The sequence below is a fragment of the Thalassophryne amazonica genome, chromosome 19, assembly GCF_902500255.1.
Source record: "Thalassophryne amazonica chromosome 19, fThaAma1.1, whole genome shotgun sequence".
Classification (NCBI taxonomy): Eukaryota; Metazoa; Chordata; class Actinopteri; order Batrachoidiformes; family Batrachoididae; genus Thalassophryne; species Thalassophryne amazonica.
This window is the reverse complement of record NC_047121.1, coordinates 64875244-64929906: the sequence shown is the minus strand read 5'-3', so window position 1 is coordinate 64929906 and position 54663 is coordinate 64875244. Positions and strand designations below refer to the sequence as shown.

Genomic DNA, 54663 nt, shown 5'->3' with positions numbered 1-54663 from the left:
TACATTATTAAGTGTGTAGGCAGACAAAGAAATAGCTTAAATAACAAACCCAAAATCACAAATCTATTCTATAGGCCTACACCTGAGAGAACAAGACAACAAAAAAAATACTTATGGAGCTAACAAAAAAAAAAAAAGTTTTTGCAACCAAGATGTATAATCTATTCTCTTCATCAATAATGCAGTTGTAGGTATCTGGCAACCTAATTTGCCAACAACAAAAAAAAGGGCTTTACAATGATATATAGGGTGTATTACGGTAAACGTAAGCCTGTGATGTCATAACGCAGAGGAAAAACACGGAAGTTTCACACTAGTGCGCCGCTGATTCTCATTACCGTAAGTTCTCATGTAAGCCCTCACGCTGAAAAATGTCAACACTGACAGCAGGCCAAGAACCCGTGCTTTCAAACAGTGTGCTATATGTTGCATATATTACGGTAAAGTGCGTTCGGTGACTTTTGAAACGAGGGAAAAGTATGAAAAAGAGCGCAAAAGTGACAGAAAAGTACAGACAGCAAACATAAATGTAGTAATTTTTGAGGAAAAGGCAGGGTGTTAGTGTCATTTGTGAAGGTGTGTGTGCGTGTTTGTGTGGGTGTGCAGTTTATTTTAAGTGTGGCGCACAGCATTGTTCGCACCCCCCCCCCCCCCCTTCTTGTTTTTCTGCACCGGAGCAGTGTTGCCAAAATTATCGTATTTTGGGAGAAATTATCGTACACAAACAAAACGCATACAACGTAGCTATTTTAGCGTTTGTTTTTTTTTTAATTTACAAAGAATTTTATGTCACATTTTTAAACAGTAATTATAGTAATGGGGAAACTATGGCACAAAAAGAACGCAAATGCACAAGCAAATGCACTACCAGACTAGAAAGATTTTTTTTTTTCTGTGAAGGGACACAAACGTGTTAATTACCAGACTAGAAAGAGTCGAATTCAACCTCGAGGTCGCTGTCATCATCTGATGCCACTTGTGCAGATTTTGTTGAACACAGAAAAAAATGTTGACACCTCCATAAAGAACTTTAACTTTTTTTTTTATTCTTCTTGTATATCTCTTTGCTCTTGTGTTTTGTTCGTTTGTTATTGCATTTGTTGAAATAAAGTTTCGAAAAAAAAAGATGTTGTTTGGGGAATCTTCCTGTCACGGTACAGATTGGATGGAACTCATTACTTTGTATGAGGGGGGGCGGGCTTTCAAATGACTGTCCCGGTCGCCCAAAGCCAGCATTTGATGCCGCCTGAGTGCAACACCTGCAAATTGATTCTTGGGTGTCAGAGAGAGATGCGTGTTTGGGCAACCAACTGAAATTATCGTACATATTGGATTTTTTCCCATTATTGATCGTACATTTATTGATCGTACATTTATTGATCGTACATCGTACAGAGGGCAAAACTATCGTACAAATACGATAATTATCGTACATCTGGCAACACTGCACCGGAGCCACCCATCCTCTGCGCTCCGGGACCTCCCACTTTACAAATGAAGCGCTGCCTGCCACGAGATGCGCTTTGTTTACGTCCATGTGAGAAGAACGTGAGCCAATGAAATTGCAACATGGGTAACCCTGTCACTCTGACACGTCGAAAACACAAAACGTGACGACTGAAATTATAGTCTCGAGTTCGCAAAAAAATAGTGAATGATTTTGTTATATAAAAAAAATTCTAAATATTGGTAGGGACTATTTTGCCATCCCAAAATATTGGTTGTGACTTGTCCCTATGGTCCATATGCAAACCTACGCCCCTGCTGACAAACATCTGGATTAACAATAATCCTTGAAGATATCCATGGCTTCTGAAAGTGCCGGAACTGTGTAATATGTATATGTCTCGGACATGACGAGCGATCGAAGCTCTTCAGAATCTCACCATGTCATTAGGTCCTTCAGACTTTTTTTGAATAAATGCTTCGGTGGAGCACGAGCATGGCTAAAACCTTTCAGCTTCTGGGGAGCTTTATGTTAGAAAGATTAAAAACGAACCTACGTAATAGGATCCATGAATCTGAAGTAAGATTCTATAAGATTATCAAACCTTCACTGTGCCTTGTGTTAGAATCACTACGTTGACCGCTCCAAGATGGCGGCCGCATTTCTTGCGCCTTAGTAACCAGTGCGGCGTCTACTCCTCTTTACAATGTCTATGTTCGTCTCCTGTCGGTTTGTGGCTTTTTCCCCACTCGGGACATTTTTTTGTGCCATTTCCAGTTTATGCTCTGCTTGTATAAAAAAGGCTGTAATTCCTAAAAGGTTCCTGACTGTATGTTTACTTTGCTCAAAAAGTAAATGAGTCCACCCACCACTTTAATCATATTTTAGATCTTGTTCTGACTTATGGTATGGAAATAGAAGACTTAACAGTATTCCCTGAAAACTCCCTTCTGTCTGATCATTTTTTAATAACATTTACATTTACCCTGATGGACTACCCAGCAGTGGGGAATAAGTTTGATTACACTAGAAGTCTTTCAGAAAGTGCTGTAACTAGGTTTAAGGATATGATTCCTTCTTTATGTTCTCTAATGCCATATACCAACACAGAGCAGAGTAGCTACCTAAACTCTGTAAGGGAGATAGAGTATCTTGTCAATAGTTTTACATCCTCATTGAAGACAACTTTGGATGCTGTAGCTCCTCTGAAAAAGAGAGCTTTAAATCAGAAGTGTCTGACTCCATGGTATAACTCACAAACTCGTAGCTTAAAGCAGATAACCCGTAAGTTGGAGAGGAAATGGCGTCTCACTAATTTAGAAGATCTTCACTTAGCCTGGAAAAAGAGTTTGTTGCTCTATAAAAAAGCCCTCCGTAAAGCTAGGACATCTTTCTACTCATCACTAATTGAAGAAAATAAGAACAACCCCAGGTTTCTTTTCAGCACTGTAGCCAGGCTGACAAAGAGTCAGAGCTCTATTGAGCTGAGTATTCCATTAACTTTAACTAGTAATGACTTCATGACTTTCTTTGCTAACAAAATTTTGACTATTAGAGAAAAAATTACTCATAACCATCCCAAAGATGTATCGTTATCTTTGGCTGCTTTCAGTGATGCCGGTATTTGGTTAGACTCTTTCTCTCCGATTGTTCTGTCTGAGTTATTTTCATTAGTTACTTCATCCAAACCATCAACATGTTTATTAGACCCCATTCCTGCCAGGCTGCTCAAGGAAGTCCTACCATTATTTAATGCTTCAATCTTAAATATGATCAATCTATCTTTGTTAGTTGGTTATGTACCACAGGCCTTTAAGGTGGCAGTAATTAAACCATTACTTAAAAAGCCATCACTTGACTCAGCTATCTTAGCTAATTATAGGCCAATCTCCAACCTTCCTTTTCTCTCAAAGATTCTTGAGAGGGTAGTTGTAAAACAGCTAACTGATCACCTGCAGAGGAATGGTCTATTTGAAGAGTTTCAGTCAGGTTTTAGAATTCATCATAGTACAGAAACAGCATTAGTGAAGGTTACAAATGATCTTCTTATGGCTTCGGACAGTGGACTCATCTCTGTGCTTGTTCTGTTGGACCTCAGTGCTGCTTTTGATACTGTTGACCATAAAATTTTATTACAGAGATTAGAGCATGCCATAGGTATTAAAGGCACTGCGCTGCGGTGGTTTGAATCATATTTGTCTAATAGATTACAGTTTGTTCATGTAAATGGGGAATCTTCTTCACAGACTAAAGTTAATTATGGAGTTCCACAAGGCTCTGTGCTAGGACCAATTTTATTCACTTTATACATGCTTCCCTTAGGCAGTATTATTAGACGGTATTGCTTAAATTTTCATTGTTACGCAGATGATACCCAGCTTTATCTATCCATGAAGCCAGAGGATACACACCAATTAGCTAAACTGCAGGATTGTCTTACAGACATAAAGACATGGATGACCTCTAATTTCCTGCTTTTAAACTCAGATAAAACTGAAGTTATTGTACTTGGCTCCACAAATCTTAGAAGCATGGTGTCTAACCAGATCGTTACTCTGGATGGCATTTCCCTGATCTCTAGTAATACTGTGAGAAATCTTGGAGTCATTTTTGATCAGGATATGTCATTCAAAGCGCATATTAAACAAATATGTAGGACTGCCTTTTTGCATTTACGCAATATCTCTAAAATCAGAAAGGTCTTGTCTCAGAGTGATGCTGAAAAACTAATTCATGCATTTATTTCCTCTAGGCTGGACTATTGTAATTCATTATTATCAGGTTGTCCTAAAAGTTCCCTAAAAAGCCTTCAGTTGGTTCAGAATGCTGCAGCTAGAGTACTGACGGGGACTAGCAGGAGAGAGCATATCTCACCCGTGTTGGCCTCTCTTCATTGGCTTCCTGTTAATTCTAGAATAGAATTTAAAATTCTTCTTCTTACTTATAAGGTTTTGAATAATCAGGTTCCATCTTATCTTAGGGACCTCGTAGTACCATATTACCCCATTAGAGCGCTTCGCTCTCAGACTGCGGGCTTACTTGTAGTTCCTAGGGTTTGTAAGAGTAGAATGGGAGGCAGAGCCTTCAGCTTTCAGGCTCCTCTCCTGTGGAACCAGCTCCCAATTCAGATCAGGGAGACAGATACCCTCTCTACTTTTAAGATTAGGCTTAAAACTTTCCTTTTCGCTAAGGCTTATAGTTAGGGCTGGATCGGGTGACCCTGGACCATCCCTTGGTTATGCTGCTTTAGACGTAGACTGTGGGGGGGGTTCCCATGATGCACTGTTTCTTTTTCTTTTTGCTCTGTATGCACCACTCTGCTTTTAATCATTGGTGATTGATCTCTGCTCTCTTCCACAGCATGTCTTTTTCCTGATTCTCTCCCCTCAGCCCCAACCAGTCCCAGCAGAAGACTGCCCCTCCCTGAGCCTGGTTCTGCTGGAGGTTTCTTCCTGTTAAAAGGGAGTTTTTCCTTCCCACTGTCGCCAAGTGCTTGCTCACAGGGGGTCGTTTTGACCGTTGGGGTTTTTCCGTAATTATTGTATGGCTTTGCCTTGCAATATAGAGCGCCTTGGGGCAACTGTTTATTGTGATTTGGCGCTATATAAATAAAATTTGATTTGATTGATGTCGATCCATCCCAAAATACAGTGTTGAATCCAGACAAACATATTCCTCTTTTGTGATCTGACTAACATGCCTCACTTCTTTTTCTATTTTAAAAAATGACTCAATCCAACCCTCAAAATATCATGGTGTGTATTTCCAACAAAAGGCAGTATTGTCTTCTTTTTTGGTCAGGGTCATCGCAGCAGATCTAATATGGATCCATGTGGTGATTTAGCACAAGTTCTACACCAAGTGCCCTTCCTGAATGGTCATGGGTGGGTCTTAAGCCAAATACCTTCTGTTTTGGAAGCATTCTCACTACCCACTTCAAGTTTTATTAAAAAAATTTGATTAAGAATGTGGCTACAGGTATGACGCATTTCTGTGCACCAACACACTAAACCACTAAGAGAAAATTCAGTAGCACCATGCAGAAAGTAACAGTGCATTGCAGTCCTACTACTTTGAGAGATTTCATCTATTTAAAAAAAAAAAAAAAAAAAAAAAAGTCAAGTTTTTTCTTTTTGTGTAACGTGTGTCATTGTTTTGAATTATCTTTCTGTAGCCACAGAAAGTAAATGCACAGATACGGATAATCGCCACATGGTGCTACTGGGTTATGGTAGTACCGCTACACACTGTTTATACATTAATAGTACTGGATCGTTCTGTCGTAGTTTTAGATTGCCACTGTGCTGTAACGTCTCTGTATCTGTAGTCATACCCCTTTATTAGACCAAATTTATTGTCAGTTTTTATTTTGCATTAACATGACCTATCTTGCAAATTGTAATAAATAAATCAAAAATTAGGTAACAAAACAAAACAATATCTCGGTAACCCCCCCCCCCCCACACACACACACACACTTTTTTTGAGGATTCACAGCCAAATTGAATTGCCAGGAAGGGCATAAAAACAAAAACTGGCTGCTTGCTACCAACCCAACAAAAATGTGACAGCTAAATGTAGCTTATTTTTTTCTGAATTACAAACCTTTGGTTTGAGTTGTGTCATTCTTACAGAAAATATACGCAGTAATTTATGAGTAACAACTTGGTCTAAGTGTGGATTCAGACTCGTCTTTGGGGAGAGCTGAAAATAAAACCTGGTTTCATAAACACCTGTGTAACAATTACATCAGTCCCCTAATGCCAGGTTAATGGAACCACGAGAGACCGTCCCGAAGCACTTTCTAATTGTGGATCCGAACTGAGACTCGTCTCAAACCATCCTGTCCTGGCTACGGCGATGTGCACTATCAGCCTGAACGGAATTTCTAACACGACACGAGTTGCAAAAGGTGACTGCTGTCAAACGATCGCCCGTGACTGACACAAACCATAAATTTATCACATCATGAATTTATTTTGAAATATAAATTTTCAGGATAAAAGGTGCAGTGAAGGAACAGTACAGCAGAACAGCATTTTTAAAGTAGCTTGTAATCGTCTACACCAGTGGCTCCTGGACTGGACGGTTGACCGCCACTCAGAGGGGAAATGTTCAAAACACAGTTTCTGTCAGATTTGGCACAGTGGACTGTGCTCTTACAACCCAGGTCCTGTAAAGGTCAAAGGTCAAGGACAAATCAGAGGTCATCTTCTGAAATGCATTGATCACCTTATCTCAGGAACTAGGCCATGCATTGAAAAAGTGTTCTTCTCTGGATCAGACCTCTGATGTCCGTGACATCACACGATAAAGTCAAGAAAAACTTAAACGTTAGCTGGCGGCAGTGAGGCATTGAAATCATCTGGATGCCTGAAGTCATGGGTGGGAATAGTGGCAGAAGAAGGCATGGAATAGTAGGAAATTCAGGAGTATTGGTTTTGGTCTCGTGTAGCCCTCTGTCCATTCATCAACAAAATAAAAGATCCGGTCAGGTCTTGGAGCATGTGCGGGTGTCACATTTAGACACATGCACCACACCGTGGAACCTCCTTTGGTCCTGAATGACAACCACCCAGACAAGAGTCATCAGGAGACGACATATCCTCCCAGCCCCCACAAATCAATAATACAAAGTGTTGGGAGATCACCCAAGTAAACCCTTATGCCAAATATGAATGAAATTGGTCAACTGGTTCTTGAGATGTTGCACTAACAAGGATGCAATGACAACATCATCAATATCTTGCAGTGACCTTGAAATTGACCTCAAAATTGACTTCAAGGTCACCATAATTTAATGGTGTCCGATGATCATCCAAGTATACCCTTATGCTAAATATGACTGACATTCGTCAAGTGGTTCTTGAGATGTCACGCGAACAAGAGTGGCAATGACAATATCTTGAATATCTGGCTGTGGCCTTGAAATTAACCCCAAGGTCACCGTAATGGACTGGTGTCGGGGGATCATCCAAGTACACCCTTATGATTATATGAATGAAATTGGTCAACTGGTTCTTGAGATATTGCATTCACAAGGGTGGCAATGACAATATCTTCAAGATCTCACTGTAACCTTGAAATTGTCTTCAAGGTCACAATTAATTGGTGTCTGGGAAATCACCCAAGTACATGCTTACACTAAATATGAATGACATTCATCAAGTGGTTCTTGAGATGTCGCGTTAACAAAGGTGGCAATGACAAGATCTTGAATATCTGGCTGTGATCTAGAAATTGACCCCAAGGTCACCATAATCGACTGGTGTCAGGGGATCACCCAAGTAGAGCTTTATGCTAAATATGGATGAAATTGGTCAACTGGTTCTTGAGATATCGGCCTAACAAGCAAAAGCAGATGGACGGACAGGTGGACGGACATGCTGATCGCTATATCCCCCCGTATTTCATACCGGGGGGGGGGATCAATTCATCAATACCTCTAAAAATTAGCCATCGATTGGCCCCAACCAGATGAAATGTGGGCATCCCCTTGGGCTTCTCCAGCCGCTGGGATCTTCAACACTGAGACACATACACGCTGGATCATGTCCAAAGAAAGGCACCATATGGCCAGAATATCATGGCTGGTCCTCCCTCACAACACAAGTGACACTCCTCATCTGAGTCCGCCTATTTGGCACAAAGTCTTTCTAACTGTACCCAAGGATCCTCTGAAGAGACTTAGTACCAAAGACATCTCGTCGCAACCTACTGTAAGACAGGAAGCAAAACAGCTTAGACCTTTGTTCTACTGCAAAGACATCGGCATCGCCAAACCCCTCCGTCTGGTGACATCAGGACGCTGTAAGCTCATTTCGAAGGTCGATATTCAAAGGTCATATCACCTTGCTGTCTGTCACATAACCTTTGCCTTTGGGTGACCCTGAAAGGGCAAATTTCAAGGCCACACAGAATAACATATTATAGTATTGCAAAGAATTAATTGACAAGAATCAGTGTCAAAACGTGTAAGGCGCCAGTGTTATGCTACGAGTGCCCTTTGTAGGGTTTTTTCATTTCAACAGGGGTGTGTTGGGAAGGAAAGCGGACGCACTAGTTAGTACAGAGCAGAAACAGCTAAATCTCAAATGTTTCAGGAATGTCAAAGGTCACCCAAAAGCGTGGGAAAGACACCGATTTTACAAACAGGATGGAACAAAAGCACTGAGCGATCCAAAGCAAGCCTCACTCGCACACACTGACCTTTGCTCACATAGACCTCTCCACAAAATACATGTAGATGAAACATTATTTAAACAGACTGCGGAAACAGAAACACGAGCGAAAAGAAGCAAATGTAAATATTGGAACAATATTACACAATGCAATAACCGATGGTTAGATTCCTGCCATAAAAAACTGGACAAACTGGATAGTTACCACTTTGCTTTGCTGCATTCCAACTCCTTACATTTTAAATAATATTTTAAATATACTCTCATTATATTTGTTTTCACACAATTTGGTTTTGCACAGATTAAATGTGTTACATCAGAAGGCAGCAGGGTAACCACAAGAATCAACAACAAATAAATAATTATAGAAAGTGCGCGCACACACACACACGTTTGTGTAAAACAAAAACTTCCATTTCCATCTCTTTTCTGCTGATTAATCAATCATGCTCCTCGCTGTGTAGGTGTTCCCTGATCACCACTAATCTAAACCTTTCATATCATAAAACCTGTTTTATGATTGCTGCTTTGCAGTGTGCTCACATGGACGTTGTGGCACATACGCCAGGCTTATCAAAACATCCCTCAGCAAGATTTCAGCGCATCTGTCGCTTTCAAAAGCATTAGACCTTTAACATAATATCGACATGTGGCTTTATGGCAACACAAGCTTATAGTGATTAAAAATAGATATGCTAATATACAAGCTCTTCTCATAACTTTGGAATTAAAAATAGTTCACAGTTCTTCAGCATAATATTCTTATAAATTATACATTCATAGACAATAGTTTGGCTGCTCAGGCACTGTAATAAACTCTGTAGTAAAGGGTCTTATTTCGCCACAGCGAGTAGGAATTGTCAAACTTCACGAGGTAAGTGCCTTCGCCTGGAAATTCGTGGCTCCCCCCTTGGGCGGCCAGGTGACTGTCTTGGCGGTATATGGGCAAGATTTCAGCCACGTTGGAGTTGGTTTGAGTTTTGGAACCTTTCTCCACATCTCCATAGCTGGTGGGGGCTGCAACAGAAATCACATACCATGAAGTCAACTGGAGGCTCATTCAGCATTAACCCCCAATAGCTTATGTTAGGATGATAATAATACCATATTTTCTGGACTATAAGTGGCACTGGAGTATTTGTCTGTTGTCAGGGACAACAAAAAAACCCTCACCACCCATATGTAACAACGGTTTATGAGTCACATTTATTTTTGAAATGGAATGAAGAAAAGTGCACACAAAACAAGAAGAACTAGAGCACCATGCTCAAAGAGCGCAAAGCTCCGCCAATACGAGTTTCCAATTCCACAAATTTTTACCTTTGAAAAAAATTTCAAGGCCAAAGTCCTGTTAGAATTGGCTTTTTATAAGCTAAAATATAATACAAAATTTAGATCCAAAAAGAATCAAATATCCGCTAAATCTGAAATACGGATCAGATGCGGATCAAACTTAGTCTGTTCATTGAGAGTGTGAGTTTGCACGTCATTGTCAGAAATGAGAGTGATTGAGGCACTTTGGTTGAGATATAATGCAAAATGTACATCATATGGACTTTTCACTATTAAATTCAAATGTCCACAAAATCCACAATCCAGTTCAGATCTGGATCAAAGTTTGTCAGGTGATAGTGAGTGTCAGTCTGCACCTGACTTTCAAATATGAGAGTGATTGAGGCACGTTTAATTAACATTTAATGTAAAATATATATTAAATGGGATTTTCAATGTTAAATATAAATGTACACAAAATCTGTAATCTGGATCAGATCTGGCTAAAACCTTGTCAGTGGATAATGATACCATCCTACATAACTATTTGAAAGAAATATGAAAGAAATTTGATCTTTTTTGACAGAGTTATGAATTTTTTTTAAATTTGTTCAATGATAAGATAGGGATTTTTTTTCAATTTTCCAAGATTTTTCCTGACTTTGCCCATTGATCTTGAAAACTGAATCAGTTTTTGCCTATCTGAGTCTTCGGTAAAAATTTCATAATGATATATGAAAAATTGTGGGCTGCAGGCTGTTAAACAAACAGACAAACAGGGGTGATAACAACCTCCTCCAACTTCGTTGACAGAGGTAAAAATAATTTATAACGCAAATGCCATGTTAGCGAGTATAAGTTAACGAGCTAATTAACGTTATTCTACGAGGCACACAACACGATTAAACGGCTTCTTGTTGCCACTGTACAGACAAGTAGTTAAACATTTAAAACGTCATAATATATATAGCGCAAAAAAAGAACAATCAAAAGATAACAGCCTCACTTTAGCTGACCTGCTGCAGCTGCTCTTGTCTCACATAGTTCAAACAACTATTGTTCCAAGTAGTATAAAAAGTCATAATCCCCCCCACCCCTTTTTTTTCAAAGTGTGGTCTTTCACACAAGTTGCAGTTCCTCTAAAACTAGTAAAAAATATGACTTATACTCCATAAAATAAGGTAATTCTACTTTTGTCTAAATAATACTGTAACATGTGTTGACACTCATTAGCAATCGCTTTATCCAATGGTTCTGCGTATACTGGCTCAGACAGTCACATGATTTATATCCAATTCACCCTTTTTTTCTCACCTTCACTGTTGTTAAATGGATGGTGTGGTTTGGTCAGAGCAGTTTGAGTCTCTGAAGCAAAAATGCATTGTTTTTAATGTAAATAGACGCTTTTTGTATTCAGAATTTGCCAAAATTGTTCGATACTCCTCCTCCTCTCATCTTTTGGCAGATTTCCACCAACTTTGTCATATGGATGAAGGTCGACCAGAGAACTGCTCTCAAAGAGTTTCCAAAAGACATTTGTCTTAAGGGTCAAGGTAGAAGTCAGGAATTTGATTTTCAACCCTATTTGGGCCAAACTTGACACTTGTAGGTGGACTCAGGAATTTCCCAGGGAAGGTCAACCAAACCTCAGTCATTCAGGCCAAAGGTCAGGTTTCCACCAAGCAAGAAAATTGTTTTATCAGAAAATTCTCTCCTAAACAAGGTGACCACATCCTTATTGCTGCTATATTTTGCCGTAGCCCTTAGCACTGACATTCCGATGATTGTTATTGCCAGTTATTTGTTTAAATTTTCTTCACTCAACAGCATTAAAATTTACTTATTGGAAACAAACTATGGACAACCAGGTGCAAGAGAGAGCAACTTGTGCTGTGTCCCAGCCTTACAGAGAGCACTGCAAGGAGAGGTGCTGAATGAAATTCAGTCATATATAGTTGAGCTGCTGTCAATACATTTCTGTTGTGACTCTTTTTAGACGTTAGATCAGCTGTGGTTTGACAACAGGACCTGAACATGATAGATGTGGATGTGATGTGCATCCTACATTATGTAGGAGGATTATTCAGAGACATTCTGGTGCATCTCATGATACTTCACCCCACTGATCGCTCCTCTATATTATGCTTTCCCTTCTCTGCTTCCAGAGAACTTATGTCTGTGTCCATCTCTACATCAAGTGAGAACTAAACTTGTTTAAATTCCACAGCGCAAACACTGACTGACCTTCCAGCTCCTCTTCTTCATCTTCATCGTCACTCGATTCACTGATGTGCACCGTGATAGCTCGGCTCGTGACGGGGCTCCAGTCAAAATACAGGCCGAAGCCGATGTCGTAACCGTCTGTGGCGAACTCCCAGCACACTTTGTTCGCCTCTGGCACCGTGGGCACATGAACAGTCATGATGTCGCCTCGGTACACAGTCACCACACTGTCCTTCTCTGGCCGAAGCTTTGCCTTAAAGTCCTTCAGTGCGAAGGTCATCCATGTTGTCGCAGGTTTTAGCGGCAGCATCTGGGCTGCACACAGGGAGGGAAAAAAAAACACAAAGCACCTGTGACATTTCTGTGGTTTAAGGTGGATTTATGCAATTCTGTCTACATGTATCCCAGAATGCATGGGTGCTGTTCTGAGATGCTTCTCTTTTATAGTTTTATAGATGTTAATGAGTCCACTCAGGCGCAGTGTCACATTTAGTAACAGGCAGTGTGCACAGAGACTGACATACATACAGACATACAGAGACTGAAATATTTTTCACCCCCAGTAAAAGTTAAACACTTCTTAATTCTTTGAATTTTCCTGTCTTCATACTTGTGGAACCAACTAAACAAATCCCTCAAATTAAAAATAAAAGTCCTTTTTGGCTTTTCCTGAGGTTTCACAAATTTCTTTCTATTTAAAAGGATTCCCCCCCCCCCCCCCCCCCCCACACACACACACAGTTCTTTGTGTGACAAGAGAGGGAGCCATGCATTGTACAGAATGTCTATTTTTTTTTTTGTAATTTCAGACTTTAAAAAAAAGGGGGGGTGTTTGTGCTTACATTTCTAAAAGGAAAGGGATAAGATGAAGACTAGATAAAAATACAATCTGGATAAATCACCTGCTCTGTTTGTTTCTATGCACTGGAGAGCAGCCACAGTACAAACAATCTGTCAAAAAAAAAAAACTCTAAATAAGCAACTGATCTTTAAAAGATGCCAAAATGAGCAATAAAGCCAAAATATGACTGGCAGTATTAATTAGCAACTTCAATAAACTAACTTGGCCAAAACTGCTAAAAAGCAGCGATCTGGCAACACTGCACCTATGAGCCTCTGTGACCTACTGACCTAAATACCGCTGGCAGGTTCAATAACTAAGAACCATCTGTTCCAAACATTTTCAGACTCCCGTGGCTTGACAAAACCCAGAAGAATTCATGGGTCTTTACATCCCATGATGCTTCACTGCAAGTGTTCCATTGGTTTTCTGAAGATGACTGATTTGCTACCGCTGGGCAGCGTGGTGGCCAAGTGGATATTGTAGTTCTTTCAAGAGCAAGACCACCCGCCCCTGCCTATTCTCCATGTAATGTGGAAAAGGAAGGGCATCCAGCATTTATAAGTCCCAAATGAACATGCTGATCCATCTCTGATCTGCTGTGGCAAAAGGAAGAAGCCAAATGCTACTTACTGATTCAGTAATGATACACACGCTCATTAATGCATTTATCATTTTCCCAAACAGTGGATATTTTGCAAAAAGCATTTTCCACCCAATTTCAATTCAGAGCAAGACACCAGTGCCCATGTGTTTCAGGAGAAACAGTAAAACATTTTAACATGAACAACATTATTACTGACAGCTGGCATGGCAGATCTGTGTGCGTCATCTTTCCTGTCCAGCAGATATTCAACTCATCCTGTGGTTCAACACAGTATAACTGTGTTCAAAACATCAGTAATGTCTTTAAAAAAAAACTGCCCTCCTTAACCACAACTTCCTTTTTGTTGTAGTCATATGTGTGGTATGCAACATAATCCAAGCTTAACATAAACCTTAAAGGTATAGTTCCCTTTATTTATTTTTAAACAATTTAAAGTCAGAAAAAAAGGATTTCCTTTGGCACAACTATATGTAATTTTGTTCCTTAATATTCAAGCAAAGGATTCACAAGTTTCTACTGCCAATGTGAACAAAATTCACCTGTCTGAAAACATTTTAGAATTTTGACCCACATGGGTTAAAATATAGACAACACACATAAACTTCCTGTGGTGATGTAATTGATCATGTGTCAGGTTTTTCTGGCCCTCTAAAAGCAAACTTCATCAACATCATGCAGCTAAAGAACAGCAGAATTTCAATTGTGGGGGGGGAAAAAAAGATGTAAAACTAAAGCAAAAAGGAAAAGTGGTGGACACTTAGTGCAGCAGATAAGTGAATATTTACTGAGGGATCCTTCAAATGGTGATGCAAGCACGAAATTTGGCACACGTACTCCTTAGACATTACTCTTTTAAAAATGCCAGGTACCCACGTGAACTTTCAATAAGCGGCCAAGACGGGGTCAATTGAAGTATTACACAGGGGTCAAAATTTAAAAATGCTCCAATCATATTGAAAGGTATTCCATATTATTTGTCTGATCATAAAGATTCCAAAAAGGTATAGTTTGGACTATCTGTGAATGAATGTTCCGGAGTTATGGGGTAAAAACAGCAAGAACAGTGACAAAGGTCAATTTCAATTTGTACGGGGTCAAAAGTTAAAGTTGCTCCAATTTTGGTAAAAAGTGATGCAAATTATTAGTTGGGTGAATACGGTTTTAAAAAGGAATAGTTTGCATCATGTATCATGCTTAGTTATCATGTTACAGGGTAGCATATGTCACATCTCATAGAATCCAATGGATGCTGATATTGTTTAACCTTTACTTTGCAAACCAAGCACACAACACAGTCAAAACTATTCCATTTATTAATCCTATTAGCTCAACCAGTAATTTGCACCACTTTTTACCAAAATTGGAGCAACTTTAACTTTTGACCCCTGTGCAAACTGAAATTGACCTTTCTCAGTGTTCTTGCTGTTTTTACCCCATAACTCCAGAACATTAATTCACAGATAGTCCAAACTATACCTTTTTGGAATCTTTATGATCAGACAAATAATATGGAATACCTTTCAATATGATTGGAGCATTTTTAAATTTTGATCCCTGTGTAATACTTCAACTGACCCCTTCTTGGCCGCCTATTGAAAGTTCACGTGGGTACCCGACATTTTTAAAAGAGTAATGTGTGCCAAATTTGGTGCTTGCATCACCATTTGAAGCATTTTTTTTTCAGTTATCCGCTGCACTAACTGCATCAAACATGACCAGACATCTTTTTGGGAAAAAGGCAAGATAAAATCTGGAGGCATTTCATGCAAATGTTTTGCTGGATATCTGCTGGATGGGAAAGATGACACGCATGCAGATCTACTGTGTCAGCTGTCAATAATAATGTTGTTTATATTAAAACGTTTATTTTTATTGTTTGCCCTGAAACACATGGACACTGAATCTATCTACTATCAGGTTTATGGAATCTGTGCTTCCACATTCCCAATAAATAAAGCACGAGGGGTGATTACGGCTCAGACATCAGGCATTAATCTGTCGTCTCACCAGAGAGCTGACAGTTCCCAGTGCTGTCGTTCTGCTCAGCTCCTTCCTGCTGGGCTGCTTCATCAGGAGTCTCTTCATCACCCTCAAAATTAAAAAAAAATAAATAAATAAAACTGACATTATGACTGAGAAACCAAATTTGACTTTAATGCACTGATTACTGCCACCAAGTGAATGCTCATCAACCATCCTCGAACAGTAACTACCTCCAGGTGATGCGCCGATTCCTCTTTGTTGTCATCCATCTTTGCTGGACTTGAACTCTGTGACAGGTCCGTATTCTGCAGCCTGAGGTGACAACAGCAAGTGTGTAATTACACTGTTTATACTCGAATAACACGAAGACAAAAAGTACAGATTTTAAATATGCACTGCTGTTTCATTATCCGTATGTTTTTGGTATCAACAGGTTACCTGTCCAGCTGTCGGCCCTCGCAGTGCTCAGATGTTATTCCGGGAAAAGATGAGAAGGACAGAGATGACAGCCGAGACTGGAGCTCTGATGTGGCTTCCAATCTGTCCATGGCTGAAAAACAAACAGCCTGTGTGCACAAAAAAAAAAAAAAAAACGATCAAACCCCACCCACATCAAACACAGACACGTGACACTCAGCGTTGCCAGGTCCACTTATTATAAGCAACGCTGACCTTGTTTATTTTTAATAATGTCATGGATTTGTCATGGATTTATATAGCGCTTTTCCATCTGCATCAAACGCTCAAAGCGCTTTACAAATAATGCCTCGCATTCACCCCGACGTGAGGGTGCTGCCATACAAGGTGCTCACTACACACCGGGAGCAATAGGGGATTAAAGACCTTGCCCAGTCAGGCTGGGATTTGAAATGAGGATCTTCTGGTCTCAAGACCAATGCCTTAACCACTAGAACATCACCTCCCCTAGAAAAGACAACTATCTTTTAAGAAATAGTATGGTCCATTTTAAGATTGTGTTACGAGTTTGTTCCAAGCACGAATATGGTAATTATATTGTAATCAGTTAAAAGTAAGAAGATTCTATAAATGTTGTGAAACCCCCAAGCTGTTGTCTTTATCGCTTCTTTTGGATGGTCAAAGTCTTATTTAGGGGTTTAGTTCCACCCTATAATTCAAACTATGTGTTTAAGTGTCTGTGAACACAGAACTCTGTGGGTACTTTTACAAAAGATCAGTTTGAAAATCTGTCATTATTGGTACTCGAAACAAATTGGGATCAATTCTTCAGTTCTCAAGTGTAGACATCTACACAAAAAGCTGATATGAAGTAATAAATATATAAATAAATGTTGTGCACAGAAGAAAGTGGGTAGCTCTATGGGTAGGAATTGGACTACCAATTTTTTGGATTGGATGTACATTAATAAAAGAAATTAAACTGACCACACAAACCATCTTGGTTTCATGCTGCTTGCAATGAAATAAACGCTAAAGTAAATGCAAGAATCACTGATTACTTTTTAATTTAGATTTTCTATCCTGTCCGGACATCTGCTGATTTGGGGTTGTACTATGACATGGCGTTTATGTGCATACCTTTTTAGACAAGAGGAAAAAAATGCACTTTGTAACTAACCAACAGTTTGTTACATTAATGTCACACGGAGTAATTTTTTTCAGTGCATTTTATAGTTGCGTCAGCGCTGTGTTGTCTTTTTTTTGTTTGTTCTCTTTTCTGTTTTTATTCATTTGTGGTTTTAATTTTTGCAGAAATACACAGCTGAGCTTGAAACAGATACATCTCCTCCTGAAATACTGGGAATGAAGTTCTAAGGAGGATGACGGAAACGGCCAGAAACACGTTTCTTGCATTACAGCACCAGCTGGTGACCTCACAAAATGACGTACAAAACGTCATGTGTGACCACAGACAAACAAAAGAAGAAAAAAAACCTCTATACGTGAGGTACTGGATGAACACCGCGTTCTGGTTTGAACACGAGAGTTTCACAATAATATCCCAAGTGGAGCTTAACTCAGCCCAAACCAACCACAGGTCAATCATGCACACTGAAAATATTTTTGCATAACTGATCTTTGTGCAGTGCAACAGCCACTTTACTGAATCATTACAATTATCTCAAACTCTTACGCAGAATTGTTACAATCCTACTGTATTCACTTTTGATGATGTAGTTTTCTATGCAATCACCTAATGACCAATATTTGGGGTCCAATCATACACCTGATGCAAAGCTGTGCACAGCATGGTGCATGAGTTATTGCTAGTTTCCACCAGTGGGTCTGCTCATGTTAAAATGAGGCGTCATCAACTGGAATGTTGGTGCAGTGCGATCATAAGGAAGCAGGAAGTGATTATATTTGCACCATAGGCTGCCAAAAACCTAGTTTAAAGTCAAGCTCAGTTTTTCTGTTATTTATACGATGCACTATTCAGATATGCATTACACAGACTCCCTCATTCTGCTTACACCCAGGGATGTGTGTTAGCACTCAGATTCCTGATCACTGGATTGAAAACAAAAACAAAAAATGAAATGACATTTTGCATGCACACCTGTTTCTTTGCCAGAAAACCTCTCACTTCTGCCACTTACTGAGTCATTCGTCTAAACTGAAATGCACCAGGTTCAAGTGCACACGACTCTTAAAGGAAGTGATAGATGACAAACTGGTAATTCATGTTACACTCAAAGGGCACTCATGATCACATAAGAGAATAAATATAACTCCTTTTTGCCGTGTACCTAATCTGCGAAAATAGCAATGTTTAGTTGGACAAGCCCCAATGCACCTTTGCTGTGCGCTTTAGGCCATGTACTATAGATTGTCAAGATAGGACCCCTATACTGTGTTATCTAAAACCTGACCAATAAAGCATCCATTTTTTTTTTTTTTTTACTTTCTTGGTTTCTGTGTTTTAAAATAAGCACAGTTAATGCAGAATAAGATGCTCTGCCTGCATTCAGTATTGCAGTACTTCTGAACACTATTGGTGACAAATACATCTCAGCACACTTTTAGAAGATCAGATCTTATTACATTCTGACAATAGGTCAGAAATTAGTTTTGAGTGAATTAGAATTAGGATGAACCAAAATTTATTACACTTATTTTGCACATCATTAATTGTTGTTTTTGTTTGTTTTTTTTAATGTATGAAAAAATTGTTACTGTGAGAGGTTTCCTATACAAGCACTTGTTCCATTTACATGTTCTTGCAGTAGTGTGGTAAGTCTGGTCATATACCTCCTGTTAGATTGTCTTTAACTGTGGTAAGTGTAGATGTTAAAACTGTGTGCTCACTGGATTCTGTGACCTCCTGAAACTGTGAATACCATGAATTATATTCTCAAGTTTGGTGGGTTTTGTTTTTGTTGTTACAAATGTTTCTGTGCAATTCAATTCTGTGCAAAGGTTTTAAGCACCCTAGAATTTGAATAAAATTTTGCTTTTTTTGTTTATAAATTACCCCCATCAATGGGTCAACAGAAAATTGGATTTGAATTTCCAAATGTCCAATTATCAAATTTCAAACCTCATAAGAAAAAAACAAAAACTTTCTTTGTAGGTGCACATGTATGTTTTTAGGTTTCAAAAATAAGCTATTTAGCTTTTTTTTTTTTTTTTTTGCTGAAAAGTGATCACATTATCTACAAATACATCCATACTTATCCCAGTTTCATTATTTTAAAACGTTTTAGGGAAATTAAGCATAAAACCTTTGCACACCACTGTATCCTGCACCTGTGAATCCTTGAAGCAGAAATCCAGAATTACTTTAATTTGTATCAAAGTGTTTTGTTGCTTCAACCATCACCTGTTGTTGTCATTGTATCCTGGTGAAACAGTTTTGATTGCTGCTTTCCTCTCCTTACATTTGGGTTAGAATTTAAAAGTATTTTCTTATTACTATCAAACAAAAGAAAATCAAATGTTTAGTTTGTAAAATAATTTTATAGCACAAAAATAGGAAAATCCATAGGAACTACAAACATTTACATCACTGGAAATAGAATACGCCAGGGTGATACAACTTTACCTATTTGTGATACTTCTGTACAGAAGAGCATAGTTTTATATTCTTTGACCACTTCAAGCTGTTGTCTGATGGAACAAAATAAACATTCTGATATGAACAAGGTAGATTACTGGGCTGTATGAAGTTTAAAATTGGACAACTGAACTTACTGATCATTTCCCATTCTTTTCTTTTAACACATCATCTTTTTAATGTGAACTTACCATTTCATGCAGAACAAATTAACATTTGCAGGTTGAACAGTTACAAACCAGCACGTGTCACTCCAGCATTAAATCACAGCACACATAAAAATAACTATCAAGCGTTTTTTTTTTTTTTTTTAACTGGATTGTCAACTGTAAATATTTGTGTAAGAAAACAGATTTATTTATTTCACAGTACGAAATAGATCATTTTGCAATTTTCTGGAGCTCACATTCTTCAAGACCAGAATTGTGAGGAGTTCATGAGTAGGAACAATGTTAAAATGTTAGGTTTTAGTTACGTTTCTTCTGTCGCGCTCCGACGTCCTCTTGTGTTTCTGGAAAATACTGGAATCCGATTAGCATTCCGAAGACAGAGAAACCTAGGTGGGCACACACACACACACACACACACACACACACACACACACACACACACACACACACACACACACACACACACACACACACACACACACACACACACACACACACAAAAGCCATGATATCCACAAAGAAATGCTCGCCACATATGGAGTAATCACCAACAACTGTTCTGATCAATCAAGGAGTGCATATTTTTAAAAGACCGTATTTTCCAGAGTTTAAGTCACACTTGTTAAAAAATGCCTCTTGAAGAGGAAACACATGTTTAGGTGTGTACGTTTTCATCTTTAATACAACCCCTGGCAAAAACCACGGAACCACCAGCCCCGGAGGATGTCCACTCAGCTGTCCAATTCCGCAGAAAAAAAAAAAGCAGATCACAGACATGACACAAAACCAAAGTCACTTCAAATGGCAACCATCCGGCCCCAAGAAACACTACAAGAAATCAGGAAAAAAAATTGTGGCAGTCAGCAACAATCACTTTCTTACACCAAGCAAAAAAATGGAGTCACTCAATTCTGAGGAATAAATTATGGAATCACCCTGTAAATTATCATCCCCAAAACTAACACCTGCATCAAATCAGATCTGCTCGTTAGTCTGCATCTAAAAAGGAGTGATCACACCTTGGAGAGCTGTTGCACCAAGTGGACTGACATGAATCATGGCTCCAACATGAGAGATGTCAATTGAAAGAAAGGAGAGGATTATCAAACTCTTAAAAGAGGGTAAATCATCACGCAATGTTGCAAAAGATGTTGGTTGTTCACAGTCAGTTGTGTCTAAACTCTGGACCAAATACAAACAACATGGGACGGTTGTTAAAGGCAAACATACTGGTAGACCAAGGAAGACATCAAAGCGTCAAGACAGAAAACTTAAAGCAGTATGTCTCAAAAATCGAAAATGCACAACAAAACAAATGAGGAATGAATGGGAGGAAACTGGAGTCAACGTCTGTGACCGAACTGTAAGAAACCACCTAAAGGAAATGGGATTTAATAAATCAATCAATTTTATTTATATAGCGCCAAATCACAACAAACAGTTGCCCCAAGGCGCTTTATATTGTAAGGCAAGGCCATACAATAATTACGTAAAAACCCCAACGGTCAAAACGACCCCCTGTGAGCAAGCACTTGGCGACAGTGGGAAGGAAAAACTCCCTTTTAACAGAAAGAAACCTCCAGCAGAACCAGGCTCAGGGAGGGGCAGTCTTCTGCTGGGACTGGTTGGGGCTGAGGGAGAGAACCAGGAAAAAGACATGCTGTGGAGGGGAGCAGAGATCAATCACTAATGACTAAATGCAGAGTGGTACATACAGAGCAAAAAGAGAAAGAAACACTCAGTGCATCATGGGAACCCCCCAGCAGTCTAAGTCTATAGCAGCATAACTGAGGGATGGTTCAGAGTCACCTGATCCAGCCCTAACTATAAGCTTTAGCAAAAATGAAAGTTTTAAGCCTAATCTTAAAAGTAGAGAGGGTGTCTGTCTCCCTGATCTGAATTGGGACCTGGTTCCACAGGAGAGGAGCCTGAAAGCTGAAGGCTCTGCCTCCCATTCTACTCTTACAAACCCTAGGAACTACAAGTAAGCCTGCAGTCTGAGAGCAAAGTGCTCTATTGGGGTGATATGGTACTATGAGGTCCCTAAGATAAGATGGGACCTGATTATTCAAAACCTTATAAGTAAGAAGAAGAATTTTAAATTCTATTCTAGAATTAACAGGAAGCCAATGAAGAGAAGCCAATATGGGTGAGATATGCTCTCTCCTTCTAGTCCCCGTTAGTACTCTAGCTGCAGCATTTTGAATAATGGCCAAACTGTATGTAAGTCTGCAAATTGCCACACACTACATTATAGTTTTATTAATGATGTTTGTTGGAAGTAAAAAAAAATTACCATCAGAGAATGATTTTCATTTTTGGTCAACCACAATATAATGTTACAGGGGTGATCCAGGCTGTCATGCAAAATGATTGAAGTGGTTTGCATGAGCTTCCGAAGTTATTTTTGCAGCAGCTGCATGTGACATTCAGTGTACCATAAATAATCATTAAAACCCTAAAAGAATAAAGAAATAAATGTGAAAATATAAAGAGGAATATATGAAAGAACAAACAAATAGCCTATATTGACTGGAGCTTTGTTACAGTAAAATTAGTGTGTCAAGTGACAATTATAATTTACACCTGCAATCCAACTCCAAAACAGCAGAGGTAAATTATTCAACTATTTTTGGGGGGAATTATTACCCTGCACACCAGCAGTGTCGCAAGGTATTGCGATCACTTACAGTACGTGTATCTGACTTCATACAATAAAACATAGAAAAAGGTAGGCAGATTTTCACCAAACTTAGTATGAATTTTCCTTTGGTGGTTCCCACCATATGATTAACTTTTGGGGCAGATCAGTTAAATGTCAAAATCAAGTTTGTCAAAAAATACAGCCCAAAAATGACATTTTCCAAGATATCGCCATAACCAAGGTGATCCAATGCATATATTGATCAGCTAATCATCTGCCAGTAAGTGCTATAAGATATCATGATGACACCACTATAGTCAGAAAATCACACTTACTCAATATCTGCAACCAGTAGGGCCAGATTAACCATTTCTGATGGCCATTTAAGTAAATATATTGTGTTAAAAATTGTAGAAAGACATGCATGAATGAAAAACTCCAACCAAACCTCTCCTCTGCAGAGTATAAACTGAGTCCTCCATCAAACCCCTTAAACACAGAGTACAGTGGTGGTACTCAAAATTAGGAAATTATAAATGTTGAATTATAAATGTTGAATTAACTCTTAGTTCAGCATCTATGCTGCACATTTCCTAAAACAATGCTGAATCATTGGTTTTCAGTATATATTTACACATATAAGACATGTAAATGAACCTTTGTGGTGGTGGTAGGTTGTTCCTGTAAATATGACATAAAAAGAATCTTACTGTTGTATATTCAAAAATATCCTGCCACTGTAAATAATGACTCATATATGGCTGTTTAGTTGCAATTTGTTATTATCATTTTTGCATGATCTGTAAAATATGTGTTGTGCCTTTTGTTTTGTCTTTTTAAAATGACCATGACAGATGGTCACCCCAGTGAGTCCGGTCTGCTTGAAGTTTCTTCTAATAATCAAAAAGGTAGAGGGTTGGTAAGGTTTACACCTTAAGACCTTCTCACACAGAAGGTGTGTGTGTGTGTGTGTGTGTGTGTGACATGCTAGTGGCAACCACTGGTGTACTATACTTGCTGCCATTACTGGCAAGTGCCAGCATGTGACCGTTGCATATGTACAGCATGCAGTGGCATTTAATGTAGTGTGTAAAACTTGGGCATCATCTGGCGTTTCCCGGACAGTGTTTTATCAACTTTCGTTCTGCTTTTTTTTTTTTTTTTTTAAGTCCAATTTATTATGGATTTAGAATTTTTGAACAATCTGGTGCTTTCCAGCCTCTCTAACAGGCGGCATGTGCATGGCGTGTAAGGGGCGACTGTGCAATGAAAGGTTGAGTGTTTTGAAAAAAAATTATAACACTCCCTACACTGTGGCAAGTGCTGACCACTGTGGGGTATTATGTGAAATGTTTGTGAGGACTTGTGGCAGAGCTGGGTGGCGAATGCTACATGCACCTTAACCCTCTGGGGCCGACGCCGTCGTACATGACGGCTAAGACCAAGTTTTACTAAATTATAAATAACTTTTGAATGATATGAGATAGAAACTTACTTTTTTTTTTTTTTTTTTTGCAGAAAAGTTAACTCTGCGGACTTTCGAGCCAGCCATCGGCCATCTTTGTTCTCCTTATAGAAGCTGTGTGATGACATGCGCAATGTGAGTGTCCAGTCGGAATTGGTTCACCGTCACCTGGTTTTCCAAAAATCCAATTGTAGGGCAGATTTACCTCACATGAAAAGCAAAAGATCGTTTTCAGGAGTGATATGTTACTAGATGGCCCATTTGAATAGCCCCCTGGGTGCTCCAATGAGTACATACTATTAGTACATACTCAGTGCGCCCTGCGCCATTACGCACAGCGATCAGTGAAAGCAGGAGCAGACAGAGAACCTCTGATGACAATCTCACGTGCTCAAACAAAGTGTGTAACTATCAGGATTGCTCGTTTGCATGTGAATGTTACTAGATAACTCTGCTGCTTTCTCTGCATAAAGCACTGTTTACCATATCAATGGACAACAAAATGCATAGACCATTTTGTATATATTGTTCAAAATGTGCATTTGTGTTTACTGTTTGAACCTTTTTGTTGTACAGCCTTTCACACAAGACCTCAAATTACCTTTATAAACTGTTAAAACAGTTGTTTATTAAAGCTTGCTGTGTGTTTTGAATAAATGTGTGTGGAAAATTATTTTTCGCTTTATTTTTTCCTTGCTTATTTCTGATTATAAATCTTTATTACAGTTATAAAACATAAAAAAAACATATATGTTCTGGAAGCACAGGTTGTCCTGAAAAAAAAAGAGACATAAAACTTGATTGTGGGATGCAGGGAGAGCTGTTAACAGCAATAATAAAACATTTATGCCAGGAGAGTGAACTGTCCAAAAAATGCCCTCAGACCCCAGAGGGTTAACTCTGTGCATCTATGCCTTCTGTGTGATAGGGGTTTGCTTGTGTGCATAGTGCCTTGACCTGACTTTGATTACGATTTGCTGCTTAAATAAATTGAATTGCTGACTCAAAAATCCAATGTCAGCCTCCAAGATTACTAATAATCAATATAGCATCCCTGAAAACTAGGCAAAAAAAAAAACAAAAAAAAAAAACAGTAACAGGCGATTTTCGGTGCAATTTTAAAAAACAAGATAAAAATTTGCAGATCTTGTTCTCATAAAAACTTGAATGGGATCCCCTCGTTATCATTATACCTTGTAAATTAAATGCCTTATTAGTGTACATTTGAAATGTAATGTTGACAAAGATGACAACTTGAAAATTGCTCATGTAATTCTGTATTGATGGCAACCTTGACACTTTTATCGTAGCCGGATGCGACTAGTTGTGTAATAAAATAACAGATTCCAAAAAGAGACATTTTAAGCGACAAAACCATTTTTGGAGCTTATTTAGTCGTTTCTTTTGCGATTATCTGGCAACACTCTTGCTAATAGCTTCCACGCAACCAGATTACACTGTATGCACACAAACCTGTTCTTTTACCACAACGTGGCGTGTTTACTACAACAGCAAGACTGACTCATTCATGAATACACTCAAAAAGCTATAAAAACGTGTTTTTTTTTATTATAATAGTTTAGGTTCCTTACTGAGCTACACTGATATTACCCTTCAGTAGCATGCTAGGCTACTAGCTCGCACTGTATTTAAAATAAATAAATGAATACATAAATTCTCACCACAATGTGACGCTGTCGCAACCTGAAGATTTAGTTTGGAACAATTTTACTTATATCCGCTCCCAGGTCATGAGAAAAAGCGATTACATGTCACTTATGTGACGTTTCTGTGGCTGCTACTGCGGCTCTAAAGTGGGCGAAAAAAAAAAAAAAAAAACCCTAAAAATTTCGATACTTCCGTGTTTTGGAGCTTGTGGACGAATGTGCGTGAATTTGCGGGTCGCGGCCCTTTAAAGTGGGATTCGTTTCTTTATATGCCCACAACTGCGTTTATTATTTTCCTGCAGCGAAGAAAATTAGCTCGTAGCTAATGTGTATTTTATGTAGGCGACCCCTGATACTAATAAATTAATTTAATCTTTAAAAGTACAGTAGTTGTTTTTTGTTGTTTGTTTTAGAAGCCTGTTATTAAAGGGGAAAAAAGTTTTCCTATATAAACATGCTTATACTAGTAAACCAGCTGAAGGATAGCTTGTTCATGTTTGGTAACCAGTGCTTTAAATATCCCTTTAAAACATTGAATCCGTTTGAAATTGCTTCAAAATGTGGAATGATTTGGAAATAGTGTACTTGAACTTTAGAATAGTAAGGCCAGAGTCATCCTTGTGATACTGGCAGGTCATGGCACCTCAGTGGCAGCAGAGTGACCACTCCAATACCATCTAGTGAAAACACCATGAAGCCTTAAATTTATTTATGAAATAGCTACACATTTGTGCAATCTACCTGTATTTATACTAGTATGTTTGCATAACACAATTTCATTACTAAGACTTCTGCCGCTGAGGTGCCACAGAATGACACTGCTTGGCACTAAGGTGTTACAGACTGCCACAGAATGGCACTACCTGCCACTGGGGAGCCAAAGGCTGCCAATGAGGTGCAAGAGATTGTCACAGCCTGCTACTGAGGTGCCAAATGATGCCAGTACCTGCCGTGGAGGTGCCAAAGGCTTGCAACGAGTTTACACAAACTACCACTGAGGTGCAACAAGTTGCCACTGCAGTGCTACATACAGGCTGCCAATTAGATGCCACTATCTGCCATTCTGGTGCCACTTCCTGATAATGCCACGAGAGAAATGCTGGTGTTTCTCACTTCTTGAGGCTTCTTACTTGTGCTGCAAAAGATTAAAAACTGTGAAGAATCGAGGACAGAGATGGTACGGCGGTATTAGTGATTTCGAAAAATGATACTCCAGAGCAAGAACGTCACATTAATTTCAATTCAAAACTGATACATACACGCTGGCCTCCATAAGTGCTTATTTTGATCTTTGTTCCCTCATTAAATTGCATGTCTCAATGTACTATAAAGTGATATTTAAATGTGCAGTTTCCTTATTAGGCCACAATTAGCTGCCATATATATACACTCAACAAAAATATAAACGCAACACTTTTGGTTTTGCTCCCATTTTGTATGAGATGAACTCAAAGATCTAAAACTTTTTCCACATACACAATATCACCATTTCCCTCAAATATTGTTCACAAACCAGTCTAAATCTGTGATAGTGAGCACTTCTCCTTTGCTGAGATAATCCATCCCACCTCACAGGTGTGCCATATCAAGATGCTGATTAGACACCATGATTAGTGCACAGGTGTGCCTTAGACTGCCCACAATAAAAGGCCACTCTGAAAGGTGCAGTTTTGTTTTATTGGGGGGGGGATACCAGTCAGTATCTGGTGTGACCACCATTTGCCTCATGCAGTGCAACACATCTCCTTCGCATCATCCGTGAAGAGAACACCTCTCCAACGTGCCAAATGCCAGCAAATGTGAGCATTTGCCCACTCAAGTCAGTTACGACGACGAACTGGAGTCAGGTCGAGACCCGGATGAGGACGACGAGCATGCAGATGAACTTCCCTGAGACGGTTTCTGACAGTTTGTGCAGAAATTCTTTGGTTATGCAAACCGATTGTTTCAGCAGCTGTCCGAGTGGCTGGTCTCAGATGATCTTGGAGGTGAACATGCTGGATGTGGAGGTCCTGGGCTGGTGTGGTTACACGTGGTCTGCGGTTGTGAGGCTGGTTGGATGTACTGCCAAATTCTCTGAAACGCCTTTGGAGACGGCTTATGGTAGAGAAATGAACATTCAATACACGAGCAACAGCTCTGGTTGACATTCCTGCTGTCAGCATGCCAATTGCACGCTCCCTCAAATCTTGCGACATCTGTGGCATTGTGCTGTGTGATAAAACTGCACCTTTCAGAGTGGCCTTTTATTGTGGGCAGTCTAAGGCACACCTGTGCACTACTCATGGTGTCTAATCAGCATCTTGATATGGCACACCTGTGAGGTGGGATGGATTATCTCAGCAAAGGAGAAGTGCTCACTATCACAGATTTAGACTGGTTTGTGAACAATATTTGAGGGAAATGGTGATATTGTGTATGTGGAAAAAGTTTTAGATCTTTGAGTTCATCTCATACAAAATGGGAGCAAAACCAAAAGTGTTGCGTTTATATTTTTGTTGAGTGTATATATATATATATATATATATATATATATATATATATATATATATATATATATATATATATATATATATATATATATATATATATATATATGGGTTGGATGTAGGTATGTAGGGTAAGTATTAAGTATGGGGGGGTAGTTGTGGGATCACGGGTCAGCCACCCACAGTACCGTAACTGTTCTTTTGACAAAAAGCCATTCCAATGGAACCCAAGGATCCTTTGAAAAGACCTAGGAGCAAAGACATCCAATTGTTGCTTTAGGTCACTGGTTAACGTCCAAGTTTCACAACCATACAGTAACACAGGAAGTACCAGAAATTTTGACTGTAGGTCTCCTGCCAAGGTACTGGCATTCACCAAACACCTCTGTTCAGCAGCCTTACATAAGCTCTACCCACAGGTCTCTTGTTCTGAAATGCAGAGGAGTCTTAAACCTCACTGCTGAGATAAATCAAATCAATTTTATTTATATAGCGCCAAATCACAACAAACAGTTGCCCCAAGGCGCTCTATATTGCAAGGCAAGGCCATACAATAATTACAGAAAAACCCCAACGGTCAAAACGACCCCCTGTGAGCAAGCACTTGGCGACAGTGGGAAGGAAAAACTCCCTTTTAACAGGAAGAAACCTCCAGCAGAACCAGGCTCAGGGAGGGGCAGTCTTCTGCTGGGACTGGTTGGGGCTGAGGGAGAGAACCAGGAAAAAGACATGCTGTGGAAGAGAGCAGAGATCAATCACCAATGATTAAAAGCAGAGTGGTGCATACAGAGCAAAAAGAGAAAGAAACACTCAGTGCATCATGGGAACCCCCCAGCAGTCTAAGTCTATAGCAGCATAACTGAGGGATGGTTCAGGGTCACCTGATCCAGCCCTAACTATAAGCTTTAGCAAAAACAAAAGTTTTAAGCCTAATCTTAAAAGTAGAGAGGGTGTCTGTCTCCCTGATCTGAATTGGGAGCTGGTTCCAGAGGAGAGGAGCCTGAAAGCTGAAGGCTCTGCCTCCCATTCTACTCTTACAAACCCTAGGAACTACAAGTAAGCCTGCAGTCTGAGAGCAAAGTGCTCTATTGGGGTGATATGGTACTATGAGGTCCCTAAGATAAGATGGGACCTGATTATTCAAAACCTTATAAGTAAGAAGAAGAATTTTAAATTCTATTCTAGAATTAACAGGAAGCCAATGAAGAGAGGCCAATATGGGTGAGATATGCTTTCTCTTTCTAGTCCCTGTCAGTACTCTAGCTGAAGCATTTTGAATGAACTGAAGGCTTTTCAGGGAACTTTTAGGACAACCTGATAATAATGAATTACAGTGGCCTATAATTAGCTAAGATAGCTGGGTCAAGTGATGGCTTTTTAAGTAATGGTTTAATTACTGCCACCTTAAAAGCCTGTGGTACATAGCCAACTAATAAAGATAGATTGATCATATTTAAGATCGAAGCATTAATTAATGGTAGGGCTTCCCTGAGCAGCCTGGTAGGAATGGGGTCTAATAGACATGTTGATTGTTTGGAGAAAGTAACTAATGAAAATAACTCAGACAGAACAATCGGAGAGAAAGAGTCTAACCAAATACCGGCATCACTGAAAGCAGCCAAAGATAACGATATGTCTTTGGGATGGTTATGAGTAATTTTTTCTCTAATAGTTAAAATTTTGTTAGCAAAGAAAGTCATGAAGTCATTACTAGTTAAAGTTAATGGAATACTCGGCTCAATAGAGCTCTGACTCTTTGTCAGCCTGGCTACAGTGCTGAAAAGAAACCTGGGGTTGTTCTTATTTTCTTCAATTAGTGATGAGTAGTAAGATGTCCTAGCTTTACGGAGGGCTTTTTTTATAGAGCAACAGACTCTTTTTCCAGGCTAAGTGAAGATCTTCTAAATTAGTGAGACCCCATTTCCTCTCCAACTTACGGGTTATCTGCTTTAAGCTGCGAGTTTGTGAGTTATACCACGGAGTCAGGCACTTATGATTTAAGGCTCTCTTTTTTAGAGGAGCTACAGCATCCAAAGTTGTCTTCAATGAGGATGTAAAACTATTGACGAGATACTCTATCTCACTTACAGAGTTTAGGTAGCTACTCTGCACTGTGTTGGTATATGGCATTAGAGAACATAAAGAAGGAATCATATCCTTAAACCTAGTTACAGTGCTTTCAGAAAGACTTCTACTGTAATGAAACGTATTCCCCACTGCTGGGTAGTCCATCAGAGTAAATGTAAATGTTATTAAGAAATGATCAGACAGAAGGGAGTTTTCAGGGAATACTGTTAAGTCTTCAATTTCCATACCATAAGTCAAAACAAGATCTAAGATATGATTAAAGTGGTGGGTGGACTCATTTACATTTTGAGCAAAGCCAATTGAGTCTAATAATAGATTAAATGCAGTGTTGAGGCTGTCATTCTCAGCATCTGTGTGGATGTTAAAATCGCCCACTATAATTATCTTATCTGAGCTAAGCACTAAGTCAGACAAAATGTATGAAAATTCACAGAGAACCTCACAGTAACGACCAGGTGGACGATAGATAACAAGAAATAAAACTGGCTTTTGGAACTTCCAATTTGGATGGACAAGACTAAGAGTCAAGCTTTCAAATTAATTAAAGCTCTGTCTGGGTGTTGTGTGGGCCGCTGAAGAGGAGGTACTGCTGGCCCACCACCACCAGATGGCGCCCTGCTTGGAGTGCGGGCTCCAAGCACCAGAGGGCGCTGCCGCCTTACGGGAGCAGTCAGGGTGACAGCTGTCACCCATCACTGGACACAGCTGTTCCACTCAGCACGGAGGTATATCAGCAGGACGGCGTCTCCACCTCAGTGCCGAGATATCGCCTTGAGATCGAGGTAACCTTCTCTGCAAGCATATACTGTATAATCTGATAAAACTTGTTAAACCTTTCCAGGACAGCTGACTACCGAAAGCCTATTGCTTGGATAAGTACTCACCTTCCTGCTTTATTGTGACAACAGGTGGAGGCGGCTTCTCCCCTCTCCGTTTACTGGGTGCTGTCGCATCCACACCTGTGTGTTTGTGCTCTCTCCCGCCAGCAGTACCGGATCCGACGAGCGGAGGCAGTGGCCACCTGGGAATTCGGGACTTGGCGGTTCCAGTACTTCTGGGGTTCGGTGGCAGAGGAGATCTGGGTGGTTCCGGTTCGACTAGGACGGACGTCTCCTACCTTCGAGCCTGCCCACACGACACCAGCAGATTTCGGCTTAAACCCCAAATTATTGATTGTTGTATTGGTTGTGCTCGTTTCACAACAGTAAACTTTGTTATTCACCTTTCTCCATTGTCCGTTCATTGCGCCCCCTGTTGTGGGTCCGTGTACCTACACTTTCACAACACTGGGTTTTGGATTAATTAATAAGCTGGAATGGAGGATTGCTGCTAATAAGTGAATCAGGTGAAAGTGGGCCCAGCATCCAGCAGGTGGTAAACATGTTGATCGAATATTAAAGTTGCTTTTTCAATTGATGTGGTGCTTCCAAATAAATCATTGTCTAATCACTGCATCCTCATTATGTGTTCTTTTAATTTGGTGAGTTACAAGATGATAACATTTATTGTTTTGGAGTTATTGTCTACACCAGCTGGATGGGATGGAGTACCTCACTCACTCTTTCTCACTCATCAACATTTTTACTGTAGAAGCTGAAGCCCTACACTGTTGCCACCACAGGGGAATAACTCAAAAAAGTTACTTTTTAACAGATTTTTCACAAATTTTAATTCCCTTATTTCACCTGTCACTCTGTCACTTCATCTTATTACAACCCCTGGCAAACATTATGGAATCACCGGCCTCAGAGGATGTTCATTCAGTTGTTTAATTTTGTAGAAAAAAAGCAGATCACAGACATGACACAAAACTAAAGTCATTTCAAATGGCAACTTTCTGGCTTTAAGAACACTATAAGAAATCAAGAAAAAAAGATTGTGGCAGTCAGTAACGGTTACTTTTTTAGACCAAGCAGAGGAAAAAAATATGGAATCACCCTGTAAATTTTCATCCCCCAAATTAACACCTGCATCAAATCAGATCTGCTCATTGACATTGACCCTATGTGTCTTTTTGCAAGGAATGTTTTTGCAGTTTTTGCTCTATGGCAAGATGCATTATTATCTTGAAAAATGATTTCATCATCCCCAAACATCCTTTCAATTGTCCAAAATATCAACATAAACTTGTGCATTTATTGATGATGTAATGACAGCCATCTCCCCAGTGCCTTTACCTGACATGCAGCCCCATATCATCAATGACTGTGGAAATTTACATATTCTCTTCAGGCAGTCATCTTTATAAATCTCATTGGAAAGGCACCAAACAAAAGTTCCAGCATCATCACTTTGCCCAATGCAGATTCGAGATTCATCACTGAATATGACTTTCATCCAGTCATCCACAGTCCACGATTGCTTTTCCTTAGCCCATTGTAACCTTGTTTTTTTCTGTTTAGGTGTTAATGATGCCTTTCGTTTAGCTTTTCTGTATGTAAATCCCATTTCCTTTAGGCGGTTTCTTACAGTTCGGTCACAGACGTTGACTCCAGTTTCCTCCCATTCGTTCCTCATTTGTTTTGTTGTACATTTTTCGATTTTTGAGACATATTGCTTTAAGTTTTCTGTCTTGACGCTTTGATGTCTTCCTTGGTCTACCAGTATGTTTGCCTTTAACAACCTTCCCATGTTGTTTGTATTTGGTCCAGAGTTTAGACACAGCTGACTGTGAACAACCAACATCTTTTGCAACATTGTGTGATGATTTACTCTCTTTTAAGAGTTTGATAATCCTCTCCTTTGTTTCAATTGACATCTCTCATGTTGGAGCCATGATTCATGTCAGTCCACTTGGTGCAACAGCTCTCCAAGGTGTGTTCACTCCTTTTTAGATGCAGACTAACGAGCAGATCTGATATGATGCAGGTGTTAGTTTTGGGGATGAAAATTTACAGGGTGATTCCATAATTGTTTCCTCAGAATTGAGTGATTCCATATTTTTTTCCTCTGCTTGGTCTAAAAAAGTAACCGTTACTGACTGCCACAATCTTTTTTTCTTGATTTCTTATAGTGTTTCTTAAAGCCAGAAAGTTGCCATTTGAAATGACTTTAGTTTTGTGTCATGTCTGTGATCTGCTTTTTTTCTACAAAATTAAACAACTGAATGAACATCCTCCGAGGCCGGTGATTCCATAATTTTTGCCAGGGGTTGTATGATGATCTGCTTCCCGTCATTCTTCATTTGAGTTCAGTCCACACTCTATTTCTCAGGTTATTGATTTATTGGGCTGCTTTTTATCTTTACTGCAGCATTTTATGTAAATCTCACTTTGCTTTGCCATGCTTGTCTTTCATCTCTGTCAGAACTTTGACCATAGCGCTGACCATTCCTGGTATTGTGAACTTTTATTCCCCTGTGTGTGTTTCCTGTTTTCAGTCGCCTTTCTTTCTCCTTGTTCCACTTGCGGATTTCACTTTACGTTTTTTGTGTCGTCATTCTGACAGTTATCACTTCTTTATTAAGAGGTGGATTCTCTCTGTGACTCAGTGTGATGATAAAAGAGGAGCCAAACACAAGTGTACAGCTCTGCACCTCGGCAGCAATGGCAAAAACACACACGGGAACAGGTAAGACTGAAATCTGCTTGTCCACTGCCTCTCACACAGGACTAAAATATTAAAATAATTATATTTACACATATTAATTACAAATAGCGTAAATTACAAATATATTCAATATATTCAAACCATCAAAATCAAACTTCAGTGATATAACATTAAAATCATGTTTCTTACAAAGAATTATTATTTTCTATTTTTAATTCTTTGAAAGAAATCTAGTTTTGGTAATAAGTTAAAATGAGCTAAAACATTCAAAGAGTCTCACAACAGAAATTACAAATGCATACCCAAGTTTTTTTTTTTCAACAGTTTTAGTTGTGATTCTTGTTGATTTAAAAGCAGGATAATTGACAGAAAGTCACTAATTAGCTCAGTTTAATCGATATAAGCAATAACTAAACAGGATCATAATATAACGTTTCTCATGTTGGGATCAAAACCTTTTTATGTGGGTTTTGATTAGAATTCTGCAGAACTGTAGGGTCTGCAAAAGTTCCCAGTTTGTAAATTCTGACCACAGACTTGTTGTGGCTTGTTGAGGACTGTATTTGTGTAGCAGATGCTGAAATCGCTTTATAATGATGCCTCACATTTACGTCCCCAGACAAGGTCGATATCCATTTTTACAGCTGGGTGGACTGAGACCATGCAGATTAAGGACCTGATTTACCAAGATCACACATAACGAGTGGCAAATTGCGTGGACAATACAAACTTCTGCACATTGGGCTGGAGACAGGTTTGAGGGTGATTTACTCAGTGAAAATGCACAATTAACAGCAGGCAGTAATGTGACGTGAACAACAGTATGTAAATGAAGATTTTGCAGGTGTTAGTGGCCATAAATGCAAAATGAAATTAATTCAGCCACTTAAGTTCTGTTCTATCACTGAGGCAACTCTTTGTCCAGATCTAATATACATGGAAGCTGGTATCGAAACAGTCTTTGCTTCAATCTGGGAGATGGGTATCATCCCTACAGACTAGAAAAAAGGAGCTGTTGTCCTAATCTGGAAATAAAAAAGGGTGATTTCACAGACTGCAACAACTATAACAACAACTATAGGGGCATTGCTCTGTTTTATGTGCTGGGGTTCGGTGCTTGCAAAGATTATTTTTAAGAGGATTCAGTTCAAGGTGCATGCTGCTCAGTGGCCCTAACAGTATGGCTTCACACCCAAGAAAGCAAACACTTGTATTCTGTCTCTACTAGTACACATAGAATGCAAGTGTGAATATCGGCACTCATTCTTTGCAGCTTATGTTGGTTTTTCAGTGTGTTTGATCTAGTAGGCGGCTCTCTGGCACATCCTGACAATTTGTGGGATTCCAAAGAAGTTGTTAGACATCATAGCCAGCCTGTACACAGATACTGTGAGTGCTGTCCATAGTGGAGGCACAGACTCTGAGTTATTCCTAGTGAAGAGTGGTGTTGGTCAAGTACATGTTCTGGCTCCTACACTGGTCAATGCTGGGTGGGGTTGTGGAGACCAGCAACCATGGTGTATTTCTTGACAAGGGAAGGTTTACACTTGATGCTCTGATCTTTGTGGAATCAGCGGATTGTATCACTTGACAAACTGAGCAAGTAATTGGAGTGTCTGGGTTTAGAGTTGCCCAAGATGAAGACTAAGATCCAGGCTTTTAATGACTTCCTGGACTTGGCCATCATAAGTGCATCTATATGTTGTCAAAGTGTTAACGTCTTAGTTTTTGATTTGTATTTTTAACAAATTTGCAAAAAATCTCAAAAACAAGTTTTTTCACATTGTCATTATGGGGTATTGTGTGTAGAATTTTGAGAGGAAAAAATGAATTACATCCATTTTTGAATAAGGCTATAACATAAAAAATGTGGGAAAAAAGTGAAGCACTGTCAATACTTTCCAGATGCACTGTAGTACCAGCATATCCGCCAAATTGGACTTGATTGAAAAAATTGAGTAAAAAATTAACTCGGATTATGTGACTGATAGTGACTGATTTAATTGGGATTATCTGAAAAATGTTTTGGTAAAATCATATTTTAATTTTATTAAATTATAGCAGTCTCATAATTTGTTTTCACAGGTGGAAACAAATTTTCTTTTCCCAGCTATAGAGCGATCATCATGTGTCTGGGATTGCTGAACGTTGTTCTGCTGATCGTTGCTATCGTTATTGGGATTAAGTGTGAGTACAGCCACTTGACTTTCATTTCCCCCTTTGGTGCAATATCAAAAAAAGAAAAAAAAACCCAGCCATACTCAGCTGAATTAACACCTTATCCTTAATTTTTTTTTCTTTTTTTCTAAACATTTCAACATGCATTGATGTCAGTGTTTAACATGGTGGGAAAGAAATTTTTCAATTGAGTAATAAGTGACTTTTCCACTTTCACATCCTGCCACAAACTATTTCATGATTGGAATATTTCCCTCACCAAATCCGTGCTCACCAAATCAACTGTTACTGCAGCACAACAGCATCACAAGACACCTCTACGACCTCAGCTAGACCCTATGAATCATCCTCATGAGTTCAATGCAAAATTTCACAAAATTCCACAGCTTGTGCATCACAAGATGAAGTGCACCAAAATCTCCTGTAGATACAGAGCATATCACATATTTTAATCATTATGAAATATTGACAGTAACTGTGAATGAAGAACGCTGCTACAGCTGAAGAGGAAGAATATTTACTCTCAGGTGATCTTGATTGTGCTGCATGGGTAGTTTCTGGGTGATCTCTGGAGGGTTTTGTGTTACATTTTTGATAGCATCCTGCAGGTTCATGGCCACTGATTTTCCACACGTCACCAAGAATTCTCACAAAACCACCAAGACAGTGACAGGATCAGTGGCGGCGCCAGGAAATTTTTCTTGGGGGGGCTGGGGTAAAAGTTAGAGGGGCTCCGCAAAATGTCATTGAAATGAACAATATATAGTAAATTGCTTTATAAATACCAAGGTATATGTTTTAGTCACACATGCTCCTCTAAAATGTGGTATCAATGCACACACACATCACTTAGAATGATTGCAAGAGTAAATTTGCACATAGGTGTACAAACTGAATTCATTGAAATGGTGCTCAAGACAATGCATGGAATCAACCGTACATCCTAAATTTTTGAAGTATGGAATTAAATTTGTCTCATTAATACTTGCAAATGCACAGAGGGTGATTTACAAATATCCTTTGATTTGTACATGTGCTTTGTGATCCACAAACACAAATATCTGATTTGTAACTTGTGTGTGGGTTTTTACAAATAAATGTTGTTTGCAAAACTGAAAATTCTGTTTGTGAAGGGTGATTCAGAATTGGTGGATCACCGAACACACACATTCATCATTTTGCTCAGTTACGCAATACTGAGACATTCTCAGCGCAAAACTGCAGTTGAGATCCACAAATATGTCAGTTGCTATTCACATTATTGGCAGAATTATTGGGGGAGCTGAGGGGAGCTTGGCTCATTATTGGGGGATCTTAAGCCCCCCCCTTGGCGCCACCACTGGACGGGATGCTCCAGCACGACGTCACAACATGACATGATGGACGAGGTGCAGACCTTAGCAAGACATCAAGTCTTTCGGCCTCGAGAAGGGAAGCAATACTGTGACCAGCCAGGGTATAATGCAGTCTGCAACCTTACCACTAGATGGCACTAAATCCTACACACTGTTGGTTAAAAATTGTCAAGGTGGAAATTTCCTTTTGTGTTTCAACTGTGTGCTTTGTATAGGTTTGGAAAACATTGTCACAGCAGTATTTTAGGGGTTTTGGCAGATTTCAATGGAGTCTGATGTCTCAGGCAGTCTGGGTTGGTTTGTGTCACGTAAACCCGTACAAAATCAGGTTTGCATATGAATCTAAAAATGTTTTATTTGTATACAAAACTGCAACAATAAAGTCTGAAGCTGTGCACTTTGTTCCTTTTCTGAATAATGATACCTTTGGCGTAGTTTTCGTTCTTGCTTTATGACGTTGTGGTTTTTACTTCTTCAGGCGCCAAAGTCAAAGAGGATTCAGTGGAGGTTTCCCATTCGGTGGCGGCACAAGTGATCAGCGAGCTGAACCTCCTCCGAAGCAACCACAGCGAGGTAATGGAAGCCGAAGAAGCAGCCAAGAAGACATTAGAGAGTAAGCGAAAGGAACAGAGGCAACTCATGGACCAGATCGAGCAGAAGAAGACCATCAACGACCAGTATCAGAAACAGGTGGAGGTGCTTGTAAATGAGAAGTTGCAATTGAAGTCCAATCTGTCGCTTTTGGGTGAGACTGAGTGGAATCATCTCTGGAAAGTTTATTTATTTTCTCCTGTGAGTTAATATACTGAAATCTTTTGCTTCTCCTAGAGGGTACCTGTGGGAAATGCCCCCTTCAGTGGACTTTAATGAACTCCACCTGCTATTTCTTTTCCATTCGAGACTCTTCCAGGGCCAGGAAGAACTGGTTGGACAGCAGAGCAGACTGCATTATTCGTGGAGCAGACCTGGTTGTGATCGATGACGCAGAAGAGCAGGTGGGCTAAAACAAATCATTCAGACAATTTATTTTACAATCTGTATTTTTAAAACAAGACATTTTTTGTTTGTTTTGGGGTTTTTTGTTTGCACACATAGAGATATGTGAACAAGATCCTCAGATATTCATCGATAAATAAAGCCTGGATTGGTGTCATATGGAACAAAACAACACAGACGTGGATCTGGGTTAACAATGTGAATGACACGGAACCAGAGTAAGTGGCTATTTTTGCCATTACTGATTCCAGATTAGAATATTTATTGCTTTGAAAAAAAAAAAGAATATTGATTATTATTAATGGTGGAATATCTTTATATTTGTTCATCAAGGTACTGGTTCTTTGGAGCTTTTCAACCTGACAGCCGCTATAACAGCAGGGGAACAGATTACTGTGGAAGCACGAGGTTTATGTACGACAATACCATAGCTACCCAAAATAAAGAAGACTGTAATGGAATATTTCCTTGGATATGTGAAATGATGTCAACATAGAACTGCAAATATTATTCAGGGAGCTCACATAAACCCGTGTAGAACTATACTAAAAGTGAGTGTAATACCTTTAAAGAGCCAGTTCACTTCTTTTCCACAACAATTTGCATAATTTGCAAATGTGGTTCATTGGCTTGTTACCAACCACGCCAGTGAGTGATGTACTCACCTTTGATGGGTTGATGATGTACATTTTTCCTACAATTACACAGACATCAGTGGAGCTCTAAAATAATAAAGTTTTTCAGAAGATTAAAACTGCGTAGTATAGTTATTGAGGCATTCTTGCATCATTTTCAACATGAGGTATGTCAACCCAGTTTCAAGTTTTTCATTTTTGTGATACAGGCACCCTTCAATCACTAATTTTAACCCCATAAACCCAATACCCCTTCCCCTCCATGACACCCCAAATTTTGCAGGCCAGTCTCATGATTTTTGTTTTTTTTTTTGTGTGTGTGTGTGTGTGTGTGTTTTTTCTTGATGAAAATGTAATACACGTGATCGTATCATGAACTATTAAATTAAATCCAGTGTCGTCAAAGTAACTTTGAAAAGTTACTTTTTTAGTTACTTTTTTAGTTGCTTTATACAGTTACTTTATGCAGTTTCTTCATTAGCAGCTTTATGCAATGACTTTATTAGAAGCTGCCAAAAACTTGCAACTAATAAGTAATGTAACTAGTAAGGTAACTAGTAATCTAACTTGGTTACTCTTAAGATTGCGCATCAGCAAAATAACTAATAGTTATTTTGCAGTACTCAGCAAAGCAACTAATAGTTACTTTGCTGAGTACTAAATCTTAAAATAACCAAGTTATTACTTTATTAATAACTTTATTAATTACATTCAGCAGCTGCCAACAATTTGTCCGCAGCTGCTAATGAAGTAACTGTATAAAGTAACTGTAAAATATAACTGTATAAAGTAACTAATGAAGTAACTTTTCACAGTTACTTTGGCAACACTGATTAAATCACTTTTTGTGATACCATTGTGAACTTGGTATTGTGTTGGGTATGTTGCTGGTGATGTTATTCCTAGGCTTTGGAGAAACCTAGGACCACCAGTTCATCATAGGTTATTACTCCAGCTAAGACCCATTTACACCTGGGTGAACTAAGACAACACGGATAAAGTGTCTTGTCCAAGGGTACTGATATACAGAAACTTCTAGGGCTCCATACTGACAGGTACCATGGTTGGGAATTAAACTCAGGTCTCCATGTTGATATCCCAACTCTGCATTCCACTGAGCTCCCTTTACAATTAAGAGTGTAAAAATCAGTTTGTCTCTTCAACTGGCTTTATGTTTCTGTGCATTTTGTATTGGATCTGAGTCACATTAGTAGTAAAATGCAAATTCATTTAGTAGTAAAATGCAAATTGTTTCAAATAAATGCAGTTCAATGATTCACGTTTAAGGGTATATTTTGTTCTTGTACAGTGCTGTGCAAATGTTTTACACATCTTAGAATTTTGACAAAAATGTAATCTATTCATTTTCTAGACCCACTTACTCCAATTAAGGGTTGGGAGCTGTTTTATATATATATATATATATATATATATATATATATATATATATATATATTATATATATATATATAATATATATATATATATTATACACGAGGGTAGGCTGAAAAGTTCTAAGGCTCACTATAATGCAGTTAATGCATTACTCCTTCATGGGGACCCTTAGAACTTTTGGGCCTACCCTCGTATATGAATCATATCAGAAGATAATCAGATATGTGCAAATATGCCTTTTCTGCCAACAATCAATATGTGTGTTGTGATTTCTAATTCAAACTATGTGAAATTTATTTTCAAATAAAATCTAAGATGATATGTTGTACTTGTACTGTCTGGTGGTACATGATAACACATGGAGTTCTTTTGTCTGTTCCAACTTTTGCTCGGCATTGCCTTACCCATGCACAGGTCTACCACAGATCCCCTTCCTGCCCAGCTGCAGCTGTACATGGAGAAAAGAGTGCAGAATTTGAATTCCCTTGTTGTAACACATGAGTGTTGATGCCCAGTTCATGAAGTGTATTCTTTAAATTTTCAAATATATTTTAAAATATATGCTTTAATAGAAAGTGTTCACACTTAAAACTTGATACCATTTCACAAATCCATTTGAATGTCACAAGGCATCTGCTGTCAGGACACACAGCTGCACAATTCATCAAGGACATGATCAAGGACCCCTCAAAAAAAATCTCCTGATTTGAAAATATAAGAATATATTCAATATAGTGAAAGAGATTTGAGTACAGAAATGCATCATATATACTGTGCAAAAATTAGAAGAGCATCGATGGCGTCACTAGAATTTGCATGTAACTTGCAGGAAGCAAGCTAATATTTAATACAGACCCATCATATTTTAAAATAATTTATCAGGGAGCAGTCAGTGTTAAATATGCCAGAAGACATACTTTGTGAAGAGTTCTCAACAGATATTAAAGGAGCCACTATCTAAAACTGACATTGGTCACTTTATTAGGTACACCTTGCTAGTACCGGGTTGGAACCCCTTTTGCTTTCAGAACTGCCTTAATTCTTCATGGTATAGATTCAACAAGATGTTGGAAACATTACTCAGAGACGTTGGTCCATATTGACATAATGGCATCACACAGTCAGCCATTTAACTAGTTTGCTGCTTCTCCTCTGACCTCTGACATCAACAGGGAATTTTCGTCCACACAACTGCCACTGGATATCTTCTCTTTTTCTGACCATTCTCTGTAAACCCTAGAGATGGTGGTCCTTGAAATTTCCAGTAGATCAACAGTTTCCGAAGTATTAAGACCAACCCATCTGGCACCATCAATCATGCCATATTCAAAGTCACCTAAATCCACTTTCTTCCCCATTTTGATGCTCAGTTTAAACTTCAGCAAGTGTGTCTTCACCACGTCTAGATGCCTAAATACATTGAGTTGCTGCCATGTTACTGGCTGATTTTCTATTTGTGTTGACAAGCAATTGAACTGGTGTACCTAATAAAGTGGCTGGTGAGTGCAAATGCCTTAGCAAACATATCAACTTATTTTGTTGCAAAATTCAAAGTTGTGCTTTGTATCATTTTTGCAAAATCCATGCAGGGTGTCTGTAACACCACCACCACCACCACAAAATCTACACAGAATATTTGAAACACCCTTTATTCATACACATCACTCTAGTCAGATTAAATCAAATGCCACTATGTGGGGCCACTACAATGAACCTCACTCTTGACATTACTCAATTTTCTCTTTATGACCATGCTAAATACAGCAGCTAGCTATGTGTGGTCTTCATTTCATTGCTGGTGCCACCATCTGAGACGTTGGCAAGGTCAACCTTCTAGGCTGGCATCTAGCAAAGGCTGTGATCATGCTGTCTATGTCAATGCTGATATCTTGATGAAGCACAATCATTGCAAGGTATGTAAGTGACTGTCAGAGTAAATCACAGTGTTAATCTCAGAAAGACACTCTGCACTAGAATGCAGGAAATGCACCATTTCAAGCTTGCATGCCCCATTGTTCCTGCAGGCAGGACACATTCAACACCTTCCTTTGTGTAACAAACCCCCAGTTAACAATCCTGAATATCACCCTGGTACATGTGAATTTAACTGGCACATCAATGGTCATTGTCCAGTGCTGTACTTTATTGTGTATTTCTAGTCAGGTGTAACACTGGTGCTGTCAAAATCATGAACAAAGTACCCAGTGGTAAGACATAAATTTCTACATCTAGTTCTCATCTACGAGTTGGTAGAATGAAGAAGATTGTATGTAGGATGGTATCCATTATCAACTGACAAAGTTTTATCCAGATTTGATCCAGATTACAGATTTTGTGGCCATTTAAATTTAACATTGAAAACCCCATTTAATGTATATTTAGCATTATGTCTTAATCAAACGCGCCGCAATCACTTTCACATTTGAAAGTGAGGTGTAGACTGGCACTCACTATCACCTGACAAAGTTTGGATCCGGATCCGATCTGGATTGTGGATTTTGTGGACATTTGAATTGAATATTGAAAAGCCCATTTGGTGTACATTTACATTATTCTATTCTATATCTCGATCAAAAAGTACCTCAATCACTCTCATTTTTTCTGTTATGGATTTACCTACTCCACCAAATTGAATGGAGATTCTAATTTTATGCCTGTTTGTCTTCCAGTTATCTCTCAGACCCCAAGCATCAAAAAGCAATGAGAAATTGTGCACATAGAGACAACCAACGTTCTTGTGAAAAATGGTCTTTATTGACTTTCCTTATGCATTTACTTTGTTGGGAAACACCATATACGGAGCTTTCACACTTGAGTTGACACTGACTCAGTTGTACCCATGAACTGCACAATACTTGTCAATGTATCCTCAATATCCTAATCCTTGAGGTGCTGGTATAAGGTCACAGTCAGTTTCTTAAGCTTTGCAACCTTTCTGCTGAGTTGTTCAAACTTCACACCACATTCCAAGAAGGTGAAAGCATCACGGCTCACTCGAACTTAAGGAACTTCTTGCTCTAAAAATACCAGCTGAGTAATTATGCCACATAAAGTACCTGAATACTTATTTTGGAATTTTTGGTACAAGTGATGCTCTGCCCATTATGAATTACAGTACGGGTGCCAGCTCATTTTCTTTAAAATTGTGAGGTTAAAGGGGAATTATGCAACAATTTAACTTTAATTTTTGCAGTTTGGGAGTAATTATAATCTCTAAATTACTTGTTTTGTCACCAAACCCAAGCATCTTGGAGCAGAAAACCAGTCCTGCAACTTCAGGGACACTGACCCGGTATAACAGTTTATCTTCCCCCTGGATGCTCTATCCTAACTGGGCCTTATCACCTTTATTTAACCAGGAATAAAACTCAGTGTGCTGGCCAAGAGGCAGGGCAGAGTTACATACACAGTTGTACACAGAGCTGAAAGATAAAGAGCATGTAAAACGGACGCAGTCCTGGTCTTCTTGCTGCTGTACATGCAAGTATATTGAGATAATCTCTCTGTTCTCTATGTATTTCTGAATTTTGTTGCTTTCTTGACACGGTCCACGGATTGCGTTTGCCGGCTCCGTTGAAAAAAAATGTGCGTGCGTGGACAGCGAGGGAAGAGGGCCAAGAGAGGGTGAGTACAGATGTAGACGAGTGGTCAACCTTCTGAGCAATAATGGGAATGCATTACAAAAGCAATCACGGAAAAGTTCTTGTTGCTGGAAGGGCAGATACATGATGTGCAATCCTTAAATATGCCAGAAGAGGAAGTAAAACTACCGTTGACAGTTGTGGTCAGTTCTCATGTGGACAGTGTGGACATTTCGGTATTCAATTGATTTCTATGACCTGTTCTTGTTCAGGGCCAGAGGACAGTACATCTACACCTTAAAAGAGAGAGAGAGAGAGAAATCAACACAAGGTTAAAGTTATACACAAAGCCACATGTAAACCTAATATTGTGTCAAATTTCACCTTGACTCCTAAAGACTTTCTACACACAGTCTAGATATTTTGAGTTGAAGGTAAAGACTTTGGGAAGGCCAAAAGCTTAATAGAATCTGAGTAGCGTTTGTCAGTTTGTTCAACTGCTCCCTTGGGTGATTCCCACCAAACATGGTATGAAAATAAAGGTTCACCCAGAATTGGCTTTAATGCGGCAGTTTACACATAGGCAGGACGCCTTACGAATGTCATATTTGTGTCATTCTTGCCACATTCCTGGCATTCTTAACATGACTTAATGCATCTGGATAGGTTCTTAATAGTGCGTGTTGGTGCATGATATTCGTGGAGCATGTTTTTGGCTGTCAAAAAAATCTACCACAAATGTCACACACCACCCTCATTTCGCCTCAGGAGGTCGCAACTAAGTGTACAGATCTGTCTTGATTAGTGATGATCCTTAATAGAGCGTGACAGCGTTCTTCTTTGCATTCAGTTTCATTGCTGCAGTATGCGAAGGAGAACAGTGATGCCAAGTCGGCTAAAAGTCTCGTTCCAATGCTCCTCAGTGCGCTCCTGCAGGTATGTTTGGGAAAACGAGTGAGACGAGAGCAACATGGAGCCACACATCTGGCTCTCTCAGTCTCCTCCTCCTCTCTGCGCCACTCCATGGCACAGAGCCCAACTAAGCATGCAGTCACAAAGTTATTCTGCTGTGGATTTTGAGGAGCAAACTGGAGCAATCTGACTTGTTCAGCGCTGATGGATGAATATATGTGTGTGTGTGTGGTGTGTGTGTGTGGAGGACAACTTCACCTCATTCACAATGTTACAGAACACATACATGACAGAACACAACGTAATTATATGCTGTTCCACACAATAGCGAGGAACAGCGCGCAACAGCACGGAACATTATTCTTGACCGTGCATAATGGTTCCTGATAATTCTCCAGTAACACGTACCATTAGTCGCGTGGTACAGGTTGTAGCAGGTCCTAGGGACACCTGACGCCTCCGCCTCAAATCATCACATTCATGATCAGCAGCCAAGAATGTGTACTTCATGGCATTTGTGACTTGTCGTCATTATGTGTAAACGCGGCATAAAGGGTTTGTTCTAGCAAACATCCAGGTCATTGGGACCTGCACCAAATGTGTCACACATACTGGGTCCTGGAATTAACAAGACAAGGTCAGATTTGCCGAAGGTCAATCACTGGGACCAAGGTCATATCTGCTTGTATTTGTTGGCTTACTCCTCCCAGGTCTTTTGCTGATTTCTACCAAACTTGGTATGTCAATGAAAGTTGACTCCTAAATTGCCTTTAAGAATCCATTTTGTCTGAGTCGATGTGAAGGAATTTGATTTTTGTCCTAATTTGGACCCATTGTGCACATATTTAAGTGGATTCCAGAACCGCCACAAGGTCAGCTCGAAGTCCATCATTTGGGTAAAAGCCAAGATCTTTTGGGTCAAATACCAGATTGCCATGTCCCTAGCTGTCTATACATGCCCACAGCCACAATTCTGTAATATTTTTTTGTTTTTGTTTTGTCCCATTGATGGGGGGACTCTAACTCTATACTTTTATTAAAATTCTACAGAGCCAAATCTTTGATAGAGTATGACACAAGAACCCCCCCCCCCCCCAAAAAAAGGCACTATACAACAGCACATTAAACAGCTCTTTGCTTTCAAAGAATTTGTTTATTAGCATGTCGTGTGACTCAAGTACAATTACGTTGTAGCAGATGAGCTCTGGCAATTGCTTGGAAACGGCTTCTCCATGAATCACTGGATGCAAACTTTATGCCTGCACAGCTGTATTGTAATGAACCTCCAAAGTCATGAATCCAGTCCCTTAAAAAACATATATACATATGGAATTACTTCTCTTTTGTTATTATTATTATTACTATTATTATTAACAACAACAAGAATGATAATACATCATTACCTCTAATGTAAAAGACTGTAGTGTAATGTAGTGTATTCCTTAATACTGCATTAATGGTAAAAACGTGGCTTACTGGTTGCTGTACTCAGTCACATTGTTGACCCAAACCCATCGCGAGGCATTATAGGTGAGACCAATCCAGGATTCTGAGCGAAAATCCGGCAAACTGGTTTTAGCGCCAAACCCCTGAAGACGTTGTTCACAAATCTCTAAGCACACAATGAATATGATGCTTTATAAACACAGAGTGCAAAATATAACTACATAAGTCAGATTCCATAAGAAAGTTTGCAGTGGCAGATGTGCTTGTAGTGTAGACTGTTAGCTTCAATTCAAGGGGTTAGCTGTGTGTGTGTGTGTGTGTGACATGCTAGTGGCAACCACTGGTGTACTACTTGCTGCCATTACTGGCAAGTGCCAGCATGTGACCGTTGCATATGTACAGCATGCAGTGGCATTTAATGTAGTGTGTAAAACTTGGGCATCATCTGGCGTTTCCCGGACAGTGTTTTATCAACTTTCGTTCTGCTTTTTTTTTTTTTTTTTAAGTCCAATTTATTATGGATTTAGAATTTTTGAACAATCTGGTGCTTTCCAGCCTCTCTAACAGGCGGCATGTGCATGGCGTGTAAGGGGCGACTGTGCAATGAAAGGTTGAGTGTTTTGAAAAAAAATTATAACACTCCCTACACTGTGGCAAGTGCTGACCACTGTGGGGTATTATGTGAAATGTTTGTGAGGACTTGTGGCAGAGCTGGGTGGCGAATGCTACATGCACCTTAACCCTCTGGGGCCGACGCCGTCGTACATGACGGCTAAGACCAAGTTTTACTAAATTATAAATAACTTTTGAATGATATGAGATAGAAACTTACTTTTTTTTTTTTTTTTTTGCAGAAAAGTTAACTCTGCGGACTTTCGAGCCAGCCATCGGCCATCTTTGTTCTCCTTATAGAAGCTGTGTGATGACATGCGCAATGTGAGTGTCCAGTCGGAATTGGTTCACCGTCACCTGGTTTTCCAAAAATCCAATTGTAGGGCAGATTTACCTCACATGAAAAGCAAAAGATCGTTTTCAGGAGTGATATGTTACTAGATGGCCCATTTGAATAGCCCCCTGGGTGCTCCAATGAGTACATACTATTAGTACATACTCAGTGCGCCCTGCGCCATTACGCACAGCGATCAGTGAAAGCAGGAGCAGACAGAGAACCTCTGATGACAATCTCACGTGCTCAAACAAAGTGTGTAACTATCAGGATTGCTCGTTTGCATGTGAATGTTACTAGATAACTCTGCTGCTTTCTCTGCATAAAGCACTGTTTACCATATCAATGGACAACAAAATGCATAGACCATTTTGTATATATTGTTCAAAATGTGCATTTGTGTTTACTGTTTGAACCTTTTTGTTGTACAGCCTTTCACACAAGACCTCAAATTACCTTTATAAACTGTTAAAACAGTTGTTTATTAAAGCTTGCTGTGTGTTTTGAATAAATGTGTGTGGAAAATTATTTTTCGCTTTATTTTTTCCTTGCTTATTTCTGATTATAAATCTTTATTACAGTTATAAAACATAAAAAAAACATATATGTTCTGGAAGCACAGGTTGTCCTGAAAAAAAAAGAGACATAAAACTTGATTGTGGGATGCAGGGAGAGCTGTTAACAGCAATAATAAAACATTTATGCCAGGAGAGTGAACTGTCCAAAAAATGCCCTCAGACCCCAGAGGGTTAACTCTGTGCATCTATGCCTTCTGTGTGATAGGGGTTTGCTTGTGTGCATAGTGCCTTGACCTGACTTTGATTACGATTTGCTGCTTAAATAAATTGAATTGCTGACTCAAAAATCCAATGTCAGCCTCCAAGATTACTAATAATCAATATAGCATCCCTGAAAACTAGGCAAAAAAAAAAACAAAAAAAAAAAAACAGTAACAGGCGATTTTCGGTGCAATTTTAAAAAACAAGATAAAAATTTGCAGATCTTGTTCTCATAAAAACTTGAATGGGATCCCCTCGTTATCATTATACCTTGTAAATTAAATGCCTTATTAGTGTACATTTGAAATGTAATGTTGACAAAGATGACAACTTGAAAATTGCTCATGTAATTCTGTATTGATGGCAACCTTGACACTTTTATCGTAGCCGGATGCGACTAGTTGTGTAATAAAATAACAGATTCCAAAAAGAGACATTTTAAGCGACAAAACCATTTTTGGAGCTTATTTAGTCGTTTCTTTTGCGATTATCTGGCAACACTCTTGCTAATAGCTTCCACGCAACCAGATTACACTGTATGCACACAAACCTGTTCTTTTACCACAACGTGGCGTGTTTACTACAACAGCAAGACTGACTCATTCATGAATACACTCAAAACGCTATAAAACGTGTTTTTTTTTATTATAATAGTTTAGGTTCCTTACTGAGCTACACTGATATTACCCTTCAGTAGCATGCTAGGCTACTAGCTCGCACCTGTATTTAAAATAAATAAATGAATACATAAATTCTCACCACAATGTGACGCTGTCGCAACCTGAAGATTTAGTTTGGAACAATTTTACTTATATCCGCTCCCAGTCATGAGAAAAAGCGATTACATGTCACTTATGTGACGTTTCTGTGGCTGCTACTGCGGCTCTAAAGTGGGCGAAAAAAAAAAAAAAAAAAACCCTAAAAATTTCGATACTTCCGTGTTTTGGAGCTTGTGGACGAATGTGCGTGAATTTGCGGGTCGCGGCCCTTTAAAGTGGGATTCGTTTCTTTATATGCCCACAACTGCGTTATTATTTTCCTGCAGCGAAGAAAATTAGCTCGTAGCTAATGTGTATTTTATGTAGGCGACCCCTGATACTAATAAATTAATTTAATCTTTAAAAGTACAGTAGTTGTTTTTTGTTGTTTGTTTTAGAAGCCTGTTATTAAAGGGGAAAAAAGTTTTCCTATATAAACATGCTTATACTAGTAAACCAGCTGAAGGATAGATTGTTCATGTTTGGTAACCAGTGCTTTAAATATCCCTTAAAACATTGAATCCGTTTGAAATTGCTTCAAAATGTGGAATGATTTGGAAATAGTGTACTGAACTTTAGAATAGTAAGGCCAGAGTCATCCTTGTGATACTGGCAGGTCATGGCACCTCAGTGGCAGCAGAGTGACCACTCCAATACCCATCTAGTGAAAACACCATGAAGCCTTAAATTTATTTATGAAATAGCTACACATTTGTGCAATCTACCTGTATTTATACTAGTATGTTTGCATAACACAATTTCATTACTAAGACTTCTGCCGCTGAGGTGCCACAGAATGACACTGCTTGGCACTAAGGTGTTACAGACTGCCACAGAATGGCACTACCTGCCACTGGGGAGCCAAAGGCTGCCAATGAGGTGCAAGAGATTGTCACAGCCTGCTACTGAGGTGCCAAATGATGCCCAGTACTGCCGTGGAGGTGCCAAAGGCTTGCAACGAGTTTACACAAACTACCACTGAGGTGCAACAAGTTGCCAACTGCAGTGCTACATACAGGCTGCCAATTAGATGCCACTATCTGCCATTCTGGTGCCACTTCCTGATAATGCCACGAGAGAAATGCTGGTGTTTCTCACTTCTTGAGGCTTCTTACTTGTGCTGCAAAAGATTAAAAACTGTGAAGAATCGAGGACAGAGATGGTACGGCGGGTATTAGTGATTTCGAAAAAATGATACTCCAGAGCAAGAACGTCACATTAATTTCAATTCAAAACTGATACATACACGCTGGCCTCCATAAGTGCTTATTTTGATCTTTGTTCCCTCATTAAATTGCATGTCTCAATGTACTATAAAGTGATATTTAAATGTGCAGTTTCCTTATTAGGCCACAATTAGCTGCCATATATATATACTCAACAAAAATATAAACGCAACACTTTGGTTTTTGCTCCCATTTTGTATGAGATGAACTCAAAGATCTAAAACTTTTTCCACATACACAATATCACCATTTCCCTCAAATATTGTCACAAACCAGTCTAAATCTGTGATAGTGAGCACTTCTCCTTTGCTGAGATAATCCATCCCACCTCACAGGTGTGCCATATCAAGATGCTGATTAGACACCATGATTAGTGCACAGGTGTGCCTTAGACTGCCCACAATAAAAGGCCACTCTGAAAGGTGCAGTTTTGTTTTATTGGGGGGGATACCAGTCAGTATCTGGTGTGACCACCATTTGCCTCATGCAGTGCAACACATCTCCTTCGCATCATCCGTGAAGAGAACACCTCTCCAACGTGCCAAATGCCAGCAAATGTGAGCATTTGCCCACTCAAGTCAGTTACGACGACGAACTGGAGTCAGGTCGAGACCCGGATGAGGACGACGAGCATGCAGATGAACTTCCCTGAGACGGTTTCTGACAGTTTGTGCAGAAATTCTTTGGTTATGCAAACCGATTGTTTCAGCAGCTGTCCGAGTGGCTGGTCTCAGATGATCTTGGAGGTGAACATGCTGGATGTGGAGGTCCTGGGCTGGTGTGGTTACACGTGGTCTGCGGTTGTGAGGCTGGTTGGATGTACTGCCAAATTCTCTGAAACGCCTTTGGAGACGGCTTTATGGTAGAGAAATGAACATTCAATACACGAGCAACAGCTCTGGTTGACATTCCTGCTGTCAGCATGCCAATTGCACGCTCCCTCAAATCTTGCGACATCTGTGGCATTGTGCTGTGTGATAAAACTGCACCTTTCAGAGTGGCCTTTTATTGTGGGCAGTCTAAGGCACACCTGTGCACTACTCATGGTGTCTAATCAGCATCTTGATATGGCACACCTGTGAGGTGGGATGGATTATCTCAGCAAAGGAGAAGTGCTCACTATCACAGATTTAGACTGGTTTGTGAACAATATTTGAGGGAAATGGTGATATTGTGTATGTGGAAAAAGTTTTAGATCTTTGAGTTCATCTCATACAAAATGGGAGCAAACCAAAAGTGTTGCGTTTATATTTTTGTTGAGTGTATATATATATATATATATATATATATATATATATATATATATATATATATATATATATATATATATATATATATATATATATATATATATATATATATATATATGGGTTGGATGTAGGTATGTAGGGTAAGTATTAAGTATGGGGGGTAGTTGTGGGATCACGGGTCAGCCACCCACAGTACCGTAACTGTTCTTTTGACAAAAAGCCATTCCAATGGAACCCAAGGATCCTTTGAAAAGACCTAGGAGCAAAGACATCCAATTGTTGCTTTAGGTCACTGGTTAACGTCCAAGTTTCACAACCATACAGTAACACAGGAAGTACCAGAAATTTTGACTGTAGGTCTCCTGCCAAGGTACTGGCATTCACCAAACACCTCTGTTCAGCAGCCTTACATAAGCTCTACCCACAGGTCTCTTGTTCTGAAATGCAGAGGAGTCTTAAACCTCACTGCTGAGATAAATCAAATCAATTTTATTTATATAGCGCCAAATCACAACAAACAGTTGCCCCAAGGCGCTCTATATTGCAAGGCAAGGCCATACAATAATTACAGAAAAACCCCAACGGTCAAAACGACCCCCTGTGAGCAAGCACTTGGCGACAGTGGGAAGGAAAAACTCCCTTTTAACAGGAAGAAACCTCCAGCAGAACCAGGCTCAGGGAGGGGCAGTCTTCTGCTGGGACTGGTTGGGGCTGAGGGAGAGAACCAGGAAAAAGACATGCTGTGGAAGAGAGCAGAGATCAATCACCAATGATTAAAAGCAGAGTGGTGCATACAGAGCAAAAAGAGAAAGAAACACTCAGTGCATCATGGGAACCCCCCAGCAGTCTAAGTCTATAGCAGCATAACTGAGGGATGGTCTGGGTCACCTGATCCAGCCCTAACTATAAGCTTTAGCAAAAACAAAAGTTTTAAGCCTAATCTTAAAAGTAGAGAGGGTGTCTGTCTCCCTGATCTGAATTGGGAGCTGGTTCCAGAGGAGAGGAGCCTGGAAAGCTGAAGGCTCTGCCTCCCATTCTACTCTTACAAACCCTAGGAACTACAAGTAAGCCTGCAGTCTGAGAGCAAAGTGCTCTATTGGGGTGATATGGTACTACGAGGTCCCTAAGATAAGATGGGACCTGATTATTCAAAACCTTATAAGTAAGAAGAAGAATTTTAAATTCTATTCTAGAATTAACAGGAAGCCAATGAAGAGAGGCCACTATGGGTGAGATATGCTTTCTCTTTCTAGTCCCTGTCAGTACTCTAGCTGAAGCATTTGAATGAACTGAAGGCTTTTCAGGGAACTTTTAGGACAACCTGATAATAATGAATTACAGTGGCCTATAATTAGCTAAGATAGCTGGGTCAAGTGATGGCTTTTTAAGTAATGGTTTTAATTACTGCCACCTTAAAAGCCTGTGGTACATAGCCAACTAATAAAGATAGATTGATCATATTTAAGATCGAAGCATTAATTAATGGTAGGGCTTCCCTGAGCAGCCTGTAGGAATGGGGTCTAATAGACAGTTGATGTTTGGAGAAAGTAACTAATGAAATAACTCAGACAGAACAATCGGAGAGAAAGAGTCTAACCAAATACCGGCATCACTGAAAGCAGCCAAAGATAACGATATGTCTTTGGGATGATGTTATGAGTAATTTTTTCTCTAAAGTTAAAATTTTGTTAGCAAAGAAAGTCATGAAGTCATTACTAGTAAAGTTAATGGAATACTCGGCTCAATAGAGCTCTGACTCTTTGTCAGCCTGGCTACAGTGCTGAAAAGGAAACCTGGGGTTGTTCTTATTTTCTTCAATTAGTGATGAGTAGTAAGATGTCCTAGCTTTACGCTGAGGGCTTTTTTTATAGAGCAACAGACTCTTTTTCCAGGCTAAGTGAAGATCTTCTAAATTAGTGAGACCCATTTCCTCTCCAACTTACGGGTTATCTGCTTTAAGCTGCGAGTTTGTGAGTTATACCACGGAGTCAGGCACTTATGATTTAAGGCTCTCTTTTTTAGAGGAGCTACAGCATCCAAAGTTGTCTTCAATGAGGATGTAAAACTATTGACGAGATACTCTATCTCACTTACAGAGTTTAGGTAGCTACTCTGCACTGTGTTGGTATATGGCATTAGAGAACATAAAGAAGGAATCATATCCTTAAACCTAGTTACAGTGCTTCAGAAAGACTTCTACTGTAATGAAACGTATTCCCCACTGCTGGGTAGTCCATCAGAGTAAATGTAAATGTTATTAAGAAATGATCAGACAGAAGGAGTAGTTTTCAGGGGAATACTGTTAAGTCTTCAATTTCCATACCATAAGTCAAAACAAGATCTAAGATATGATTAAAGTGGTGGGTGGACTCATTTACATTTTGAGCAAAGCCAATTGAGTCTAATAATAGATTAAATGCAGTGTTGAGGCTGTCATTCTCAGCATCTGTGTGGATGTTAAAATCGCCCACTATAATTATCTTATCTGAGCTAAGCACTAAGTCAGACAAAATGTATGAAAATTCACAGAGAACCTCACAGTAACGACCAGGTGGACGATAGATAACAAGAAATAAAACTGGCTTTGGAACTTCCAATTTGGATGGACAAGACTAAGAGTCAAGCTTTCAAATTAATTAAAGCTCTGTCTGGGTGTTGTGTGGGCCGCTGAAGAGGAGGTACTGCTGGCCCACCACCACCAGATGGCGCCCTGCTTGGAGTGCGGGCTCAAGCACCAGAGGGCGCTGCCGCCTTACGGGAGCAGTCAGGGTGACAGCTGTCACCCATCACTGGACACAGCTGTTCCACTCAGCACGGAGGTATATCAGCAGGACGGCGTCTCCACCTCAGTGCCGAGATATCGCCTTGAGATCGAGGTAACCTTCTCTGCAAGCATATACTGTATAATCTGATAAAACTTGTTAAACCTTTCCAGGACAGCTGACTACCGAAAGCCTATTGCTTGGATAAGTACTCACCTTCCTGCTTATTGTGACAACAGGTGGAGGCGGCTTCTCCCCTCTCCGTTTACTGGGTGCTGTCGCATCCACACCTGTGTGTTTGTGCTCTCTCCCGCCAGCAGTACCGGATCCGACGAGCGGAGGCAGTGGCCACCTGGGAATTCGGGACTTGGCGGTTCCAGTACTTCTGGGGTTCGGTGGCAGAGGAGATCTGGGTGGTTCCGGTTCGACTAGGACGGACGTCTCCTACCTTCGAGCCTGCCCACACGACACCAGCAGATTTCGGCTTAAACCCCAAATTATTGATTGTTGTATTGGTTGTGCTCGTTTCACAACAGTAAACTTTGTTATTCACCTTTCTCCATTGTCCGTTCATTGCGCCCCCTGTTGTGGGTCCGTGTACCTACACTTTCACAACACTGGGTTTTGGATTAATTAATAAGCTGGAATGGAGGATTGCTGCTAATAAGTGAATCAGGTGAAAGTGGGCCCAGCATCCAGCAGGTGGTAAACATGTTGATCGAATATTAAAGTTGCTTTTTCAATTGATGTGGTGCTTCCAAATAAATCATTGTCTAATCACT

At 39.5% G+C, this 54663-nt stretch overlaps 2 protein-coding genes and 1 long non-coding RNA gene across 4 annotated transcripts; 1 reads left to right on the top strand and 2 right to left on the bottom strand.

Moving 5' to 3' along the window:
• Positions 1–6407: 6407 nt before the first annotated feature.
• Positions 6408–18274, bottom strand: LOC117500746. The gene is made up of 2 exons (XR_004557841.1): positions 17728–18274; positions 6408–7585 (listed from the first exon to the last, which is right to left on the bottom strand). It is a non-coding gene; the product is annotated as an uncharacterized LOC117500746 (long non-coding RNA).
• tmed8 (transmembrane p24 trafficking protein 8) lies at positions 6408–25685 on the bottom strand. 2 transcript variants are annotated; one of them, XM_034159513.1, is made up of 7 exons: positions 25552–25685; positions 20066–20146; positions 15993–16120; positions 15785–15866; positions 15579–15660; positions 12145–12438; positions 6408–9645 (listed from the first exon to the last, which is right to left on the bottom strand). In XM_034159513.1, exons 3-7 carry the CDS (start codon positions 16100–16102, stop codon positions 9428–9430), a joined length of 786 nt encoding a protein of 261 aa, XP_034015404.1. In that variant the 5' UTR covers positions 16103–16120; positions 20066–20146; positions 25552–25685; the 3' UTR covers positions 6408–9427. The 2 variants fall into 2 exon arrangements, with proteins under 2 accessions (XP_034015404.1, XP_034015405.1); XM_034159514.1 differs by lacking the exon at positions 20066–20146 and having other exon boundaries at positions 15993–16104; positions 25552–25681.
• Positions 25686–33312: 7627 nt separating this feature from the next.
• LOC117501004 (CD209 antigen-like protein E) lies at positions 33313–38945 on the top strand. The gene is made up of 8 exons (XM_034159802.1): positions 33313–33683; positions 35748–35849; positions 37674–37940; positions 38024–38190; positions 38291–38409; positions 38525–38679; positions 38712–38750; positions 38848–38945. The coding sequence occupies exons 1-7, from the start codon at positions 33608–33610 to the stop codon at positions 38717–38719; spliced, it is 894 nt and encodes a 297-aa protein (XP_034015693.1). The 5' UTR covers positions 33313–33607; the 3' UTR covers positions 38720–38750; positions 38848–38945.
• Positions 38946–54663: the final 15718 nt, after the last annotated feature.

Coding starts and splice junctions, on each gene's coding strand:
- LOC117501004 (XM_034159802.1), top strand. CDS start 33,608: ATGATAAAAGAGGAGCCAAACACAAGTGTACAGCTCTGCACCTCGGCA. Junction 35,850..37,673: donor TATCGTTATTGGGATTAAGT/GTGAGTACAGCC, acceptor TTACTTCTTCAG/GCGCCAAAGTCAAAGAGGAT. Junction 38,410..38,524: donor GTGAATGACACGGAACCAGA/GTAAGTGGCTAT, acceptor TTGTTCATCAAG/GTACTGGTTCTTTGGAGCTT.
- tmed8 (XM_034159513.1), bottom strand. CDS start 16,102: ATGGACAGATTGGAAGCCACATCAGAGCTCCAGTCTCGGCTGTCATCT. Junction 15,867..15,992: donor GAGGGCCGACAGCTGGACAG/GTAACCTGTTGA, acceptor TTGTCACCTCAG/GCTGCAGAATACGGACCTGT. Junction 15,661..15,784: donor AATCGGCGCATCACCTGGAG/GTAGTTACTGTT, acceptor TTTAATTTTGAG/GGTGATGAAGAGACTCCTGA.